The 72,089-nt window shown below is 33.1% G+C and overlaps 3 protein-coding genes across 3 annotated transcripts; 2 read left to right on the top strand and 1 right to left on the bottom strand.

The window, feature by feature from the left end:
* The first annotated feature begins 11,894 nt into the window (after positions 1-11,894).
* On the top strand, positions 11,895-13,483 carry LOC149477565 (gastric triacylglycerol lipase-like). Its single transcript, XM_089710668.1, has one exon. It carries the CDS (start codon positions 11,927-11,929, stop codon positions 13,178-13,180), a length of 1,254 nt encoding a protein of 417 aa, XP_089566794.1. The 5' UTR covers positions 11,895-11,926; the 3' UTR covers positions 13,181-13,483.
* Positions 13,484-36,323: 22,840 nt separating this feature from the next.
* LOC149477564 (uncharacterized) lies at positions 36,324-48,648 on the bottom strand. Its single transcript, XM_089711054.1, has 7 exons — positions 48,171-48,648; positions 42,837-44,201; positions 40,737-40,894; positions 39,273-39,466; positions 38,975-39,161; positions 38,357-38,569; positions 36,324-36,679 (listed from the first exon to the last, which is right to left on the bottom strand). Exons 1-7 carry the CDS (start codon positions 48,179-48,181, stop codon positions 36,324-36,326), a joined length of 2,484 nt encoding a protein of 827 aa, XP_089567180.1. The 5' UTR covers positions 48,182-48,648.
* Positions 48,649-54,926: 6,278 nt separating this feature from the next.
* LOC149477563 (uncharacterized) lies at positions 54,927-71,718 on the top strand. The gene is made up of 11 exons (XM_089710981.1): positions 54,927-55,039; positions 55,229-55,904; positions 56,209-56,437; positions 63,873-64,039; positions 64,412-64,544; positions 64,882-65,006; positions 66,447-66,538; positions 66,927-67,104; positions 69,207-69,342; positions 70,708-70,846; positions 71,396-71,718. Exons 2-11 carry the CDS (start codon positions 55,238-55,240, stop codon positions 71,468-71,470), a joined length of 1,941 nt encoding a protein of 646 aa, XP_089567107.1. The 5' UTR covers positions 54,927-55,039; positions 55,229-55,237; the 3' UTR covers positions 71,471-71,718.
* The last annotated feature ends 371 nt before the right edge of the window (positions 71,719-72,089 follow it).

Here is a 72,089-nt window from a genome sequence, read left to right as displayed (position 1 = left end):
CAAGAGCCACGATACAACGATGAAATATCTTCTTTCTATCTATTGATTAGTTTTTACTGATATTTTGTAGTTGAGAATATATTTTTATTATATTTTCTATTTTAATGCATAAATTATAAGTAATTATAGAACTTAAGTGATTGGAATACCGCCTGACATAGGTGTGTTATGTTTTGAAGGGGGTGAAATTAAGGATGAAATTTTATGAATGAAAGGGATGTTCAATGAGCTATAGTTTGTATTATGAGTGTTGGCGAACCTATATTCAAGGAAACAAACAATTAATATTCCATCAAACTAATTTTTATTTATCCTTATAAATAAGGAACGTTTTGAAAACTGTTTCGTCTAAAAAAACATTTAAAGATATATATTTTTTTGTCGCTTAAATATAACAAACAGAATAATAATATTGCGAATAAAATAACGCTTCCTTATTTTTTGTGTAAAAGTTTTTTCATTGTATATTCATATCAATTACTAACTATAATGATTTTATAATGTGACTCTTTATTCTTTATATTTGAGTGTATTTTCAGCGACATTATGTTTTCGACCGATTTCAAAAAAAGGAGGAGGTTCTCAATTCGACTGTATTTTTGGCTTAGTTACCTCAGAACTTTCAACTGGGTGAACCGATTTTGATGATTCTTATTTATTTGTAAGCTGGTGCTTCCTGTGTAGTCCCAATTAAATTGGGTCTATTTCTGACAATTAGGAAGTTTCGTTTTGCGAAAAATGATTAAGTAAGTATATTTATTTTCTATCCTGTCGAAGTTTAGTCATATTTCAAGACATCTCATCTGTAGTAAATAACTAAAAATACCAATTATTATTTGCTTTCTAATAGATAACATTTATCTTAGAAAATACATAATATCCATTTAGATCAGACTGATCTATTAATTATGCATATAGTTCTATCCACATTAGGCTTGAAAGCTAAAAGCTAGAACTTAAATTAGAGCTAGGTAGCCTAGATGTTCATTGTTCGAATTGTCACTGATATGAATGTTAGTTTAACAATTAATGATAAGGGGTCGTTCACACAGTGTGTGATTAATTTTAATTTTTAACCAATTACGTCAGAAGGAGGGCTATGTTTTTCTATGTATGTATGTATTTTTGTAATCTCTGTAGCGAAAAGGGTTCTATTTTAATTTATTTGTTTGTTTCGTTGTAATTCCCAAATATTCTGCTTTTGAAAGGAGATACCTTGAATGTTCTATATTTACTCAGTAATTAAACATTTTAGAGACAGCTTCAAAATACCAAAATTACGATAATAATATGATCTTCTGTCTAATTTTACGATAAACTGTAAATAAATAAACATCAACTACATTCGTCATTACTACATCCAATCTTACACCGAATCAATCACATCTCAATCACAATGCACACACACGACACTGACACACACACGCCACGTAGGTACCTAACACATTTACCTACTAATTTCTGCAACAAATACACAAACAATATATGATTGATAACATTGACACACACACCCGCGTAATAATCAGCACTCTCACTCATTACACACACAACCATCATATGAATCACATTCTCCTACTAATTTACACACACACACACACACACAAACACCATATCAATCACGTGTAGCTATTAATTTGTGCAAGTCAGCATTGGGGCGTCGGCGGGTCGTTGACCCCGGATCGATTGCGGGAACTGGGTCAGCCGGTCTGTGACGGGATGTGTATCTAGCAGGGGATGGTAAAAACAAAAAAAAATTATCAAACTGGCCACTAATATTTTTACTAACTAAAAAATTAAAGAAAGTAGCCGCGGCCGGTCTGCTCTACCGATATTAATTATTGTATAAATACGGGTATTATATCCATAATAAAGAAATAAAAAATAGGTATTAGGTATCCTTAATTCCTAACAATTTGGAATTTAGGGAAATTTAAAGATAAACTTAAAAAAATGTCAAATGGACCGTGTGTAGAGAAGAAAGTCAATCAAATTACAATAATATTATTTGCTTTTAAAAACATTCATACATACAATTAAACATCGTATATCACGCTCTTATACATAGAAAACACGATTTTCTTATTTCAAGTAGTATTTCTTTCTATGGCTAATTGACGCATACGTGTAACTTCGGAAAAAAATTCGCTTGTAATTTAAATTATAATATGTTAAACAAAAACTGTAGTTTTTGTTTTAAATTTGCGTGATTTTAAAATAATAACAACACTCAATATACATGAATTGCAAAAAAAATTTATAGAATTTTGTTTGACTTTATTAACTATAGAAAAATTTACGACGAAAATGTTCTTATTTGTAAGCACATATTTTGAATACATTATGTTGAAAATAATTCAAAAAATTACTATAATATTTATTTAATTATAAATCTACTATGAAATATTATCTGATATCTCAATAACGGTTTCTAAATCTTCTCAAATAAAATAACTTTCATAAAATAAAACATATTTTTATTTGAACACAGCGTAATCCATGTTTAAATTTGCCGACACGCAGCATTTTATTAATTTATCTATCCAAATAGTGAACATTCTAAATGAGCATGAAACAGAAGGCTTAGGTGGATTCCATATAACACACAGTCTTAATGTATCCCTAATCTGTATTAACACGAATCCACCCCTAAATAAATTACTTGAACTTAACACGACACTCGAGCATGACCCTTATCTCTGTACGGCTAAGGATTATTACCGTGTGCCTGTATTTCAAATTGATACGTACTATCTGGGTGGGAGAGCTTAAATCTTCTTGCAGTTGAAACTAATTGATGCAGTGGTGAATATTGGATTCTATGTCTGCGAGGATAAAGTTTTATTTGCTTTGATTCATGCCGAGTTAATATTTAATACTAGTTAAATTTATTCTTCCCAAGAATATCTTTGCTTATCTGAAGAAATATTTTATATAAATGAAATAAGAAGTTCATGTTCTACTACCTCGCCTTTCTCCATTTATTTGAATGTATGATCTAGATTATTTTTTTCATAAAAGTGGTCTAAATTACCGCTCTCATGTGCTCACTCACATCAGCGATAACCCCGTCATAAATAGTATAATAGGAGCTTTATGATTAAGGCCTTCTGCCTAAAAAGGGGAATAAATATTGTTAAAAAGATATATATACGATTTATTATAAAAAATCGTTAACCCAAAATTTTATTATGCTTTTACATACGCACATAAATGGACAATAAAGACTAGGTTTTAAAGGTTTTAAAAATCATATGAAAACAACCCTAAAAAGTTAATTTAGTCAGCCGTGCTCTAAACCGCGTTACGCGACACGCGTACGTAAAAGCTCTTACCTTTACGAGGCAATATAAAAATATTAATTTGCAAGATTTCTGTTCGAAATGACTGGGACTTCCAGTGTTACCTTGTTAACCGACTGTGGAAAGAGGTGGAGGTATGGTTTTAGTATGCATGTATTGTAGCGTAAATTTTAAATTCATAATAATTGGAAAATTAATCCCAAGAAGTTTTTTTTATGTATACGAGCTATTTCACGTCATACTTAATGGGGCCCTCCATTATATTGTGAGCGTGATTTCAACAACTTATTTTTTGTAATTAATACATAATTAATAACAACACATCTGTTTCATCAATACATATAATAAAATTCTAGAAAAGTGGTGTCTGTACAATGAAAATATGTAAAAAAAAATTAGCAGGGGTTATTACTAAATCGATCCCAAACCCAAAACTGTTGTTAAAAAAATTTTTGTCTGTTTGTCTGTTTGTCTGTATGTTTGAACACGCTAATCTCAGAAACGGCTTATCCGATTTAGATGCGGCACTAATATATTGTGGTAAGCTTCATTTAACATTTAGTGTTTATTTCATGTCAATCGGTTCATAAATAAAAAAGTTATGACCATTTAAGTAATCACAGCGAACATTTGCTAACATTTGCATTCTATACATGAATTACTTTATTACGTAAATTATACGCTAAAGTTATTCCTTGACATGTCCAGATGATCATATCGAAAGTCCCCAAGCGTGGGGGGGGGTGGTTATGCTGAGGGGGTAGTAGGGGGGGGTCAAAGGACCTTTATTTAGATTTTTGCTCATAAGTCTAAAACCTGCACAAATAGCATTATGGTTACTTCTAGGTAAATTTTATATATAAAAGGTCTTTGAAATTATGTCGTAGGTATTATATTTTTAACCCCCGACGCAAAAAGAGGGGTGTTATGTCCGCTATGTGTGTTTGCGTGTCTGTCTGTGCCAACTGCCACCGTAGCTCGCTAACGGGTAATACGAATTAGATGCGTTTTTTGTTACATTAGTTGTTTATTATATTATATAGGGGTAAGTGGGAATGAAAAAAACGAATGTTAGTTGTTAATGTAGGTTGTTAATGTAGGTTATACCCAAGTGATATATCAAATGAAAATAGACGACATGTTTGAAACAATTAGTCAAATTTTATCAAAATTGGTTCATCCATTTATTTGATATAGGGGTAAAAGTGGGAATAAATAAATGAATTTTATCAAATATACTCAAGTGACGTATCTAATGAAAGACATGACGTGTAAAGTATTTACAATAAGACATATTTTATCAAAATTGGTTCATCCATTTAATGGGTAAAAGTGGCAATAAAAGTTGTCAAATATACCTAAGTGGCATATCAAATGAAAGGACATGACCTGACGTGAGAAGTATAATGAGGCATATTTAATCAAAATCGGTTCATCCATTTATTATATAGAGGGGTAAAAGTGGGAATGAAAAAAACGAATGTTGTCTGTTATACCCAAGTGATATATCAAATGAAAAAAGACGACCTGTCAGAAACAATTAAGTAGTCCAATGTTATCTAAATCGGTTCATCCATTTATTTAATATAGGGGTAAAAGTGGGAATAAATAAATAAATTTTATCAAATATACTCAAGTGACTTATTTAATGAAAGACATGACGTGTAAAGTACAATAAGACATATTTTATCAAAATTGGTTCATCCATTTATTGGATATAAGGTATAAAAGTGGGAATAAAAGTTGTCAAATAATATACCCAAGTGGCATATCAAATGAAAGGGCATGACCTGACATGAGAAGTATAATGAGGCATATTTAATCAAAATCGGTTCATCCATTTATTGATTTATAGCGGTAAAAGTGAGAATGAATAATCGAATGTGCTCAAATAATATAATCAAGCGGCATATCAAATGACGTGTGAATTAAAATTAGTCATGTTTTATCAAAATTGGTTAATCTGTTTATTACATATAGGGCACCTTAGGGGTGATAGTGGGGATAAATAATCCAAATGGAGTACCAAACAAAGGATATGACATGTAAATATATAGGTATGATTAGACATGGTTTAGATCAAAATCGGTTCTGCCATTTACTAGGGGTGAAAGGGAAAAGTTGAAAGTCTGTGAAAGTAGAAGGAATATGGGAGCGGGAGAATAACCACATCCTGGAAATTTTGAACTCTTCTGTACCTAAGTTTTATAGCTCAGTTTAGTAATAAATTTTACTAACAGTTCTTTTGTGTTATTATTTATTTTATTTCTTAACTATATAATAATGTGTAAGTACTTATAATTTAGTTGTATATGATAGATGATGATAGTACGTGTTTCAAGACGTGTTTACTCAATAATTATGTGTTAAGTAGTAACTACTATGCAGTCACTATTCCACGCGGACGAAGTCGCGGGCACAGCTAGTTCTATAAATTAATCAGATTATTTTCAAAGTAAAGACTTATCAACTATCATTAGTCATTACTTTCTAAATTCTCGTTGCGTCCGCTGTTTCTCCATAAGATTTTCACTTAATATTTTGACGTGAGTATCAACTAAGTGTAATCATACATACATCTATCAATTTAAAACAGACATACAATTACTCGCAGTTCCTAAAAAAGAAACCAGAACATTCCACACGAGGGTGTATCCGAGTCCCTATCTCAGATATAAAAAAGATATAAAAGCAAAGTAATTGGGCAAGTGCCGTAAATGCGTATAAAACGATCCCTGCTGCTTGTGGCTTTGGAGTCAAGATCAGCTTTTTTGCAGAATTAAAATACATTCGTATATAGCCTGTAGGTTAGTTATAGTCGTGAGAGTAGGTAAAGGAAAAAAGGGAATATGTTTATTTTTGCAAATAATAAGAAAAAATGTTCCAAAGCAAAGTATTTAATATAAAAATAACTTTATTCTTTTCTAACTGTTTGTCCCGGCTTCGTTCGCACTGAAAGGGAAAAATAGTAAGCAGTGAAGAACTGCTGAGTTTTTCGAGAGTGCTAGGCCGTAAGATTTTCCTATACCAAAAATGTATCAACGCGATTAATGAAGTTTTAACTTCAAAAATATAATCCATGCTTGTCTGCAAAGATGTAGTATTTACTGTAAAAAAAAATACCAAGCAATTATTTGTTATATCATAACAAACAAACATAAAATCAAATCATTCCTCCTTGACGAAAAATAGTAAGTTTCTTCCTTTAATTCATTGACCAAATAACAAACATAGGTATATATTTTCATACCGGCATTGTGAATGAAAATAAATTGACGGGGCGTGGTGACCAATCTAGACTACACCGTGCGTCGACTTGTACCCTTGTTAAATAATACTTTATAATATTCAGAAATAGATTTTTTCTCATTCAACAGAGTAAAAATATTATAAAGATGTACTAACTACCCAGATCGGTAGTAAACTTTTTAAAGAATTCTCATAATCGGCTCTTCCGTTCCAAAGATTAACGTCTACAAACATACAAATAATCTTTTCCATACAATCCAATCGATGAATTGGTAACCTCGGCATTCGCTTTATTAAATAGATGATTGATATCGACTATGACCATAAAACTGAATCACTTTATGTGGATTTTATATGACATCACCATTTGCCATATGAGGTTTAGTTCGAAGCTAAACCAAATTGATATCTAACCTATGTATTTAAAAATTCTAACATAATCATTATTTTTTAATAATTAATATCTAACAACTAGTTTTCCATTCACGGCTTGGACGGCTTCGTTTAAAACAAAATTAATTATAATAAACCTTCCTCTAGAGTCTAGAATGACTCCTTTAAAAGAAGACTTTATCAAAATCCGCTGCCTAGTTCTAATGATTTAAGCATACATTGGGACATACATACCAAAATGTGAAAAAACATTTTCAATAATGAAATGATAGTAATTATTGTAATATATATTATGTTTATACACATCGGCGGTTTCCTTAAACGGAGTTACTATTGTGATAGAGCGGCTTTACAAGAGCCATTAACAACTAATAAGAATATTCTAGAAAGTCATTATCATAAAACTAGCTGTGCTCCGCGGTTTTACCCACAGTGCTCCGCTCCTGTTGATCTCAGCGAGATGATATATAGCGTATAGCCTTCCTCGATAAATGGGCTATCTAACTCCGAAAGAATTTTTCAAATCGGACCAGTAGTTCCCGAGATTAGAGCGTTCAAACAAACAAACTCTTCAGCTTTATAAAATTAGTATGTAATAGATATATTTTCACCTCGCATTTCACACAGTTACACAACAAAAATGAACAAAATCACAATTTAAAAAAATTGGTAGATAACTTCTTAAATTCGTTTAAGTCCAAGAGAAAGATTTTTTATCACTTCGTATGTTCAGTATTACTTTCGTGTGAGTATTTTTATGTCTTCGTTAAGCTAAAATATGTTGCTAATTACAGAATTCAACATCAACCCTAATCTTGTTTAAAAAGATACACATTAAATCTTATAAATATACTACATACAAATATATAGTTTTTAATGAAGCGGATATAATAAATATTTATGTACTTACCAACAACTGGTTTAGTACCTAATTAATTAATTACATTCTTTTAAATATTCGCCTTCCGTGAGATATTTTAAGACTTAAGACTTACTTAGTAGAGTATTTTTCCTATAAGACAAAGATTTTCTTTTTTGTAACTCGCCTTCCTATTCTTGTAAATGCCAGCGTCTTTGTCCGAATAAAAAACGTTGTAAAATATGAAAAATAAAAACTCTGTTATGAAATACCTTGAAATAATTTGTCCAATCAAGTCTTAAGTAGGAAATAAGAATACAAAATATGTATTTCCAAGAAAATTTTACTTTCAGAAAGTCCATCGGGCTATACCTATTCAATAATTGGTGTTAAAACGTAAAAAATGCTTTGTAGTTTGAAGTTCTCTTTCTATATTTCTTACCTTTAGAAGCAAGTATCGTAACACACAACATTATACAAATTAAAAAAAATAAAACACAAAATACGACTAAAGAAAACCGAATGTTAAACACATTAATACCATAACAATGTGAACATCAATCATCTTATACAAAAAAATATTTAATAATTCGATATTTGACTGTAGTCAAATATCGAATTATTAAATATTTCAAGTCAAAATTGGCAAAAAAACAATTAATCAGAACATACGTAGGTATATCCAATATGGTCGTGAACTTGGACGACCAACGGACGACCTTCGCTAAGGATTTACCTTTTTGGGATGCGCATATGCCCATATTTAAAAGGAAGTTTATAATATGTAGGTAAATATGTATTTACTGAGATTGTATATTTTGACTTATTTCCTTGTGAATTTAAAATATAGTTTTTGCGTGTAGATATGTAGTAATAATATTAGATTTTTGTTTTTATCTATACTAATATTATAAAGCTGAAGAGTTTGATTGTTTGAACGCGCTAATCTCGGGAACTACAGGTCCGATTTGATAAATTCTTTCGGTGTTAGATAGCTCATTTATCGAGGAAGGCTATGGGCTATATATCATCACGCTACGACTAACAGGAGTGGAGCCACGGGGGTGAAACCGCGCTTACATAAAACTATGCAACGGATTTGTATATATTTGTTAAAAACATAATTATATGCTACTAGATTTCCGCCCGCGGCTTCGCCCGCGTTTTCAAAGGAAAACCCGCATAGTTCCCGTTCCCGTGGGATTTCCGGGATAAAACCTATCCTATGTGTTAATCCAAGTTACCCTCTATGTGTGTGCTAAATTTCATTGTAATCGGTTCAGTAGTTTTTACGTGAAAGAGTAACAAACATCCATACATCCATACATCCATACATCCATACATCCATACATCCTTACAAACTTTCGCCTTTATAATAGTATTAAGATTAAGATTTTAAAATGTGCACAAAGCCAACTGGGCTTGTAGTATAAAAATATAATGTTTTTTTATTTAAATAAATTGATACGATAATTTTAATAAAAATACATTATTGGTTTTACCAGTTGTAATTTTATGAAATACCACGGAAAAATATTTATATAATTTCTCAAGGTAATTGTAGAATGCCCGATGTTATTTTTAGATTTTGTTATAAACAAAAATCCTTCCAATTAAGTACTTACATACATAAAATTATTATACTTAGGTACTTTTATATTTATTTAAAAATCTTGAAATAAATACTAAATTATTAACATAAAATCGTGTAGGTATGTTTTTGCGTTTATTTTTTGTCAATTGATAAATTTAAATTGGAATATGTCAAAAACTTTATTTTACATTTACACAACAGTACTCAAAGGTGGCGATAAAATGAATACGTAATATATGTTTTTCGACCAATACCTGCCAACCTAAACTTGAAGTATATGAAGTAAATGTAGCATTAATAATATAATATTATAACATTAATGCTACATATACTTCATATACTTCATTATAACTGAACCGTTGTGTTTCATTCTAACTCCAAGCCTCTACCCATACTTCAAACTATCAACAAGAGAAACCGCGTAAATTGTACAAAAACTGTATTGACGTAATAACAATATCTATTTAATAAAATTGGATACATTTTCGTAAACATTCCAATAGGCATGCGATTTACCAATAAACTGTATCACGGCCAAAACTTTCAACACAACCACTTTGTTATTTTTTAACTGACACAATGCGGATATTATAAAATCGATACAAGTAATAGTTCTAATTTAAACGAGGTTCAGTGGTTAAGTGTTACAACTAGGTTCTAGTTTAGTTTAGGACTCTGAAAATAGACTAATATTATAGAGCTGAAGAGTTTGTTTGTTTGAACGCGCTTATAATATAATATATTATTATATCATCACGTTGAGACCAATAGGAGCGGAGAAATGGGGTGAAACCGCGGCCGCGGGGCACAGCTAGTTCTAGCTCTATTATAGAGCTAAAGAGTTTGTTTGCTTGACGCTGCTAATCTCAGGAAGCACGGTTTCGTTTTGAAAAATTATTTCACTGTTATATATTTGGATAGTCCATTTATCGCAGAAGGCTTTATGCGTTATACCATTACGCTAAGACCAATAGGAGCGGAGCAATGCGGGTAAAACCGCAGGGCACAGCTAGTACCTCAAAGATCTGTGAAACTGTATATTAAATGTTATAAAAACATTTTGATATTGACTTTATCTACTGAGATACAACACTTAATAAATATTTACTTACATTTAATTAAGATGTTCTGTATAACGAAGAACACAAAATACAATATGAGAATTTCGTTTCTAACGAGTTAATAAATTACTCAACTAATACAATTTAATTTATTAAAAAGAAAATTGTATAGGAATACTAAAACGCTGAATACTAATATGCTCATAAATAATTAATTAATTACCCATTCGTGTTACTTTTTCGCAATATCAGTTTAAAATATTACATCCAATTTTCAAGTTCAATAACAGAATAATATCTAAATTATTATAAGCCTTAATAATTCATATTAATTTTTTTTATGAATAAAGAAGTATACAAAAATATTATAATTACAGATAAATCTTTATCTTTAAGTAGATATTATAAGGATATTATATTCAATCTAGAAACACAGCTACTATAGACCGGGAGATACTGACACAAAATTTCGAGTCATTTGTAACAAGGATGGCGGTTCTACAGGGGTCTTAGTACGCAATGACAAAAAGAAAAATGATGGTGTGAACGCTGGTAACGGTGTCTTAGTCGCGTGGGCGTTTGTCGAACTCGTCGGAAAAATAGCGAAAGTCAAACGATTTGTAACACAAAAATTTTAGAATTTACCGATAGCCCATAAAAAAGTAGTAGGCGGTAGTGTCATGCCATACTTTTCCGGTGTGACTTACAGCCCGCCATACCGACGCGAATGTGTTGATTTAAATAAAACAATCATTCAACCATTTGTACCAGGCTAACTTTTGCACAGGTAACTATCGTCGTGCAGCCATTTACGAAAATCGCCATGCCATACTTTTCGGACGATTCAAAATGGTCGCCATACCGCCGAAAATCTGCAAAAAATTTTTATTTCGCCAAACTTTTTGTACCAGTATTGCATTTGGATTTTTGGAGAGTATTTGATAAAATGTGACCATTATTATATTTGCCATACTTCTAGTAGGGGGAAAAAGTGCTGTTATACTTGAAAACTTAATTTATTATTAATTTATATAAGTGAGGATTTCCAACACTTAGATCTTTGAAATTTTGTATTTATATTTGTTGATCCTCAAACTTACAGGAAAAATAAGTGCCATACTGTTACAAATCGTTTGACTTTCGCTATTTTCCGACGAGTTCGACTAACGCCCACGCGACTAAGCCGCCGGTACCAGCGTTCACGCCATCGTTTTTCTTTTTGTCATTGCGTACTAAGACCCCTGTAGAACCGCCATCCTGTTACAAATGACTCGAAATTTTGTGTCAGTATCTCCCGGTCTACTATAAAAACAATTGCTATTAATTCCAATCGGACCGTGACCTTGCCCGTCTTTATAGCATACTATACGTCGCTTTTATCATAATTATGTAAGTATATATTATATACTTGTATATTTTACGATTCGATCCTTTATATGAGTTTAAACGAGTCATATCGTCAGTTGATAGGATGGCGTCCAAAGCAAACGTTACGGTGAACGTGCTGCTAATATCCGTCGCCATAATACTCGGTAACGTGCTTCGATTTAAATTCTTGCCATTCAATAACGATACCAAGAGATCTCTAGGTTATCCCAAAGATAGTCTTCTTAATTTTACTGAATTAGCGGGAAAATATGGGTATAAATCTGAAGAGCATACAGTGATTACTGAAGACGATTATGTTTTGACGATCTTTCGGATTGTGCGTGGGAGGAATTGCCATGGGAGGATCAGAGAACCACCGGTGATTCTTATGCATGGCCTGCTGCAGAGTTCGGATGCGTGGCTTGATGCAGGGCCGAATGCGGGGCTGGCGTACCTCCTCGCTGATGCCTGCTACGACGTGTGGGTTGGAAACCAGCGGGGAAACTACTACGCTCGCAGGCATTTACACTACAACCCGGATAAGCACCCGCAATTTTGGGATTTCTCTGTCGATGAAATTGGATTATACGACATTCCCGCTACAGTCGATTATGTACTTAATTACACGGGGCTCCAGAAGTTGAATTACATTGGATACTCTCAAGGTTCTGGCACGTTTTTCGTCATGTGTTCAGAGAGGCCTGGTTATTGTGAAAAAGTGAACCTTCTTATCGGATTGGCTCCAGCAGCGAGACAGACGTACACCAAATCTGTGATCTATAGAATAGTGAGTACAGGAATTTCTACTTTTGAAACGGCTTTAACCACCACTGGTCTGCAGGAGGTATTTGCAAAGGGTGCGTTAGGGCAAGAGCTGCTTGGATTTATATGTCAAGTCGGTGCCTTATCAGAGCCAGTGTGCGGAACCGCTGAAGGCTTATTCGATTCTTTCCACCCTGGCTCTATATCGAATGAAACCTTAAGAGTCATGTTTGGACATTTTCCTGCGGGCACGTCCGTTAGAAACATGGCCAGGTACGGGCAGAGCATGATGACTGATAAATTTCAAAAGTTTGACTATGGTAAAGCGAAGAATTTAAAGAAATATGGAAGTCAAGAACCTCCTAAATATAATTTAAACAGTGTCACAGTGCCCATGGTGATTATGTATGGAAAAAATGACTATTTAGTGGACCCAAAAGACATAAAGTGGTTGGTGGATAATTTGCCAAATGTGCTTCAGGTCAAACAAGTAGCTGATCCCTTGTGGAATCATTTCGACAACACATACAGTCGGTATACAAATGAATTGATTTTTCCCACTGTTCATCATTATTTGCTAAAATTCAGCAGATGATACAACTAAATGCAAGTTCATCTAATATTATGTGATATTTTTTAAATTATACATGCATTAATAGCTCTAGTATAGTGTAGGATACGAATCTGTGATAATAAAATAAGTTTTTAAATGTATTTCATTTCCTTATTTATTTACGTGAGACTTCCTGTTTGCTTGAGAGGGAAAATCGCAAATATATCATGTTGTATGCATTTATGTGACAGTGGTCTTGAATACCTTGAATGTAGTAACGAGTGGGAAATATTTTAGGTTTTAATATTATTTTTCAATATTTGCAACTGGAATATTGCAATATACCTAGTAGTAGGGGAGCCCAGGATGCTAAATGTGGATTTACTCGAGCGTCACGGGAACCTATTAGAATTGGTAGATTAGACCATAGCGAGAAAAAAAGGTCCTATAATGTTTTCACTTTTAGCGGTGGGGAAGGGTTTTTTGATTTTTTTTAATTTAAAAAAGAAAAAAATTGGCTTGGAAATACTCAAGCGCGTTAGATATTGATATTTTGCATGCTCCAGGACGTCACTGAAAAAAAGTATACGTTAATCTGACGATTTAAGTGGCGATTTAATCGCTATGAAGAAAGGGTAAAAAATTAAAGTAATATTATTCGAGCGCGTCAGATTAATATATGGGGGGGTTAATTACAATATAAGAAGTCCCCATTTCGCTAATCTGACGATTCGAGCTCAACCTTAGGGAATTATGGATTATTCAAATTTTCCAGCGGGGCCCCTGAGCGCACCCACCAACCATAACTGCTCATATTGACTAGAGGTACTAATGAATAGCTAAGGTACCGTCCCTTATAGTAATCTGACGCGCTCGAGTAAATCCCAAAATCCCCCTCTTGGCCTCCCCTACTATAGTAAGGGGTTATCTTACTTCCTATTAGATAGATTAGGTTTTGTTTGTTTTGTATAATATTAAATCATAATATTAATAGAATTAATGAGAATATTCATGTTGGTATCTTTAAGATTTGTACGTTTTATAATGCTTACGTCATACACATTTTAAAACGGTTTGTGTTCGTTGTTCATGCATTTATCAGAAATTGTTTTACTGTGATAGTAAGATATGTTTATTATTTTCATATAATATCAGTCGATTCAATGAAGCAGTAGTGCAAATTCGTTTCTTATCAGTTGATTATTTTATGTTAAGTTATTACTGAAATCATGTACGTTGTTTAGATCAATATGAACAAATTATAGACCCGAAGCCCGAAGGCATTAAATAAATGAACTTAAATATACATAAGTATTTTTATTTTCTTCCTTTTTCCCTTGTTGTCTTTTTATATATTTTAAATATATTTTCTAGCGTAGATATTATCTGAATTTCTTTTACAATTATGTGTATTGATTGGTACTAATCATGGTAGTATCACAGTATTACAATAATTATATAGCTATCCATACTTAATATTATAAATGCGAAAGTAACTCTGTCTCTCTGTCTGTTACTCAATCACGCCTTAACTACTGAACCAATTTGCATGAAATTTGGTATAGAGATATTTTGATACCCGAGAAAGGACATAGGATAGGTTTTATCCCGGAAATCCTACGGGAACGGGTTTTTCTTTGAAAACGCGGGCGAAGCCGCGGGCGGAAAGCTAGTATTGAATAATTATAAAATGCCTTGTGTATGCAAAATTGTTTATGACTTGTATAAAGGTTCTAATAATAATTACGTATCTAATATCCGCGTATATTGTAATCAATATGCTATTATTCAGAAAAGTTTTAGTTGAAATACTTAATTATAAAAATTTGTTTCAAGAAAATGTAAGGAAAAATCAGTCACTCTTCAGTATTTAAGATTTCTCGTATTCTGAGAACTAAAACAATTTCAGAAACTTCCTTTAGTTACAGTAATGATATTTTATAAAAAATGCAACTTAATAATTCTTCTAATTTCTCACGTATTAACATTTTTTTAAACTGTTTTGACTTTTTAAGTATAATGAGAAGTTCTATTCTCTTCTTTTGTCATTGTGTATATGTCGTGGCTATATCGTAGATTTGCTGACTTCATGAAATGGTCGCATCGACATAATATAATATAAGATGTGTCTACGTATGTATGGGCATTTTTAAATATTTTTCCATACAGGCATCTCTATAGATATAAATATTAAAAATTATAACGTACCGTAGAAATTTTATTATTCGTGTTTCAATAAAGTTTTTGTATTGTGTGTTTTTATTGTTCCAAATAAACAATTTTGAATTTTGAAATATAACCACAACATAAAACATGTAAATGACTTAAAAAATATCGTAGAGCCAAATCCATTTAGTTCACACGTGAACACGTTCCCAAAATACTTATAAACCTCTGAAGCGCAGAGAAATTGCAGATTTTTGTTCGGTATTTTTCTATTTTTGCTCTCGAACTCAAAAAGGCTAACACCTCTACGTTGGATAAACGAAGCGATGACCTTTTAGACCCGTTCGATGCAATTTATTTTAGAAGCGTATTGTTAACGCCATTTCTCTCAAGTACCTAGAGTTTTTTGGATTTACTCGAGTGTTATATTATACTAGCATTTTCCCGCGGCTTTCGTGCGCTTCAAATTTTCTTTCACATATTGCAGTGCTCTACTTCAGCCACAGGTTTCATTCTTCAAATACTTACGTGTAAGTACTTGTGATAATGCGGTGTTATGCTAGGCGTCCATTACAGGCGGATCGGGCCGGGCCGCATCGCAACGGGCCGTCTCTAATGGACGCGCTGTTTGCTCCTGCGTCCACCTGTACGGGGCGCGGCGGACCGCCTAGGCGGATTTTATCTAACAGACGCTCGCCGCTCTCATCCGCCTGCCTGCGTCCACTAAACGGGTCGGGGCGGGCCGGGCCGCAGCGCACCGCCGGCAGAAATCCGCCTGCGAAGCGATATCCGCCAATGCGTTGCGGCCCGCCCCGGCCCGATCCGTCGCTAATGGACGATGTTTCATACAAAACATAGGCCGGCGTATTTTTGCGTTGCGATGCGGCCCGGCCCGATCCGCCTAGTGGACGCCAGCCATTAAATGAACTTGGAGTAAAACGAGTTTAGTTAGGATTCTAGAAAGCTATTTATTTATGTAAAATGTTAATGTTATGTGAATTTTATGTACATAATTGAAGTTAAATGATTTTTACGGACCACAATCGCTGTAAAATGTTCGAATGAATAAATCGATAACAACGTTTTACTACAAATTTGCATATATATTACGTAGGTACATGTTAATTTTTGACTTTTTTAGGTTTGGGGTTTAATATAATATATGTACCTACCAGTAGATTAGCTCAAACAAACTTGTATTTTATAAGTTAAATTACTTTGTAGTAATCTGCTCGTCAAAAACTAAAAAACAACATGGATAATAACAAAAATATGTAGCCGTAACTTACTGTTTGTCTTCTTATAATATACCTAGGTAATAAATACATAATCTGTTTCGTCCGGATTGACCCCGAAGAAAAAATATGACGCGCCAACAATGTTCGAGGCTTTCTCATGGTGATGGAATTTTTTGAATCGGACAATTGGTTTTGGAGATAAATCGTGACAAACAAACAATCAAATCTTTCCTCTTTACAATACATTATTAATATTAGTATAGATAACAATTAATAATTATCGTTAATGTAATTTATTTGCTTCCGGTAAGATAAAATTATTAAATAAGTACTCAATACTTGAGCTAACTATATCTTGCGAATAAAAAACTATAACAGGTCTTGAAGAATATGTTTATGTGTTTTAATTTCCTGAGTTGATATAGTGATAACGACATGGTTTTGTTAATAATAATTATTATTATTAGGAAATACGTACATATTTAATTTTATGCATACTAATCTATTTCTTAACAGGTTTATACCTACTGCTGGATTATACGGAAGTTATTTAAATAAATAATAAATGTACATAAGTATTGATTTTTAAATAAACAAATATAATTAAACATAATCAAACATTTCCAATAGTTACACCTTTTTCCATGCTTCGTTTGGACTCAATTCAAGATTTTATATATTGTTACTTCATAAAGGTCCCAAATCAATATATTTTATGTTTGTTATTTTTTTATACTTAATAGGCAGGCATTTGACCACTATCCCGCCTGATGTAAAGCGGTGATGTGATCTATGTAGGAACACGTCTGCCTAGAAGAAGCCTATTGACTCTAGACTTGAAGGGCTGCAGATTGTAATGGTCCGGGAATACCGACGATGGAAGGGAATTCCACTCCTTCGCAGTTCGAAAAAATGAATTACATATTACAATACATACATAATACAATTACAATTGCATAACGCTGAGTGCGTGTGTGCGGTATATCGACTGTGAAGGGTTGGAGTCCTCAATTTAATCGATTTGCATTTTTAATTTAGCTTTGGCGCACGGATTAGCATAGACAACAGGTAAAATTTTGAAAACTTACAATAACGAACATATAGTCTTAATATTTTCATATAATTCTCATTGCCTAATTAAATATTTAGTGGTTATTTCATGTAGGTACACATGCGATAAACACTTTATTATTTAACAGTCGTGGCTTGTGTCTAGTTCAAGGTTTACTTTAAATGAATAATTACGTTTCTAACAAAAACAACTCGTATTAGTTATTATAATTTAAACCACATAGTTTAGTAGTAAAGTATTCCACCCCTCAATTACATGACAATATATTTCAATATTATATCTATCGGTTTTTTATAAGATTATACAGAATCTTTTCTATATAAGTTTATCAAATTCTCATGTTAGGTCTCATACTCCTTAGAAACGACTGCACCAATTCTCATGAAATAGTGCTGCCTATTGGGTTGATCTGTAATAAATTGCATATCAGTAATTAATACAATAAATTAAAAAAAATATTTTAATAGATTTCATTTATGTATCGCATTTTAAAATCTTGAGTTAAATCGTTAAAAAAACAAACATAAAAAATTCGAAAAATTTCCTCTCAATAATATTAGTTTAGATAGGAAACTAAAGCGTAAGTTATCAAGTGACCTCTATAAGTACATTGACCTGTGAACTTGGTTCGCGGCAGTGATTCCTTGTTAGTTGTTTATTGTTACCTTGCTCTTGTGGTCGGTAATTATTATATTGGGTTAATAATTATATACAGGAATAACTTATTAAATATTCTGAATATTATGTAAATAAAAAATATAAAAATTGCTCATCATAATACTTAAATCACACACTATAATTAGGTAATCGTGAGCAAATAGATACCATTCAAAAAATATTTATCTAGCAAGCGAAAAATTTGTAAAAATTATATAAATTTGTTTCAAAACGCCTAAAGTCCTTAATAATAGTATAATCTCTGTAGAGCACGAAAAATATTTTAAATTAAATTATTGTTTTTTTTTCCTGTGTATATTTAAATAGCAATAAAAAAATGTATTTTGTATTTGTATGTATGGGCCCATATCTGCAATTTTTGGTATTATTTTAGGCCAATAGATTATAGAAGTTTAAAATCCCACTTGTAGTATTAAGTATAATAACCTGCCTAAATTTAAGTAATTATCTCTGCATAGTATAAAACAAAGTCGCTCTCTCTGTCCCTATGTCCCTATGTATGCTTAAATCTTTAAAACTACGCAACGGATTTTGATGCGTTTTTAATAGATAGAGTGATTCGAGAGGAAGGTTTTAGTATATAATTTATTATGTTTTAGACAGAGCGGGCGAAGCCGCGGGCGGAAACCTAGTTAAGTATAATAACCTGCCTAAATTTAAGTACTTATTAAATAATCTTATATATAAAAATGAATCGCAAAATGTGTTGGTAAGCGCATAACTCGAGAACGGCTGAACCGATTTCGATAATTCTTTTTTTATTATATTCCTTGAAGTACGAGGATGGTTTTTATGTAGAGAAAATGTAAACATGTACCACGGGCGAAGCCGGGGCGGACCGCTAGTTTAATATAAATTCATAATTCATATTGACATTAATGAATGGGTTGGCTGAATTCTTTGTGTATCTTGTCTTGGATAAAATCTCATTAAATTAAAAATATTCATATTAATAATAATTTTATTCATAAATTTGCCATTTTTTGTCAAACTGTTAGCCGTCTCGCGCCGCTTAACTACCGGTTGGCGAAACTAGTTTTGATGTGCCAAAAATGTTGTTAAAAGTTATCTGACAACAAGAATAATTATTACTTATGAAAATAAATAAAACTTAAGAATTACTATAAGCGCTTTGATTGATCATGCATCAGCTTATAAAATCAATTATAAAATATCAAACAGGTAAAGTTTATTTTAAGCCATCCAATTTAAGAAAATCAAGTTGTAATATGTGCATAATTATGTATACCTACAGCACATGTGATTATGATATACATATTTAAAAAAATATTTAAATTATTAACCTCTAGAACCAAAAAAAAATCGCGTACATAATGTATATATATAAAGATCCAAACATTGGTATATTGGTATACTAGTTTTCCGCCCGCGGCTTCGCCCGCTTTGTCTAAAACATAATAAATTATATTATATAAGTACTAAAACCTTCCTCTTAAATCACTCTACACAAACTTCTTTAGGCGCGTTGGCAGTTTAATTTCTATGTCGCGTCATGGCAATATCATCACGTCATGTGGTGTGATGTAAGGCGATGATTTTGAAAGAAGTTTCACTTCTGACACGTCATGTGCTCGGCACACACACTCTTTTCTATAAAAAGTATACGTTTGCCTCTTTATTAAAATACTATAAAAATACAGTACGTTTTTTGTATGTACGTTCATTTTCACGAAAGAAGGTACAAAGACATTATATTATGGAAAAACGAAATGGATTAAGTTTCCTGCTACCAAGCTAATGAATATTCGTAAAATAAAAAAAATTAATATTAATTATATGTTGTGTATTTTCCTATAACATTTGTTACAATCACATGCATTGGCCACGTGCTCAAACTCGTTTTGAGATCAATTTTGGAAACGTGATGCTTGGCAATTACATATAGTATATTTTGATATAAGATTATTATCAACCGACTGTGCCGAAACGAGAGCTATGTTTTTATGTATTTGAATTTATTGCTTGTCTTATAACGAAAATGGTTTGATTGATAGTAGATAATTAATGTTGTTGAAGACACATTACAAAAGAAATTAAATTTCTTTTGGCAATTGATTGAATTGACTGGCCGGTTGGCTTGGTTGGTAGTGGCCCTGCCTTCCAAGCCAGAGGTCGTGGGTTCGATTCCTACCCGGGGCAAATATTTGTGTGATGAACATAGATATCTGTACTGTGTCTGGGTGTTAATTATCTATATAAGTATTTATTTAAAATTATACCTTTATGTATGTTTATCAGCCATCTGGTTTCCATAACACAAGCGAAAGCTTAGTATGGGATCAGATCGTGCCGTGTGTGAAAATTGTCCCGAAATATTTATTTATTTATTTAATTATATAGAGCAAAAAGTATGAAATTCACTGTTTAAAAAAATATTGAACGAAAATCTTGAAAAGATACCTATGAAAGGATATAATCCATACTTAATATTATAAATGCGAAAGTAACTCTGTCTGTCTGTCTGTTACTCAATCACGCCTTAACTACTGAACCAATTTGCGTGAAATTTGGTATAGAGATATTTTGATACCCGAGAAAGGACATAGGATAGGTTTTATCCCGGAAATCCTACGGGAACGGGTTTTTCTTTGAAAACACGGGCGAAGCCGCGGGCGGTAAGCTAGTAATATATACATTACAGTTTACACATATCTTTAGAAATTAGTTCGTAAGCTTTTTCGCATTCTATATACATTAGGCCTAACTTATTTTCTTAATAAACCTTAATAATAATATTAGGTATACCCTATGATTATACCCAACTAAATGAATAAATAAAATTCTCAATATTCTGTGTCAACACGGCTCACAATTGTTTCCTTAAATAGAATAATTACCGCGTACAAACAAACAAACAAGGTGTATTTAATTATATAAGTCTAATTAACGTAGTCTTGCGAAATTGGCTCATTCATTGTTATGATATTATTGTGTTTTATCATTTATGTAATTACTAATAGGAGAAACCCGTGACTATAGGTAGCGAACTTTTAGACGCTAAAAAAAGAAATAAAATATGTATAATTTAAAACCTGCTTGAATATCATATTTTGAGATTTTTTTAAATATAATAAAATCATTTGAATGCTATAAAACTAAATGCCATTTTTCCGATTAGCTAAAGTTAAAAATTCATTTATGGGTCAAGGATATACGCTTATACAATAGAATTCCTCACAATATTAAAGAGTTTAGTAGTTCTAAATTTAAAACTTATATAAAAAATGTACTAGTTCAGAGAGCGTACTACAGTATTCAGGAGTATATCTACACTAATATTATAAAGAGGAAAGCTTTGTTTCTTTGTTTGTTTGATTGATTGTAATGAATAGGCTCATAAACTACTGGACCGATTTTAAAAATTCTTTCACCATTCGAAAGCTACATTATCCACGAGTAACATAGGCTAGGTTTTATCCCGGAAATCCCACGGGAACGGGAACTATGCGGGTTTTTCTTTGAAAACGCGGGCGAAGCCGCAGGCGGAAAGCTAGTGGACGATAAAGACCCATAGGATAAAGACCCAAGGAGGGTTGTCGCGTAAAAACCACACGACAGTTCTTTGGCATATTATGTAGTTAGATATAAGTTACATATTATGTAATATTGACATGATTTTAAAAGAGCAACTATGGAGTTTCTTGCCGACTCTTCTCCATAATAACTGCTTTCCGAATCGGTGGTAAATGTTAAAAATACTTAGGTATGTAATGACGATTCGAAAGTGCTACTAAATAGAAGTCTAATTGAATAAATGAATGTTTGAGTTTGAGTTTAAACATCACATAATAACAAGTTTCATTAATTTTGATCAACCAGCTTCAGTCAGCCAGTTCATTAAATCTATACTATTATCTTCTATAATATAAAATTAATCCCAAAATGTGTTGGTAAGCGCATAACTTGAGAACGGCTGAACCGATTTCGATAATTCTTTTTTTATTAAATTCCTTGAAGTACGAGGATGGTTCTTATGTAGAGAAAACGTAAATATGTACCACGGGCGAAGCCGGGGTGGACCGCTAGTCTAATATATAAAAATGAATCGCAAAATGTGTTGGTAGGCGCATAACTCGAGAACGGCTGAACCGATTTCGATAATTATTTTTTTATTATATTCCTTGAAGTACGAGGATGGTTTTTATGTGGAGAAAACGTAAATATGTACCACGGGCGAAGCCGGGGCGGACCGCTAGTCTATAATATAAAATTGAATCAAAATGTGTTGGTAAGCGCATAACTTGAGAACGGCTGAACCGATTTCGTTAATTCTTTTTTTATTATATTCCTTCAAGTACGAGGATGGTTCTTATGTAGAGAAAACGTAAACATGTACCACGGGGGAAGCCGGGGCGCACCGCTAGTTTCTAATATAATCATCACAGGAATCGACTCGGCTAAATACGTATTCATTTCAGTAATAAATACTATGAAACATTTATTAACAACAACAAGACAAAACCAATACCTACCTAGTCTCTATTTGATTTCATCAGCTCTAAGGAAAATTTGTTAGAAATACATTCTTAAAATAGAATTTTTATTAGTTAGTACCGGTATATTTGATTTATTTATTATGTAGTGTAAATCTTTCTCTGGGCAACAAACTAATCGAGTCTTAAAACGAAACGCCTTTTACATTTAATCGAGCAAAAGCACATCTTAGAAGTTTTCCCTTGATAAAACCGTAAATTATTTAAATTCAAGTAAAATAAATTAACCAGAGTTTTATTTATCGTTAATTTACATTCACGATTCGAAACCGGTGGTAAGTTGTTTTCTCTAATTTTGACAATTCAAATCTCCTAAACAATAAAATATAATAAAACACAAACGGAATAGTGAGATAACAAATGCAAAGAACCATACAGATTTATCCAATTACCCTAAACAAGCATGTTTAAATAACCATTCAAAAATTTAAATATAGGTACCTACTAATTAAAAATATTTCCCAAAAATTTTGCGAACTTTTTTTGATAATTGTATTTTCCGCTATCTTAGAGTTCAATGACGTAATTCGCGCACAAAGCAAATCACGATAAAATACCTTACAAGAGATAAAATACCTTTAATATATTGTGGTAAGGTCTCACACGCACCGCATTCCTGGAACGCGTGACATTTCTCTTCACACTCTAAACTTGCTTATATTACTGCACATACACCACATAGCGTAAATACTTTGAATCTAATATAAATATTTTGTATAGGAGTTAGCGGGGTTAGCGAGACGTCTTAAAGCAGTATTATTTCTAGTGTGCAAAGGTTATGACGCTAGACGATCTACATAGGTCTGTTATTTTTCCACACTTGGAATAATACGGACAAGACATCTTGGTAAACCCCTGGTAAATAAACTGTGTCATGCGTATGTTTGTGAGGTGAAGTTATAATTGGTGGTAATTCCTTGTGAAAAAATACTATTTCGTTGTTATATTATACCTGATTAAATAATTAGTTCAAATTTTAATCACGATTAAAAGTTTGTTTTTTGTTAAGAATTGAAATAACCAATGCTTGATGGAATCTTCAACTTTCTAAAGTTTTATATGCCCATTTTCATGAATTTCCATACCTATAACATGTATTGTAACAGCAGCGTAGAACATGCTACGAAAACTACAGGTACTACAACACCTATATACCATTTATCTGGAATCTTGTTATTCTTATTTATAACCGTCGTAATAAATTATTTTTACATTATTGCAATTAATAAAATCAATTTTAATCATGTATTTCTGTATATTTTCATAGTAAACTAGCGGTCCGCCCCGGCTTCGCCCGTGGTACATATTTACGTTTTCTCTACATAAGAACTATCCTCGTACTTCAAAGAATTTAATAAAAAAAGAATTATCGAAATCGGTTCAGCCGTTCTCAAGTTATGCGCTTACCAACACATTTTGGGATTCATTTTTATATATAGTAAATAACTCGATACCCGAAAAATTGTGACAAACATGATTGAATTCAAATCTGTAGTGTTTGTAGGGTCTCGGAGGACCTCTCGTTTGCGTTTGGGACCTCAACAACTGTTTGCGATCAATCCCACATTCAGTAACTTCTTAAGTGGGACTCTAAATACGTTTGATCTGGAGATTGGTGTATATGTTACCGTTAAATTGTAAACATAGTTAGATTGTAATCTATTCCATGAGATTGTAATCGAAAAATTGTTATCCGTAACATACTAGTAAATACTAAAAGCATTATTTTTCGATTTTTCAATTGACGTAACCGATTTTTTTTTCTATTCGAGGCATGAGTGCATATAGGTTCTTTTATCCAGGCAGGCTACATCACGACCTACCATCAGTAATGGTGCAATAAAATGCCTGGCTATTTTATATAAAAAAAATATTTTATAGGTATTGTTTTACTCTACAATTACGTCTAGTATAAGAATTAGAATAATTCTTAGTTAGTTAAATTAAAATTCTAATATAACGTCGTTGTTAATGAGGTTTTAGCCGATTTAAAACGCGATTCATTCATTACATTCTTCATTCCGACATTTTAAATACTTTGCAGAAAACGTGGTTAGGTTTGGACTGAGCCGTTATTTTTTTTAAATGTACATTTCCGTTATTTTTTTAATGTATAATAAACACGCAAACGGCAAAACCAAATACAAGAAAACGCTAAATTTCTGTTTCTAACATTACTAATTAATTCGGTTAAGTTGCAATACATAATTTATTAATTTAATTCAGTTTTATTAAAGTGAAACTTTTATTGCATCGTCTCAAACTTTTTGGTCTGTGTAGCGCATGTCGCGTGTATCGCGGCTGCCGAGTAGGTATACCTACTCGGCAGCCGACCGTCACGCGACATGCGCTACACAAAGCAGTGTTCGGAACCGTTCGAACAGTTTCACTTTTACCGTGGTTTCATAAAACCACACAACATCTTTTCATTTGATTCAGTTTTATGTAAATATCTTATATTTTATAACATAAAAACATTGCATACTTAGTCTTCTTGAGAATTTACACAATTTGCCTGGAACACACTATTATACCTTAGAAATAATATAACTATACTTTAGCAGACCAAAATCAATCACTAGCAGAAATTACATCTAAAACAAACCACAGATCTGGAAATCGTAAAATGCATGTTCCAATTAAGTCTAGACCAAACGTTCTAATGCAGACTAGAAACTATTGTATGACTTTCAAACAATCAATGTTTCAACTGAGATTTCAATTATTATTTGCTATCCATTTGCTTGGATTAATTACTTTGCCACTTCGAAAAGTGTTTCAAAGTTTAATTCTCGTCGATCGATATTCCAATCCGTCTAAAATAAATAAGAACTATTATTTATTTGTAGCAATCCATTTTAACACTATTAAATTAGAAATAACTATTTCTTTTATTTACATTTCTAAGCTTGGAAAATAATTTAAATTCTAAGACATATTTGTTTTTTATTTTGTTTATTTATACTTACAATTTTTCGAAAACGCCTCAAAAATATTTCGAAAATAACGCTTCTAATGAGTAACTTGTTAATAGACCCTATTCAAAAGCCACTTGCATAGCTTTTAAAAAAAATTAAAGTGAATTTTAGATACGTAACGGACCATTCAAAATCACAAGAACGAATATTTCGTCGGCATATCTATTACTTTGTTACGCACTGACAATCGTTAGTTAACTTTTCATTCAGATTTAATAAAAATTCCTTCAGCATTTTGGCGGGATTAAACTACAAATCCATACATCCAAATTTTCACATATACAGTAGCACCTCTATAAGTCGAATATCAAGGGAGACGCCAAAAAATTCGAGTTATAGAGTTTTCAACTTATGGAGGATTTCGACTTAGGCGGATTTTGATTCGACATAAAGAGTTTGAGGTTTATTCTTATAAATTTTGAGTTAGAGAGGTAAAGTACATTAAAATTCAACTTGCAGAGGTGACAAACATGTTTTTATTTATTATAAATCAACATTATTTCAAATCATTTTAAAATAAAAAATGTTGTGTGGTTTTATGAAACCACGGTAAAAGTGAAACTTAGGCACAAAATTACCGTATTTGTACGATAATTATCGTACGGTTCCGAACACTGCTTTATACCTCGCTTTATACCTATACTCGGCAGCCGACCGTCACGCGACATGCGCTACACAGACCAAAAAGTTTGAGACGATGAAATAAAAGTTTCACTTTAAAATATGGCATTAAAAAAAGTCAGTATTTCTTTTGCTTTCGATAATTTGGTTGTTCTCTAGCATTGTCTAATCTATAAAGAGCAGCAAATTCTTCTTCACCAGAGATACTGGTTTGCTCTATAAAATTTCGTAAGGTATTCAATGCGGTTCTTGCCTCTTTGATGGAAACGCATGGAGCGCACTATTCATGTCTTCTATGTCATCTTAATCATTAGTATCGGTTTTCTGAGCTACTGAATCGATAATTTCGTCATCAGATACCTACTTAATGCAAACACGTGTTTAGTTGAGTCATAAATTTATTATCGTATACTCCTAAAATGTTTTCTAAGAAAATTATAGTGTACTGCACTGTCGGCAAGTTGTTAAAGTCCAAATGATCAAATTATAAAAAAATTATAAAGATTGTAAAATAAAATGTTGCCATGTTCGAGATACAGAGATCAAATTTAATTTTTCGAGCTATAGAGTTAAAATATGTATCAAAATAGCTTGGAGGGACTCGGTGATTATTTCGACTAACAGAGGGCCAAGATTTCAAGTTACGGAGGTTTTCGGGTTTGAAGGGAAGGGAACAAGACATTTTTTCGAGATTTGGAGGTTTTTGACTTATCGAGGTTCGACTTAACGAGGTGCTACTGTATAATAAAAAAACAGTATAGATTAAAAAAAACACCTTTGCTTGCCACCTTGGCTTAAAAACACAGTTATACAGCTTCTAGAAAAGTCCTCAAACTCAAACTCAAACATTCATTTATTCAATTAGACTAATATTTAGTAGCACTTTCGAATCGTCATTACATAAGTATTTTTAACATTTACCACCGATTCGGAAAGCAGTATCTATGGAGAAGAATCGGCAAGAAACTCCATAGTTGCTCTTTTAAATCATGTCAATATTACATAATAATATGTAACTTATATCTAACTACATAATATATCATAATATGCCAAAGAACTGTCCTGTGGTTTTTACGCGATAACCCTCCATGGGTCTTTATCGTCCATATATTCCTGAATACTGTAGTACGCTCTCTGAACTAGTACATTTTTTATATAAGTTTTAAATTTAGATCTACTAAACTCTTTAATATTGTGAGGAATTCTATTATATAAGCGTATACCTCAATACCCTACTTCACCTATTTAGTGTAAATTTTATACCCTTATACAAAACCATCAAATTCAGCCCAAACACACAGGTTCGCGTGTACCAAGCTAGTTTTAAAAGTGATATATTATGGTGAAAAGTTATTCGCGTGTGTTATTCTGTTGACACTTTAAATTATATCGCTTATTTCGTTAACGGTATAAAACCTATGGGGTAGGTCGGTTAATGACTTGTTGAGTTTTTATTATTGTATTTGGAACAAGGCTTTTTATTGCATGCTATTAGAAGGACTATTACGATATTGTTTAAGTGCGTACAACTTTTGTTTGGTTTAATGTAATTTACATATTGCATACCGAGAAGGTTCTGTAGATCTTATTCAATTGTGTAACTATACACTAACTACTCGGTATATTCGCAAACTTTAAAGCTAATTTATTTCCATGTAGCGTCAAGTAGCAAATCCATGGTTGTTATTGGGTTTCGTTTTTCAGGGATTTACAGGTTATAGAAACTGTTAAGAATCAATCGCCTCATTCTAGCCTTCGAAACATAACATAAAACTGATAAATTATGATAAACAACAATCTACATCATTCAGACATCTTTTAAAGCATGTACATATAATTTTCTGTTTTCTAAAACCTCCTTTAAATCAAGAAGACAAAACTGCCTTTGGTTAAATATAATCCCAATATACCAATAAATTGCATGAATTCTTCACCCCAACATCTGATAGCAAACTATAAACAATTTTAACAAAGTTTTCGTTTCCAACCATGTTGCAAAAGCGTTTAAAAACCTATTACTATCGATGCACGTGACTGCCATTCAGTTGGTACGTGCAAAATGGCGTCCCTTGTAATTAAAGTCAGCAAAAACAATGTTCACGTGGTTTGGAAGGCTTTTATATAGAAAAACGTGTCACCTTTTAAAATAGCACGTGGCGCTGTCGGTCCCGCTTGCTCCCACGTCGTGTTTTATCTTCTGTCTCATTTAATTATAGGACTGACAGAAATGAAGGGCACTTGGGTTTATAATTAAAATTAAGGCTTTATGGATATTTCACGCGACGAGTACAAAATTGATCGCTTATATTAAACTAGCTAAACGACCTACATTATAAATAGAATTGATCAGTGAGACAGATGTGAAATTCATCTGCTCCATTGCACAAATCTACACGAGACATATTATCTTATATAATATTTAAAACAAATCATCGATATATGAATAAAAAAAAATAATAAAGTAAATTATATTTTAAACATCTTTGATGAAAACCTCGTTCCAATGTGATAAATGTTCAAAACGGATATGCTAAGTATGAAAAAAGGTAAAGTATATGCTGTACGGCTACGTGATAAAAGTCTTCTGGCAGATCAACGTTAACCGAATCAGCTAATATAGATTTTAATCCTTTCATAGTCACTCGTATCACAGTTTAATTGAAATATCGATCAGTTTCCACACTTTATCCATACCACTATTATATTCGTAAACCTAATTTCCACATTCATACGAACTAGTTCAGAGAGCGCTCATACGATATATATGCAAAACAGTAATTATAATATTCATAATTTCTACAATGGCTTTAGATTGATTTTCTTTTCATAATACACTTAATGAAGATTTTAATTAGTTGCCTGGTGCTTGTTGATAATTCATTTTTTTTTTCGGATTGTTGACGGGATGGAAAATGAAAATGACATAGACATACATAGACATATTTTGTATATTTCATGGTAAAAACAAACCAGCACATAATATTATTTTATTTATAAAAAGATAAATTACTAAATTATAATACCAACTATATTAAACTATATTACCGCTGGGGCACACATGTACTAGAGTGGAGACCGCGGCTCGGTAAACGTAGCGTAGGACGCCCTGCTACACGGTGGAGTGACGACATCCGCACTCCGCAGGGTTGCTGGGCATAACTGGCGTCAACGAGCGAATGACCGGGCTCAATGGCGTGCCATGACTGAGGCCTATGTCCAGCAGTAGACTAACATAGGCTGATAATGATGATGATGATGATATTAAAACACAAAAGGAAAAATAGAACCCTTATAGGATCAGGTGAAAAAATTAAACTACTAGCCTAAAATTAGGTTTTTATTCCTTGCGACTCTATGCGAATGTCGCAAAAACGGTTGTTTCTTTTGATTGTGTTGGTTTATAACTTTGATTATTTCACATCTTCAAGAGCCGTCTCTTCGTCAAGAAGGGAAACGACGGATGACGTGTCTACAAAATGCACACCACTATAACCTAACGAATTCGAGTAATATCCTCCAATAACACCAAGTTCGTTGACGAGTGCACATTAAAGCACCGATGTAATAAACCATCTCGTAAACTGAAGAACAGATAGTCGCTTTATGACGTCATAAAATTCGCGATAAACCGAACGAAGTCTTCCGGGCGACGTCACACTGGTGTCATAGCAAATAAACGATGAAATTAAAGGTTGGTACAAAGATAGGATAGTACAGATGTTGCAGATGTATTTAGAGATACAGTACGTAATTGGATATTATAATAAGAAAGAAAGATAAGAAATGGAACATGTGTTAAATGAAAAACGATCGGTCGAGGTAAAAGAAAATGCAGGCAGTAAATATTAAATGCTTAGATAGTAGATGTTTAGTGTATTCCAAAAGTCTACACACACCAAAAGAACTCACACAATATTAAACTCAAACATTTATTTATTTAACTAGACTTATTTTGGAAGTGCTTTTATTGTCATTGTGAATGGATAGTCTGTAGACTTCTCAATCAGAAACCTCTGGCTCCGACTGAACTTTGTTACCGACATCCTGTGCAATAATAAAAGAATTTATTTGAGGTTTTGTGTTATTTCATCAATTAAATTGATAACGTTATACAGTTCATATTTGTTGTTTTTGACAGGTAATAATATTTGCGACCAAATATCTAAAGACATCGAAAAAATTCCTAATATTATTTACTTTCATCATGTTCTGATATTTATTTGTACTTTGAAGGACTAATAAAATAATTACAATGCTACGTAGGCATTTACTCATTCAATTTTGGAGATAATAAAATGAATGAGAAATTGTCTCTTTAAAAATAATGGCGGAGATGTTGAAGTATGATTTAATTTCTTATAAAAATTGCGTCCCTTTTCCATTACGATAAGGATATTATGTTACTTAATATATGAAGTGGTATAAGGGGAAATGCGTGGCGTGGGTGCCGCTAAATTATGTTAAAATGTTTGGGGCATAAAGTTTAAAGTTGAATGTATATATCTACAATTGTTTTATTATACATACCTAGTAGGTGCCATTCGTAGATGCGGTCGTCCAAATGAGAGTAATAATAATATTATTGTAGATGCGGGTATATGAATATTATTCTCAAATGAATTCCCTATTACACATGCCTTGCAGATAGTACTTGCGGCATGTAGATATGGATACATAATGCGATTAGCCCCCCGGTTTTACCCGTATTTCTCCGCTCCTATTTGTCTTAGCGTGATGATATAAAGCCTTCCTTAGTTATAAATGGGCTTTGTAACACTGTAATAATTTTTCAAATCGGATCAGTCGTTCTTAAGATAGGCGCGTTCAAGCAAGCAAATAAACAAACAAAGTTTTCTGCTCTATAATATAGGTATAGATACATCTACAGCCCCATCTCTTTGTAGTTCATCATCATCAACATCATCTTTACCATCGCATAAATTATCTTATTGAAAGTCTGATTAGAAAGTAACTAAGCCTTAATGATTCCTTATAATCTTATTAGGCTCATATATAACGTATCTACATATAGATGTTATTTGTTATTTGTATGCTTTTAGTATTTTAGTCACGTAGACATTGCTAAAGTCTAATTTAGTATTGTGGATAAACGCGGATTTTATGTTTCCCTTCGATACGATTGTCTCGTCGCTGTATGAAAGTTTCATATTTTATTGCGCCTCTCGTAAAAATGTTTTTATATAATATGTAATACATAAAATTGGGACTTGTTTTTGTATGGAAATAGAAGGAATCTCGTTGACACCTAGTATTAAAATTGTTTGTTGGTACGTTAATATGTGTGTTAGGTTTAGTCTGTAAAAACTTTTTAGTTACATCTATAGGTAGGTATGATATGAATAAGATAAAGGAATGAACTCAAAAAAGGTGAATTAGTTGCCGAATTTTCCTAGTTCATGATACAAAAGGATTATTAATTATTATAGTTCTTATATAAGTTTTATTACTGCAAGTACAATGTTCGTTAAATCAATATGCATCTCTATCTTTATAGGGTATTTTTTATTGGTAGGTACTTACAATCCACTGTTCCACAACGCAATTACAAAGCATATTCATACGAAATAATCTTTAATAATATAATTCAATTAACATGAACAAAACCGCATAGTTACCAACATACAGATTGAATAACATCGTATCAAATATTAATTAATATGAAATTAAGCATCATTACGGGCAAATGATCGCAAATAAATTGACATTATGTACGCCTCACTAGCGATAACTTCACTTTGAGCATATGAAATGTGAATAGCGATAATAATTTAATAGGTACCTATTTAATTATTCTTATATTAGTTTTATACTATCTTTTTCTCTGGCGACTCTCAGTATATTTTACAAAAATATTATATATAGGTAGGTACTTAAGCTTGCCTAAAATCAAATCATTCTTCTTAGAGTATATAGTTAAATGTGTAAAAATAGGACGTGCCCATAAAAGGAAAGTTATTTTTCATAGAAAATGCTATCAGTATTATTAGAACCTACCTAGATAATTTATACAAATGATATTCTGAATATAGACATAAAAAGTCAGCCAAAATGAATGCCTTTTTCATTTGCTTACGTAATGATACTTTATCCAAATTATTGCGAGAAGTATTTATAGAAAGAACAGCTTAAAAAGTTGCAGCAAATTAAAAAAACAAATATAACTTCTATTTATACGTAACTTCTTTCATACTTCGCGCAAAGAAGGACGAAAACCAGAAAAATTTACTTTTATAGATATTTAAAACTTAGAGCGAAATTGTACATTTTTTACGTTTGCCCTATATAATAAAGGTATTATTTACAAGCTTGTAGGTTTATTTCAAGCTTGTATATTGCTGAAATAGTCCATTACCGTCACACAAACGATAACACCACCACGCTTGACAGTTAATATGTCAGAGGAACGTCAAACGAATGGATATGGATCCAATTAACGGCAATTACTCTATGATGAGCCCAATCCACGCACCATCAAAGTGATATGCGATTAATAGTTAAGTTCACATGGAGTTCATGATTTGGTGTTTAGAGCTGTTAGTTTCAAATGGTTAGTTAATAATATTGTAGAGGTGCTAACTGCCTGGACTAAAAAGCTGGATAAAAAAATATATTCTTCAAGACTCTATCTTACATGATGGCGTAAATAAATTAAGACCAAGTAAAATCTAGGTAATCATATTATTATGTCATAATTAACAGGATTATGAACAGGCACATTTTTATATTTTAAATATTTAATACGTCATGTCGTTTTTCCTAAACATAAACGTTTTTAAAATACATAACACTTATTTTAAAACTTACAGCTGACAGCTATTAATTATATCATAATTAAGTCTAATATTAACTACTCATTGATTGATAAAGTCCTCAACACAAATTAATTTCCAAATTATAATCAAAATCCATAAAGTTATAACATCCAGTCCTGTAAGTGACAATCATGGCGTGATTCAGTTATAATAATGTACTCTGTGGCGTGATTATCAAATGGGATCATTTTTGACAGCTGACGCCATTTGCAAATAACGCCGCCATTTTATTTGGAGAAATGAATTTCATTTTTGGACAAAGGATAGGTATTTCTATAGTGAATTTGGAGACATTTCTTTATATTAAATTGTGAAGAAAGACGTCACCGATAAAAAATAAATCCTTTTAGTCTATTATAATAGCTATTATTTTTATATTTTATCTAACAATGAATACTCAATTAACATTTAATATCCTATCCTATCCCTATGATATATAAAACTATCCTACTAATATTATATGTGAATATATGTATGTTTGTTACTCTTTCATGCTACTGAACCGATTACAATGAAATTTAATACACTTATAGAGAGTAACTTGGATTAACTCATAGGACTTTATCCTGGAAATCCCACGGGAACGGGAACTATGCGGCTTTTTCTTTAAAGCCGGGCGAAGCCGCGAGCGGAAAGATAGTGTATAAAATCAAAACATTGCATCTATCATTTAATTTGCATACACTAACTATGTTTAACATCACTATTAAAGAAACTAATAAATTATTAAATATTCGTTTCATTTCTGTTTCACCTTGTTAAGTTCTGAATCAACCTTCCACACTGAAGCACATCTGAAATCGAATCTATGATTTTTTAATTTTGAACAAAATTTTTAAATTGCGTTACTGTGAGTGTTGTTACAAGTTTAAATTTTTTAAATGCACATAGTAAATACAGGTAAATTAGCTTGGAGAAATTTTTGCGTTTGTAGTAGTGTATGGTCAGCAAATAAAAAAAAACAACATTTTATTTTTAGTTTTTATTCAAGTATATAATATTAATATTATTAATATTTTATTAGTTCCAAACATTACAAGCAGTGCCGATTTTTACTTCAGTGAAGACGTGTATGAATTAGGTGTTCTCCGGCCAAAAATGTAAACCACGGTAAAAGTGAAACTGTTCGAACGGTTCCGAACACTGCTTTGTGTAGCCTAATCTCAGGGACTACTGGTCTGATTTGAAAAATTATTTCGTTGTTGGATAGCCCATTTATCGAGGAAGGCTATAGGCTAATATATAACAGAAACGGAGCCACTGTGAAACCGCGGGGCACAGCTAGTCTTCTTTATAATCTCTAAGTAAATACCAATCTACAAAATACAGATAAAATATAATCAATTCAGGATTTACTACAACTCTATAAAGGCAACCAGGTGCGCACGTCACATCGCTACAATTTACTGGTTCCCTTGAAATTGCTATTCACTCTATTCGAAACATTGTAATTATTTTAGCTCCAAATCAATTTACAGTTGAATAAATTTCTCAGTGCATTTGGAAATTGTCACTACATAGTAACTAATATTCGAAGACTACGTATTATAATGTGATTTATAAGTATCTATCTTGAAGGATTGAAGTTATATCTTTAGTTGTTAAAACACAAAAAACTGTTTAAACTATCTTTAAAAAATTTAAGCTTATTCTCTGAAACGTCCAATCCGATTTCTCTAGAAAAAAGAGAGCATAGAGCACTTCAGGCAAAGTAATGACCATAATGTTTTATACTTTTTAAACAACAAGAATAATAATATACCTATTCATCAATGCGTTGCCCTTTTTTTCAATAAAAAGGGGAGACTAAACAAAGTTACGTGAATAATTATTGTACTACGATTCTACGCAACCTAATTAATGTAGTCAATTGATAACAAATCATGGCCTGTCAGTATGACCAGTAATAAAGTAATGCTGTCGAACTGATGTATTGTAGGCATTATTTAACTTTGACAAATGAACAAAGGGTAAGGAAATCTTTAGAGTTAAGTGTGCATTGTGCATTTAATAATAAATTGTAGAGTACTTACTAATCTTACATTAATAATTGCTTGTTATTTGCCTTTAATTTATGTTTATTTATAGGAACAATCTAAACAAATAAATTTATCTGTGTGTGTGTGTGTGTGTTCGTGTATGTGTGGGTGTGTATGGTTTTTTAACTGTACTGTCTGCATGTGTGTGTGTGTATGAAGCGATTTTTCCGATGTATTAAATGAAATTGGATTGTTAAACATAAAGGCAATGTTTTAGTTTCTAGTTCAAAATAAGTTTAATATACTCTGTGTAGTTACATTTTACAGTAGTATCAATATCATCGCTGCATTACTGTTTCGACGATCGATCATTCTCGAAGTCAGACCTCGGCGGAAGCCTTCCATTTCCTAGTTTTAACGAACTTTGACTTGAAAACCACCAGCGATTCTTAAACGAGAAATTTTAACAGGAATTTTATGCAACTAGCCGCTCGTTTCTGACTTTGCATAGGCTGGTATGGGATTAAAAATAAATCCCATTTTAACAAGCTTACATTTGCCTTTACCTGTATGTTTATATATACGTAAGCGTGTGTTTTTTTTTTTTCATTTTTAAACTATTTTATTCATGGCATGATAACGATATAATATAATGTACTAACGATAGAATTGTAAAAATTGACGTGGTTATTCTTGCAATTTAATCCGTAATAAAAAGTGGTTGCTATAAATTTATATTGTGTAGGCGTACACATAATAAAACTTTACCCACATAGTACAATTATATCGACCGACCCGCGAAGGCGCAAAAAAAACCGAAATTTACTTATTAATAATTTATTGTAAAAAAATTACATGATAAATTATTCCTAACTTAAACTATGTCCCTCCCGTTCAATGTTGGAACAAAGAGTGCTCGTCGTCCACGGCGGGGCAGCTACAGCGTCGCGGTGGCGATGATTGCCGCAACACTCTCTGGAATCGCAGGTGTGCGCGATGTCGCAATTGCTAACAGGTGCAAGTCCTTCTTGGGTGGCCCCATGCATCCTCTAATAGTTAAGGCGTGTATACACAGTACATAACACCTCCCTCCTGAAGTTCAGCGATTATTGGCGGGCAAGGGTCGTTAATATCGCTGAAATTTCACACTCCGCCGATTGATGTTCTATTTCTTCTTTTTGATTACCATGAACACTCGTAGTTTTAGGCTTTGATGTACGCACTCTCCGTACGACGTACCATGTCACTAGGGCAACTGCACTCGTTATTAATATAACATATATCGGTATTATGGAAGGCTGCATATAGAGAATCTCGTATCCGTTGTTGGTACTGATAGGCATTTCCATTGATATAGCTCTGTTACTAGCGTGTAATTTATCCAAATTTATCGAATTCAACTTCAGAACTTCTTCATCTGTATTGTAAGGTGGTGCCTCGGGAGAGGATTGAAACACTAGGACTGCCAAATGAATACTGTATATTTGATATAAAAGATGCCTTATTAAATAGATACAAAACTAGGTTACACGTGTTAGGTATATAGTTAATATTATTATAGTTAGTACTTATATCTAAATTTAAGCACTAGGTACATCTCATCTCCACCGCAATAAAAAAAATAAAATAAACAGTAACAATTTATTTTATTTTAGCTTACTTATGTTCATACAGTACAATGTCCTATTATCATAATTATTTCCATTACAAACTAAATAGTACATAATATAATAAACGTTTTGACAAAATTATTAGGTAATCGGTTCAAAATACATTTTGGTTCTGTTTTTATGAATAACATAGTTTTTATTATCTTTAAGTATTTCTACATTGGGTGAACATTCCCTTACTACTTTATATGGACCTAAATATATGTTTTGAAACTTATTGCCTGTTTCATTTTTTATTAAAATTAAATCATTCGGTTTATAAGTAACCGGATTAATATTACGATCATACTTTTCTTTTCTTTTCAATTTACTAGATATAAGATTTTCTCTCGCCTCTTTTTGTGACGTCTGTATTCTAAATTTGAGTTCTAAAGGATAATTATCAAAATTGTACAAAGGCTCAACTTGTGCAGATCGCAAATTTGATGGTAAATTACATTTCTTACCGAACACCAACTCATAGGGAGTAAACTTGGTCTCTGTGTGTACCGCAGTGTTATAGGAAAAACACCAAAATGGAAGCCACGTGCTCCAAGCTTCTGGGTGATTTCCTGTCTGTATTCGCAAGTAGTTACCCAATTGTTTGTGCGAATTCTCCAAGGCACCGATACTTTGATGGTGATATGCGGTTGACTGCAGCTTGTTAATATGCAAAAGTTTACAAACCTCTTTCATTGTGTCCGATAAAAACTCCGTACCTCTGTCTGTAGCAATTTCCTTCGGGATACCATACCTGAGAATCCAATTGTTAACAAAGTTCCTAGCTACTTCACTCGACCTTTTTGACGTTAATGGATAAGCCTCGATGTACTTACTCAACTCACATTGTATAGTTAAAATGTATACGTAATTATCGTAATCTCTATCTAACGGTCCTACAATATCTAAATATATTTTCTCCAACGCCGAACTTGCCGTTGAGCTTATCGTCATAGGCTCCTTAGTATAGTGTGAGGAATGTTTTTGTTTTTGACATTTATCACACCTTTTTATAAATTCTACAACATCAGCTTCTAATCTTGGCCAAAAATAATATTTCTTTATGTTATTTACCATTCGTCTTATGCCAGCATGTCCACTTGTAGGTAATATGTGAAAATCATTTAAAATTACACGCTGATCGTCTTTATTACTTATTCTCTTTGTTCCCCTTAAAATACATACACGTGGTCCGGACCAATTACTTATGTTATCTATCTCATTTATTAACTTTTCCACAAATATATTATTTTTCTCCGATTTGATGAAGTATACTTCTTTAATATTTATTTTCCTACAAAATATATCTAGCTCTCTCACAAATTCGCCTGGCGATAATTGCGATCGAGAAGCTAAATTAATAAAAATAGTATTCATTGAGGGTACATAACTCAAACATCCCTTCTCATACGTTATCTCTTTCATTTTACGATATCGATTTAATTCATAAGCGCTTATGAAACGTAACTCCGTGAAATATTTCGGTTTACTATGTATTTCTACAACTTTTGGTTGATCAGGCCAATCGTTCTTAGAAATAATAGCATCCCGTTGTTGTCTAGCCAACTGACCACGCGTCATTACATTCATCACCGTTTCATTCATCTCTTTCAATTCCTCGGAAGTTAAATGCAAACGTGAAAGTGCATCCGCGGCCGAATTATTCTTCCCTTTCAAATATTCAATTACAAAGTCGTACTCCTCTAACGTTAATCTAAATTTAATTAAACGACTAGATGGATCTCGCATTCCAAACAAATACATTAATGGCTTATGGTCAGTCTGAATTTTGAATGTCCTTCCATACAAATATGGACGAAAATGCTTTACAGCCCATACAATCGCAAGCAATTCCTTTTCAATAGTCGGATACCTTTTTTCTGCTTTATTTAGACTACGACTAGCATACGCTACAGGCCTACCGTCGCTATTACACAAAACTGCACCTACGCCGTATCCTGATGCATCTGTTTGTAGAATAAATTGATTAGACTCTGAAAAATCAGGATATTGTAATACAGGATGGGATATTAAATTTTGTTTCAATAATTCAAATGATTTTTGGCATTCTTTATCCCATTTGAAAGTTACATTTTTCCGACACAAACTATTTAACGCATACGCTTTTGTTGCAAAATTAGGAATAAATTTCCTGTAATAGTTCACAAAGGCAACGAATCTTTTGACTTCATCGACTTTAGTAGGAACCGGGTAGTTTTTAACAATCTCTATTTTATCCGAATCTGGTATAACACCCTCTGCTGATACAATATGACCCAAGTAAAGCAGTTCCTTCTGTAAGAAAATACACTTTTGCGGATTTAACTTTAGATTGACTTTTCGTAATCTTTCAAAAATAGACTGTAAATTTTTGATATGACTAGATAAGTCCCTACTAAAACAGACTAGATCGTCCTGGTACACTAAGCATTTTTCATATGTTAACCCTGTCATCGCCATAGTCATCATGCGCGAAAATGAACTAGGGCTGGTCTTTAAGCCCATAGGCATTCTAGTCATCTGAAACTGTCCCGAACAAAAAGCAGTATACTTGCGACTGTCTGGGTCCAAGCTCACATTATAATAGCCTTGATGTAAATCTAAATGAGAAAAATACATGCAACCGGATAAAGAATCTAAAATTTCCGTTATATTTGGAAGAGGAAATTTATCATCATGTATACTGTTATTTAGTTTTCTGTAATCTATAACCAAACGCCACTTTTTGTTTCCACTTTGGTCACATTTCTTTGGCACTAACAAAATTGGACTGGACCATTCACTTTGACATGGTTCAATAATATTTTCTTTTAACATTTGATCAATTTGGTTATTAATTTCATTTTTCAATGCATGAGGCAATCGATAAGGTTTTGAAAAAATTGGCTGAATATCTGGTTTTACTTTAATTGAGTGTTGATAAATATCAGTGGTTGATAATTTGTCTCCTTCCAAATAAAATATATCGGGATACTTAGCACATAAACTTTCTATATTAATTTTTTCTTCTTTATTTAAGTTACTTAAATTCAACTTTGAAAATAATGTTTTAACTCGCGATGCATTTTTCTCAATTTTATCAAAGCTACAAATATTATATTCCTTCAAATTTTGTATATCAAGTTTAATTTCAGACAAAGTTATATCTTTCGAGGTCGAATTCAAAATTCGGACTGGTATTTTACCATCAATTGGATGTACTATCATACTCGCAATAAATACGCCCTCACACAACTCTTTCGTACATACCAAACATTCCTCTGTTAAACTAGTATTAATAAAATGAATCGACTCTGACCTAGCAGGTAACGATAATAAATTACTACACGAGTCTAATAATTGCAAAGATATTTGTTTAGATTCACTAATCCATAGTGACAGATTATTATGTTTCATATCAATGACCGCTCCATACTTTCCTAAAAAGTCCTGCCCTAGAATACCGTGCGACTTACAAGGCAAGGTGTCAAATACATAAAACTTATGACTAATACACTGCCCGTGTATCGTCAACTGTAAACATACATATCCGATAGCCTGTACCTTTCCACCTATCCCATTTATTGTAATATTTTCTTTGTTAATTGGGATGTCAAAATCTAAAACATGTTTATATTTAATAGCCGAAATTGAGGCTCCCGTATCTATAAGCCAATTAAATACGTGACTGTTTTTATAAAATAACTCTATGTAATAACTACTATCGCTAGCTAAAATACTATATGTTATAGGCACGAAAAAACTCATTTTCAGTTTCTAAATTCTGAGTGGATGAACTCGATTGAGGCTGTGACTCGTCAGTCACTGCTGTACGAATCTGTCCTCTGAATGGTCTACGACCCCTAAAATAATGATTATTAAAAGTTCTACCTCGATATGACGCTCTACCCCGGGGCGCTCCCCGTGGCTGCGATTGAGGCTGCTGGAACCATTGTCTGGTGCTGGTAGGCGGCTGTCGCCAGTTGTTGCCTCGCCAACGATTATTATTGTTGTACGCACCTCTTGGAGTGTTCTGATGAGAAGGCGGCCTGGAAGTGTTTTTAAAGAAACGATTATTATTATGTCTTAGTGTTAACACTTCAGCGGTTGAACTTGAGCCTGAAACGTCCTCGTCGATTGCGGCTTGAATCGCATCTTTCAAATATTCAAATCTCTGCGCCGTAATAATGGTGCCAATCCTACGGTTTCTCAATCCGTCACTAAATTGCCGAATTGCCTGTTTTTCATTTATTGATTTTAACATATTAAACTTTTCCTCATTGCCTTCGGATTGAGAAATTGTAAGTTCAACGAATAATTCGGATAAAGTTTTTCCGAACGCATCAATAGACGCGTCATTTTGCTTACAATTTAAAAATTGTTTTTGCAAAGCACTCGTAGACTTTTTAGGTAAAAGAAGCATTTTCATATCATTTAAAAGATTTTGAACAGTATCGTACTTTGTTTGTAATTTTAGCCTAGCAGATTGCGACAAACGGCTTTTCAAAACAAAAGATATCAAATGCGACTGTGACTCATCATTTAGAACCGAACTATAGTATTCAATTCCATCGATAAGTTGTCGTAAATTAGACAATTCATCATTCATTACTGGCAATAAGCTCAAAGCTACTTTTAGGTCAAATTTATCCATTGTTGAAGAACTCTTAAAATTCTCTGAAATTTGACACAATTCAGTAATTTCCGCAAATAATTTCTTCAAATCCTCACAATATTTTTTAAAAACAATAAGCTCATCCTCTCCTAAGCTTTGCTTATCCAAACTACCTATGTAGTTGTTATATTTTGTAATGACACATTTAGCTTCGCCTAGTTTTGTTTGTAATATTTTACCCTGTCGTCTAGAAGGTCCTATTTTAATTAAATATGTTCTAATAGCTAGCAAATCATCACATAATTTCTTTAAAAATATTGCCATAGAGTTTAACAGTACATAATATAATTAATGATAATAAAAATATATTAACATACCTGAATAGAATTGAAGACCTCGTTTCTCAGCATATTTTAACAATAACTGTAAAATTTATTATAAAATACAAGTAAGTATACACATTACACTATGTTAGAATAATATTTTTAACTACATTTGATTATAATTTTTGTCATCTTTTATATTTAGGTTACATGACATACATGACTTTTAATACCTATCTATTCGATAACATACACATTTTTTTTTTTTATATAGTAAATAATACTATACGCTTAGAGTCCACTAAATATAATGTTTATCAACTTTGCCGAATTTTCACGAAAACACTTACACGCTCACATTACACTTATTATTAAATATTTGTTTGCTTTTTTTTTTCACTTTTACATCACTACACTTCGTTCTCGTTCTCGCCGATTTTCAAGTCGGGGTACGCCTGGCGCCGTCGAAACGAAAAACGACGCTCCCTGCTGCTATTCGCAACCTCCTGTCGTATCCACCTTAAGTGGCATTTTCTGTATATTTTGAATACTCCATAAATAATACCCAAAGTCAAGCAGATTACTATTATATATAGCAATATATTTGATGTCTTCAAATAGTTTTCAAAATTGTCAACTGGCGCACTATTCGTGCCCCCTGCCGAATTTTGCGCTATAACTATGTAGTCTTCCTTGGACTGCTGCTTCCCCATTTTTTGAAGCTCACACTTGCGTTGCCTCCAACAGATTTTAATATACTCATTTTTAATACTTTAATTTGCTCGGGCCGAGAACACACAGTACCATATATGTAAATCGGCGACGCGGCGGCCGGTGTCAAAATACACGCGCGCGTGCACCAACTTTAGGCAGGGTCGCCATGTAAGGTGGTGCCTCGGGAGAGGATTGAAACACTAGGACTGCCAAATGAATACTGTATATTTGATATAAAAGATGCCTTATTAAATAGATACAAAACTAGGTTACACGTGTTAGGTATATAGTTAATATTATTATAGTTAGTACTTATATCTAAATTTAAGCACTAGGTACATCTCAGTATTATATTGGCTGGAATCTGGCAGGTTTGCAATTTTCATTATCTGTCCTTTGATATGATCTTCTCGATTGACTATCTTGAAAGCCTCCGTTTGTAGAATGCAGTTTTTGGGTATTGTGGCTAAGTAGCTTCCTTTAATGACGTCATATTGATCTTGCGAGCATGATAGGTGAATTTTTGATGGCTTGGGGAAACTGATGACGTAGTGGGCGTCGTCTAATTTTTCTAGTGCGGGTGCTCCGAGTTCCACAGGCGTGAAGAGACAAGATGCGACGACTCGTTGCGTGGTAATAAGGTGATACACGCAGTCATTTTTGGATCGATGATGGTTCAGCTTGTCCTCACATAGATACTCTAGGCCAGACTTCGGGCATTCTGCCTCCATGTACATAAAATCCTCGTCGTGAATTGCCACAAAAGGATAGGGTGGAATTAGGACTTTACTATCTTTATTAGGAACTATGGATAATTTAAATAATTCAAAGGTAGCAGGAAGGACAACCGGGAACATAAAAACTATAACTATATTTCTATTACTATAATAATAGCCTAGTTTAACTAAATCAAAATATTCTCTATAATTAACTTGAGGGATTTGATCCTTGCCATAAAATTTGTTTAACTTATTTAACATTTCTTTTAGTGAATTTGAATTGAACATAAGATGATGCGTACTTTTCGCACGAATAAAACCTAATAAATTTTCTAATCTATGTAATTCCTCAGATATATCATCAATGTTATCTGATAAAATTGCAACGCGTTGAATTAAATCGATGTATATAGTAATGTTTGAATTATTGGCCTTTAAATCTTTTATAGCTATTTCAATTTTTTCCTGATTTTTAATTAAGTTGTTTAAAATATCAGATTGTTGGTTTATCCAATCTTTACTGAGGCTTATATGATTATTCATTTCTGTGACCAATCTATTTTCGTTATTTTGTAATAATTTAATTGCGGTATCATATTTAATTGCATCCGTATAGTCTAGGTTACCAGAAATACTTTTTATTACTGAACCTAAACCATCTATGAGACCTCTCTTTTTGCGATTGGGTTCAAAAGTTTCTAACTGATTTGATAATTTAATAATCTTATAATGTAAGTGTTCGATATGTGAATTATATAGCGAAAATAATCTATCGTGCAAATTAGGTGTTAATGAATTTAATTGATCCTTTACTATGGTTATACTATCGCGAATATCTTTTAAATTAATAATTTGCAAAAATGAATGATAATGAGTGACAATTCTTGCAGTTCCAATATTAAATGGTAATATACCCGGTCCATCATCCAAGCTACTCAGGGTGGGATCCTCCGCTTGAATCAGGCACAGGATCAGAGGAAGGATTCTGTAACAATTTAGGTACCCTCTTAAACCTAAATTTAGCAACAGCGCCATATTTTTTCTTAGTATAGATATGAATAGGTAAATCAGCCGGTACATCTGTTATAGGGATATCTAGAATTGGGTTCTTCGCGTCAGTATGAACTGTGACGGTGTCGGAATTTGCTTTAAGAGTATCTGATTTCGAATGTGCAGTAATCTTAATTGAATTGGAATGACCACTAATTGTATCTGAACTTCTTTTTATTAATGAAGGTTTTGTCTCTGTTGGATTAACCGCTAAAGAATCTGTTTCCTCATTATTAATTTGAATTCGCGATAAAGCATCGGCGTTACAATTTTGTTTTCCCTGCTTATAAATTACGGTGTAATCGTATTCGCTAAGTTTGAGCCTCCAACGTGTGAGACGGGAATTAGGTTCCTTTAAATTCATGACCCATTGAAGGGGTCTATGATCAGTTATAATTTTAAACTTACGGCCAAAAAGGTAAGGGCGGAAATACTTCGTTGCCCAGACAATTGCTAATAGCTCCTTCTCAATCGTGCTATAATTAATTTCGCTACTATTAAGTGTACGTGAAGCGTACGCAATTGGTTTATCGGAACCAACGGGGCCTTGAGAGAGTACAGCACCGATAGCTAAATTCGACGCGTCAGTTGTAAGAATAAATTCTTTATTGAAATCAGGATACTGAAGAATTGGATCGTTCATTAATAATGTTTTACACCTATTGAAACATTCAATGTAATCTTTAGAAAATGTTATCTTTGAACCTTTTTTTAAGCATTGTGTCATGGGTTTCGTGATTTTAGCGAAATCTGGTATGAATTTCCTATAATAACCTAATAGACCTAGAAATCGTTTAATGTCGGTTGGAGTTTTCGGAAGAGGATACTTTTGGATGGCAGATATCTTATCTGGGTTAGGCTTTATCCCATCTTTGCTAATAATGTGACCTAGATACGCGGTTTCAAGTTTAAGAAATTCCGATTTATCCATCTGTATTTTAAAGTTGGATTCACGCAATCTCTGAAACACTTTCCCAAGATTAACGATATGCTCCTGTAAAGAAGTGCTAAACACTATTATTTCATCCAGGTAGACTAGACAAATAGAATTTTGCAATTCTCTCAGTACATTATCCATAACTCTTTGAAAAGTAGACGGACTGTTCTTTAGACCCATGGGCATTCTTAAGAATTCAAAATGACCATGTTCTACACTAAAAGCAGTTTTTGGAATGTCAGCCGGGTTCATTTCCACTTGATAAAACCCACTTGCTAAATCTAACGTTGTGAAGTATTGACAGTTACCCAATTTACGTAAGACATCTGTAATATTAGGAATCGGATATTTTTCATCCAAAGTTTTCTCATTTAACTTTCTAAAATCAACAACTAAACGCCATTTAACTTTGCCGGATGCATCTGCCTTTTTAGGTACCACCCAAATAGGAGAGCTCCATGCTGAATCTGATGGTCTAATAATACCCTGTTCTAACATCTTACTTATCTGATTTTGTACTTCCTGCCTATGAATAAATGGATAGCGATAACTTTTCGTATAAACCGGTATTTCATCCTTAGTTCTAATAGAATGTTTAATTTTATTCGTAAATGTTAAGTTTTCTCCTTCTATATAAAATACGTCCGCATACTGTGTACATAATGACTCTAAATTTAAACGTTCCTCATTATTTAAGTGATCAGTACGCAAGCGAGATAATACCTGTTTCACACGGTCGGACGAACGTTTGGTGCGCGTGTACTCGTTATTATAAACCTCGGCACATACTGGTCGATCCATTGAAAAAATTACATCATTACGGGTTGGATTAGAAATTTCCACGATAGCGCGATTGCTCCTCGCCTTCGTTAAACATTCAGAAATATGACAATTACATATAATTTGTTCCGGTATAATAGCGTCTCCATTCTCAACATCTACGGGTAATCTAACTAATTTACTACTTCCTGCGGGTATGACGTCCTCATAAAGATTAGCGTTCCGTGAGTCATATACTAATAACCGATTCGTTGCATTGCAAGTATTTAAAGTTTTAGTTTTATAATTTATTGATGCTTCCCATTTATCTAACAAATCTGAACCTATTAAGCCGTCGAAATAATTGTGAAATTTATAAACGAAAAATGTGATATCGTCAGGGTCATTAAATTCAGGAAAACTAGGTAATGTTATAGAATAATTATTACGTGTTACAGCATGGACATTACTTACTTCAAAGGGGTCATAATTAAGAGTAACGTCAGGAAAATATCTCTGTACTGCATCAGGGCTAAGAAAAGATTGGTTAGCTCCAGTATCAATTAACAATTTAAGTGGAGGATTATGAATTTGAATATAAGGAAGTTGACGTTGCGTGTGTAGATTTAATTCTATTTTGGTTTTTCTAATTTTTGGTGGATTCTGAAAATCCTGATCGTGTTCTGAACGTACGTCACACGTTTCATCAGAATTTTCAGGTGCGTCTGTCTGTTCGTAATGTACATAAGGTTCATATTCCGTACAGTAATATTCATTATTATAATAGTCATCCTCATAAGGATATAAATCGGTACAGTAATAATCTTCATCTAGATATTCATTATGATTCATCTCCCTAGTCTTAAAATAATTACTCGGGGGTGGATTACCAAATTTTGACCAATCATGAGCGCGTGCAAAAGGTGTCGGTGGTAAAGTCTTTGTCACGTAATGGCTAACGCCACTCATAGGATGCGGTTTCGGTTGCGCGGGATGTTTAGGCTGTAATCTGAACGTATTGCTCTGCGGGTTATAGTTAGGGGGTGCAGCGCGGAAAATTTGCATAGTACGAGTTGGACGTGCTGGTCCTTGCGGTTGATTAAAATTTCGATTAAAATTTAGTGGCTTAAATTGCGGTTTAAACGAATGTATAGGCTGTAGTTTAGAAGATATAGGTTCACTAAAATCATTATGTCTATAAAACGGTTCATGCGAGTACGGCATTCTAAAAGGTACGTGGGGTTTCCTATCAAAAGCTTCATTACGTTGTTGAAGGTATAAAGTGCTTTGTTCTTCATTAACGTATTCTAATGCCTTTTCAATGGTTGCGGGGCGCATGCAACGTATGCGTGAGCCTAACGGATCTCTTAAACCACGTAGGAAAGCCTGTAGTGTTAATTTTTGATACAGGTCCCTTTTTGCCTCACGAGTAGTAACGACTGTTTCATGTAATGCTATATACGTCATTATGGTACTAAAAAGATGCTGACATCTTTCATAGAACTCTTGAGGAGAGCTACGACCTTGTGTTAATAATGCTAAATCGTTATAAAGGGCGGTCTCATCTCTATGGTCAGAAAAGTTATTAACTAATACGCTTCTAATACCGTGCCAAGTAGTAGGTATACCATTTGCATTAATAACTCGGGCTGCGGGCCCAGTAACTTTATTTAAAATACCATTACATAACGCGGCAGTTTTTAAAGTATTTCCGGGATCTTTATCTATAAATTCCTCAGCTAATTGGTCACTTAAATGTATAAATCTTGTTAAAACGTTAACATTACCATCGAATTCTGGTAAAAGTCTAAGCGCATTAAAAATTTTATCCAAATCTGACATTTTAAATATCTGTATTACCTATATAAAATATATTAAATTTAATTAAATTTATTTACTTCGTTAAACTAATATAAAAATTAATAATCTTTACCTAATATATTTGAATTATAAAATGAATTAATTAGTAAAATTCGAAAATTAATCAATTCGTAATTAATTAATATTTAAATTTATTAATCTTTTATCAACCTAATATCTATATATTTGAATTTTACAAATTGATTTTGTAAAATTCTACAATTAATTCTCGATGAATTAATATATTTTAAGCCTACGCACTACAGTTCCTCGGTTCCCGTGAATGGGTAATCTAGGAAAACTTACAATCTAGGAGTGGCAAGACACTAAGAGAATTAGTGTACTTACAGGATTTTCATTTCGGCCTTTCCTGCAGTATCAATGTTTGGATACCCTTCGCGTTGCGGCGGCCAACGGTGTAGGTTCTGGATCCCCGTCGTCGTCCCTCCGATGGAATAGCGATACTCGATGCTTGTAGTTTCGCGTTCCGAGAGACGGCTCTCAAGGATTATCCACAAGACTGCGCCAATTATATCGACCGACCCGCGAAGGCGCAAAAAAAACCGAAATTTACTTATTAATAATTTATTGTAAAAAAATTACATGATAAATTATTCCTAACTTAAACTATGTCCCTCCCGTTCAATGTTGGAACAAAGAGTGCTCGTCGTCCACGGCGGGGCAGCTACAGCGTCGCGGTGGCGATGATTGCCGCAACACTCTCTGGAATCGCAGGTGTGCGCGATGTCGCAATTGCTAACAGGTGCAAGTCCTTCTTGGGTGGCCCCATGCATCCTCTAATAGTTAAGGCGTGTATACACAGTACATAACAGTACTATTTAAAAAAATGTTTTAAATAATAACAAAACAATAACAAAAATAAAAACAAGAAAACAAGAAAACACTGCTTAAATAATTAATACGTGCATACAATCTAGTTAATCACGCAGAGAAGTACCAGGGCGTCAGAAACAAGGGGAGCTTTGAAAGACCTCGTTCCACTTACGGCACTTTTATGCATTTATTTTGTTTAATTGCTAATTCTCATGCTCGCTGTTAATCTGGTATTTAATGGATTTTTCTTTATTATTTTCATCTATTCTTGGCTCATCTTTCATTATTTAAACTCGTATAAACGTAAATGGTTTAAGTGTTTTACTTATCTCTATATGTATTATGTATACTACAGAGTATCGCCAAATGTGTTGCTAGGCGTAAAACTCAAGAACGGCTCGACCAATTCGATTATTTTTTGACGTTTTTGTTAAGGCATAAGGAAAGTTCTTATGAAGAGAACACAAAAAGAGACAATAAGGCAGAAGAACGTCTGCTGAGGATAGCTAGTTAAAAATAATTAATTCAAACAACTTTAACTCTCATCTTCTTTAACGAACAAAGAAAAGAAGTAACCATTTACTTCTTTTCTTTGTTCGTTAAGGTTACAGTTATTTTTATTGTTATCTAATATCATTATAATATTATGTTGAATGTTAATGAAATCTCAAATCTATAAATTATTAGAACATAAACGTGAAAATATGTTATATGTATAATATCCATTCATAATATAATATATTACATATAAAGGCTTACTAGTTATTACGTATTACAATATTTATCTTTCTCAAAACATCTAATTAATAATGTACAGAGCACATCAAACATTTTCATGCTCTATTTCCCCGTTAGCTTCACTATATTTTCCTTTAAATATATAAAGGAATAAACGTTTCCAATCTAATATATTTTCTATCAAGAACTATCTTCTTATATATAAAAATGAATCGCAAAATGTGTTGGTAAGCGCATAACTCAAGAACGACTGAACCGATTTCTATAATTCTTTTTTTATTATATTCCTTGAAGTACGAGGATGGTCCTTATGTAGAGAAAACGTAAACATGTACCACGGGCGAAGCCGGGGCGGAGCGCTAGTCTTATATATAAAAATGAATCGCAAAATGTGTTGGTAAGAGCATAACTCGAGAACGGCTGAACCGATTTCGATAATTCTTTTTTTATTATATTACTTGAAGTACGAGGATGGTTCTTATGTAGAGAAAACGTAAATATGTACCACGGGCGAAGCCGGGGCGGACCGCTAGTTATATATAAATACACGGTTCGTTTGAAAATCAATGTAAAAGATAAGGCCACCTTTGTAACATGATGCCGCAGTGCGGAAAGCGTTATTGATCATTGATCTATGTAATGTACTGTTAAAGAGAATTTTAATTATATTAAATGAGTAATTATGTATTTATAACGTGGTTTAATAATTACGGCAGCTTTAAACCAGTTTGTGGGGATCAAACATGTTTTTGAGCCAATACATGGCTGTAGGATATAAAATATCATTTATCAGCCTTTTAATTAAATATCAGGAAATATTTAATATCTCTATCTTTAAATTTTAAGTGGGGATAAATATTGAAAAAACTTTTTTATGCACGAAACTTAACACAAAATATACTTACACGTGATTTTATAGATAAAGAAGAAGGAAGGCTGTATATCGATATAAACCTTCCGACTGTATTTCTTTTCAATCGTCTCTTATTTTTTAAATAGTAAAATTTATATTATAAAACAATTGATAAATTGTTTAGTATGTTGTAATTAAACTAGCGTCCTTTTTCTTTGACCTTGTACACATTAAACTAACATATTTAACCTTTAGCATCGTATAGTACATTGTATACTAGCGGTCCGCCCCAGCTTCGCCCGTGTTACATATTTCGCAATAAAAGGTAGCCTATGTTCTTTCTCAGGGTCTAAATATTGTCTGTGCCAAATTGCATCAAATTCGCTCCAGAAGTTTATGAGACTATTCATTACAATCAAACAAACAAACCATCCCATCCCCTCAGTATCTCCCATCCTCACCACTTCCATCTTCCCCAATCCTCCCAACCGTCATCCTCCCTACTCCCCACTCCCATCCTCCCCACTCCCCACTCCTATCCTCTCCACTCCCATCCTCCCAACTCCCATCCTCCCCACTCCCATCCTCCCACAACCCATCCTCCCTACTCCCATCCTCCCATTCTCCCATCCTCCCACATCCTATCCTCCACACTCCCATCCTCCCACATTCCATCCTCCCGCATTCCATCCTCCACACTCCCATCCTCCCACATCCCATGCTCCCATATCCCATCCTCCCACATTCCACCCTCCCACATCCCACCCTCCCAATTCCCATCCTCCCACATTCCATCGTCCATCCTCCCCACTCCCATCCTCCCACATTCGATCCTCCCTACTCCCATCCTCCCACATTCCATCCTCCCTACTCCCATCCTCCCCACTTCCATCCTCCCCACTCCCATCGTCCCACATTACATCCTCCCACACCCATCCTTCCCACTCCCATCCTCCCCACTCCCATCCTCCCACATCCCATCCTCCCCACTTCCATCCTCCCCACTCCCATCCTCCCACATCCCATCCTCCCCACTTCCATCCTCCCCACTTCCATCCTCCCCACTCCCATCCTCCCCACTCCCATCCTCCCACATCCCACCCTCCCACATCCCATGCTCCCATATCCCATCCTCCCACATTCCACCCTCCCACATCCCAACCTCCCAATTCCCATCCTCCCACAATCCATCCTCCCACATTCCCATCCTTCCCGTGGGATTTCCGGGATAAAACCTATCCTATGTCCTTTCTCGGGTATCAAAATATTTCATACCAAATTTCATGGAAATTGGTTCAGTAGTTAAGGCGTGATTGAGTAACAGACAGACAGACAGAGTTACTTTCGCATTTATAATATTAGTATGGATTGTTCAAATTTCGTAGCTCTTGGCTACGAAATGAGCTACGCCCCTACGCGGTTACGAATACTCGCTAACCGCAAACAGTAAAAATGTCTCACGAATTTTAATTAAACTAACAAAAGGCTATAAATCTTTGATCTCGAAATATCGTTTTAAGGAAGTATCGTCGTGGAAGGAAGTATTGAGTGATTTAATTGGAGTAATTAATATTCTTTTATTCATTTAATTGAATTAAATATTTCTAATTACTCGAACCGATAGTAAATCAATTCCATGATTTATTTCCATATTCAAAATAAATTATTTTTGAACGTAATCAATCCATACTAATATTATAAATGCGAAAGTAACTCAATCACGCCTTAACTACTGAACCAATTTGCATGAAATTTGGTATAGAGATATTTTGATACCCGAGAAAGGACATAGGCCGCTTTTTATTGCGAAATATGTACAATAATATTATGTAGTAGTTAATAATATCAAATCTTTTTTATTTCTTACTTTTCCGTTTTTGAAGTCGGTTGTTTTTAACGCAGTTATTTTTATTTAATACTTTTTAATGTATTTTTCAACACGAATCAAACGAGCCCTAACTCGATAAAGTTGAGTCAATATATTACTGAGTTCCTATGGCCACCTTCCGATTCCATCATCAAATCAGCTTCATGTCATGATAATGTTTCATCGCTATCAAATTTACATACGTATACAAAATTTCAGCTCAATCGTTTACCGGGAAGTGAATCAAAGTTACTTGCTACAAATCAACTTAGTCATCGAGTACAGACAAAAATGCTCATAAAATAAAAACTACTGGGCCTATCCGAAAAAAAAAATAATGGGACCAATTCGACACCATCCCGCATCGAACAAAGAAAGAATCACGTTAATCGGTTCAGAAACCTCGGAGTAATCGGTGTACATACATAAAAAAAAATATACCGGCCGAATTGATAACCGCATAAAATCGCATGGAGAGCTTAATTTTCATTAAAGGCTCTAATCGCACGGAGAGCTTAATTTTCAAAAAAAGCTCTATTCGCACGGAAAGCTAAATTTTCACAAAAAAAAGCTCTAATCGCACAGAGAGCTTAATTTTCACAAAAAGCTCATATCGCACGGAAAGCTTAATTTTCTCAAAAAGCTCTAATCGCACGGTGAGCTTAATTTTCACAAAAAGCTCGAATCGCACGGAGAGTTTAATTTTCACAAAAGCTCTAATCGCACGGAGAGCTTAATTTTCACAAAAAGCTCTAATCGCATGGAGAGCTTAATTTTCACAAAAAGCTCTAATCACACGGAGGCTTAATTTTCAAAAAAGCTATAATCGCACGGAGAGCTTAATTTTCATTAAAAGCTCTAATCGAACGGAAAGCTTAATTTTCACAAAAAGCTCAAATCGCACGGAGAGCTTAATTTTCACAAAAATCTCTAATCACACGCAGAACTTAATTTTCATTAAAGGCTCTTATCACACGGAGAGCTTAATTTTCATAAAAAGCTCTAATCGCACGGAAAGCTTAATATTCACTAATAAAAATAACTGCGTTAAAAACAACCGACTTCAAAAACGGAAAAGTAAGAAATAAAAAAGATTTGACATTATTATTTACTGCATATTATTTATATGTGCTATTTATTAAAAAGGTTTGATGTCGGTGCACGGGCTTAATACTAATGTGCTTAATGTTCGGCACCAACTTCAAACCTATTTAATAAATAGCACATCCATACTTAATATTATAAATGCGAAAGTAACTCTGTCTGTCTGTCTGTTACTCAATCACGCCTTAACTACTGAACCAATTTGCATGAAATTTGGTATAGAGATATTTTGATACCCGAGAAAGGACATAGGCCACTTTTTATTGCGAAATATGTACCACGGCCGAAGCCGGGGCGGACCGCTAGTAATTATATAATTCTTGTGTCATTAGATTCGAAATCATCTAACCAATAAAAGTAAGTAAACACAGAAATACATTCATAAAAAATCATTTAAATATTACATGAAATTAATTAATTTCACGCAATAAAAGCGACTGTATAAACTAATTAGCGTACTTTGAAAATTTACTAAAAAAAAACAAGTCTAACGAAATAAGTACGTTTAAGCTTCTATAAACAGTTCGCGCCATTTTCTAAAATATTCGCGGCAAATACAATAATGGTTGTTTAAAACCCTGTTGCGATACTTACAGGCCCTTTGTTTTTATCGCGCTCAAAGAGGGTAAATATTTTTTATCCTGTTTACTTGAGAAATTTTAAAATGAGTTGGTTTTTCTTTTAAGTTTGGCGTCAAGACCACGCCTTGGAAAAAACATTACCATTAGGAAAAGCTCCAGTATGTATTTAGAAGTTATGTATTTAGGATAAAATGTTTTAAATACAATCTTTAAACTGTGACTTTGTTCGCGTTTTATTGAAGGAAGACCTTCCAATTTTATATGAGTTTTGATGTAGATAGCTTTAAGCTTTTTTAAACAATTTGGTTCAAATCGTGTATTAATTTTTTTCTAATCATAATTTGAAGTCATAATTGATGAATGATTAAATGAACTGATTTTAAGCTTTTGATTTTTTACGCAGCTTTTTCAAATATCCAAACGTTTTACGCTTGATTAAGCAACAAGAACACTTTTATTGTTATTTACACGTAACGCGAATACAATGAAAAGTTTTGAAACATTTACTAAGTAAACGGTAAACCCAACACTTTCATATCATTTTATTGTGATATGTAGCATTATTACAATGATGTGTTAAATTTACTACATATTTGTGTCCATCAGAAGCTATCGCTGATACAACTTGTGCTTTATATGACAGCTCAATAGCTCATCATAACTGAATATGCATTATTTTCATTCAATGCATTATATTTATGGGAATAAACGTATAGCATGAACGTGGAACATGATTAAATATAGATCATTAAAAAATGTCTGTCAAAAATTTTAATTGTTTATATTACTGTGTCAAAAATTTTCATGGTTTATATTATTCAAAAAATCGTTTGAATTAGTACAATGTATTGAGTTAAAATTTGAAAAATTACACATACGTAGAATAGCTTTAAGAAAAGTTTTACTCACAAGTGAAAAAGTTAAAAATAAAAGCATTCTATCGTAAAATAATAACACATCACTTTTAAAAACTTCGGTCAGAATTTTAACCGCACGTAAATGGAACAAATTGTGGTACAATTTAAAATTCCTTAAAGCAAATAAAAGTCGACAGTACTGCGGGTAAACCTTCATTGTTTCGGTATCGTTTATACGGTATACGGTATACCTGCAGGCTGCACAATGGACTCCGTTAAAAATGCACAACAAAGCTTAGAACTGCTATTTTCATTGGCAGATTCAATAAAGTCTGAAGAAAGTTGTTATTTTTGTTACATTTACTGTTAACTGATTGATTTAGGTGTGTGTTTTAATATTTTTGTTGTTTCGTATTATTTTTGTGACTCTAAATCAATCTAATATCTTGCAAAATTATACGTTTAACTGAATAAATAAAAATGTGCAATACAAATCACTCCGAAATATATTTTAAATTAATAATAATAGTTACATCACTGGTTTGGTGACTCATTTCAACATTCTTCCACAGGTAGTCGTCATGGGCAGCAGCACCACATCAGACAAAACCATAAACACGAGCACCGACTCCGCAGCCACCGCCCTCACCTCCATCACCGGCACAGACGACTCCATGGATGCGGAGCCAGAACCCCCCGAACCTCCGCAGCCGAGCCTCATCGACGACACACCAACCCCCCCGCAGAACCCGCCCAGCACCGCCCCGCCACACTACCACAGAGCACAAGACAGCTGCGAATTCGAACCACCAGCCTACACGATCCCCCAATCCGCTACCGACACGATAGACTCCCCCCGCCCCGGGCCTGCCAGATTCATCTTCGACGTCCCCATCCCCGAACCGCATGCCAAAAAGGAAAAACCCAGAAATAAAACGCACGTCAATCAAAACCTCGGCCTCGGCGGGCCGTCCACGTCGATGCAATATGATAAAATCGAACCACCCAAGAGTCCTAAAGTGAACCAGGCTAAATATGAAACTCATTTTAATTTTGAACCGGAAACCGTGAAGAGGAGAGGCAGTGAGCCGAGGACGAAGAAGTTGAAAGAGAAAGAGTATTATAAAGATGAAGTGGCGAAGTTAAGGCGGCAGCTTGAAGGGACTGAGGTTTTTACGACTACGAGGAGAAGATCTTCCGCGCACCAGCATTCTGTGCCGCCGCCGTCGTCCAGGCGACAGTCTACTGGTATGCATATTCTTTCATATAACGTTTTGTTCTAATAAGCAATAGATCACTGTATATAGCGTAATAATTGCCTGCTACACGTGATAGTTATTCTTTATGATGTGATAATCCTTAAATGCTATATTTTATCATGTAAACAAAAAAAATATAAATCGTTTTTCTGCAAATAACCAGCCTCTTTATCGTAATGCACAAGACTTAATATTAATAGCAGAGCTTCCAATCAAAATGTTCGAAAACCTTATTTTCAAGTATTGTATGTAGAAATTATACAAAATATCTAACAGCTAATCTTCTTCATCAGCTCAAGTCCACGTGACAGCGAACCCTCTCGACTCCGCGGCGTCCATGCCAGCGGGACGAACAACCATCGTAGTGCAGCAACCCTCCCTCTCCCTGGACTATGGCGGCTGTTCCACCATCCTCATCCGGGATGGAGAGGATAGGCGTAACAGCCGCTGTGACCATATACAACAGCTCTTGGACGTCACCAGTCAGTTCACTTCGGAGGATCTACATGAGTTTGATAAGAGGTAAGGTCTTTTATCAGTTTTGAATTGCGGTAAATCCAAAATGGCCGCCTTCTGCTTTATAATATTTCAATTATTATTAATTAACGTCAATCTTTAACAGAACAATTTTTTTAACAACGAAACGGAACAAAGAAAACTGCTACGAATAAAAAAATATTTGTACGATAAGTAATGGGTGAATTATGTCAATAACACGTATGGGCTAATGCTTTCATTGTATAATTTTCTCGTGTTTTCCTTCAATTTTAGTAGCATTTTGTTGTATTGTAAGAAGCTCTACAAATAAAAGCAGCTCTTTCGTAAGAACATATTGCCTTTTAATATTAGAAGACATTCTTAATATTGCAGTTTATCATTATATTAATAAAACTGATAAGAAACTAATTTAAATCAACTAAAAATTAAAGTATAACCCATGTATAACCTTTAATTTATCGCCATACAAAATTTCTGCAATTTAGTCATAGAGGAGTATATGTATTATATTTATATAGTTTGTAAAAATTTAATACTAAAACTATCAATCATTACATATTATGTACTAAATAATTTAACCAAACCACATTCTGTCAAGCGAATTTTATCAAACTCTCTTTCGGTTAAAATTAAATAATTTTTCCACGTAAAAAAGATTGAAATTGCGGTAAAGCCGGGGCACTTTGTTAGTGTTAAACAGCATTGTGTTGAAATAAATTGGCTGACAGGGATAAACGGAGTCGTTAATTAATGCGAACACAAAAGAAAGTTTCGTTCGTTAAATATTTACATTTATTGGATGCTTATTTATTTTCAATTAGCCATTCTGCGAATTCGCTTAAATTGTACTTTTTTTTTGCGTTTTATGAGTATGTGAGTCTAGTGTTTATAAAAAATTTTATTATAAGTACTAGCTTTCGCCGGCGGTGCCGCTCGCATTAGAATATAAATTCAGTCTTATTGAAATGGCAAACACACGTACCTAAAATATACATAAAAATACTATTGCACTAATGTAAGGTATACGTCCAAAGATATTGAATATGCTGTCACAGACACACAAAAAGTTAATGATTTACATGCAAATTGTATATAAGTACCAGTAAAATGTAGAGTCAATTCTAAATTCTAATATTAATTTACTACTACACTAAATTGAGGTTACTATCCAAGTCGCCATGATTTGCTATCAATATTTAAAATTGTTACAGTCATGATGCTTGCATTCCGTTAATATTATAATTGACGTTACATATCCGCCATAGTTTCTACTTGCAAATTAATTATCAATTAGTGACGAAATTTCGTATTTTCGTGTGAAGTGATTTAACAACCCAGAGAAAGAAAACAGAAGATGTTCAATTAAAATGTCTCACTTCATCTGACGCGATCTATATTTTAATGAGTAACCGAATTGAAACCACAAAAAGGAAATTAAAGGAAACAGCAAGAACAGAAACAAAGCACGAACTTAACACAAAGATACTCGACTATTTTTTTAACTATTTTTTGGACGAAGCATTCTGTTTTCATGAGCTTTTTGAAGATTATGTTGCTTCTTCTGTACTAAGAATTTAGTTCAGTATGTTGTAGTTTTCTATTGTAACAAAAAAAATGTGTGCGTGTACTAGTGTAGGTACACACGTAAGAAGTGAAACTTCTTTATGACCTTATTTTTCAAAAAATAATTTACTATATGCAACTTTACAGAAATACGTCGAATCGCGCGTGGTAGGGATAAGTAAAAAATGGGGTGTAACGGAAAAATGTCACGCGCAACGAAAAAACGTTACACTAAATTTTTTTCCAACCCCGATAAAGAAGTTTCACTTCAATAAATACATTTTGATTACAATTATATAGAAATAGTTTAAACGTTGTCAAAAAAACTAGAAAGTTTTGGAAGTTTTTTTAAGTTTTTTTGCTCATTTGTAAATAAATAGTTTCATAATTTAATCACGTAACATAAGAAAGACGTCACGAACAATTTTCTTTAAAAGAAACTTTCAAACATTAATATTGTTTAGTAAAATCGAAATTAGATTAATATTATTATGTATTCTAAGCATTTTTTCCATGTTATTATATCTTGTAAAGTCAATGAACGGGAAAGTGATATTTGATAAAACAAACTTGCGATACAAATAACGAATAGCCTAAAATAACATAAAATACATTGTTATAATATTACCCACACACCCTCGTGTTTTATTCATGAGATCTTTATTTACATTAGCATTAACGATTTTGCATATATTAGTTTAGGTTTTAGTACATTAGAGACTGGACTGAAGGTAAAAGCTAAAAATGTTTTAAAACTTATGTATATTTTATGTGTATTTTTATTTCATATAATACTTCTGTAACATAGGAAGAGACTAGTTTCCCACAACACAGGGGATCCTAGTGTGGGGACTAGTGTATTCTAAAATGATTGTACACTGTGTTTTGAAACAAATAAACGATTTTTTTTTTTTTATTTATTCCATGTGTATTTTATGTATCTTACACGTAAGGCGGTATAAAATTGGCATTGTAAGGTACATTTTTACCGACCGTAGTTAGTACCTTAGGTATTGTTGAACCGATATGAATGAGTAAAACATTATAAGTATAAAAATAAATTACAATATACGAATTATTAAATATATATTTATACATGTTTACAAAAGAAACAATTCTAATGCAAAAAGCACATTATTCACCAACTTAAACGTTGTTTTTCTGTTAAACGCCCGTTAAACGAGCGGTCAATTAATCGCCGGTTAGGGAAGGAATTATTGATGGGTTGCCAGTAATTGAGAACGTCTAAAGATGGGATCCTAATGCGATGTGGGATTAGGTTAAAAAGAAATAACTAAGTACCACCTACTTAATGTTGATGCTATTTTGGCTTCATGTCGGGTTTATTTGACCCTATGAATGATGTTATAGTATTAAATTTAAATGCAGTGCACATTTGTTAGTAAAATAAAAATAGTATTGGCTTTTACAAGTATAGGAATTTTTTAAATAATGAAACTATAAAAAGAATTACTTATAATAATTACTTACTAGGTTTCCGCCCGCGGCTTCGCCCGCGCAGTCAAAGAAAAACCCGCATAGTTCCCGTTCCCGTGGGATTTCCGGGATTGCGTCATTTTCCCGGGATAAAAAGTAGCCTATGTCCTTTCTCGGGTATCAAAATATCTCTATACCAAATTTCATGAAAATTGATTCTGTAGTTTAGGCGTGATTGAGTAACAGACAGACAGACAGAGTTACTTTCGCATTTATTATATTGGTATGGATAGTTCCTGACACCTACAATATGTTGTCCGAAATCCTATCACAATTTTTAATGAGTGAGTTGCTATTGGAAACAACTGATTAGTAGAGAGTAGATTTTGAGTATTTCACCTAAACATAACAAATGGATTTCCTTAAAAAAACTGTGTTTAAATATATTTATCCGCTTCGGAGTTACGACTTACGAACCTACAGACTGCAAATAATTAACTAAATTTATAGCACCTGAATATGTTGATTGTTTAAAAATAATTTGTCATGAATCAGTATAATTCATTAAAACCGAATGTGTTTATTCAAGTGAACAATTAATTTTGTGTGAAAGTCAATTTATCGAAGAAAGTTCTAGGCAATTTAACAATCATCACGCTACAACCAACGGGAGCGAATCATCAATGAAAAATGTGGGATAAAATATTCCTTTTTGCAGTAGGTAACACTAATTTTCGTGGGCCAGATAAATACCTGCATAAAATTTAAAAATATTTGTGATAAAATATTTATAAAACCTTTAAAATAAATCATTTCAGCTACAATATGGTATAGCAGGCAAAATTACAGATGTTAGTATAACCATCCATCAGCTTACAGGATCGGATGCTAAAAAACATCGACATTTTTCAATTAAACGCGTTAATAAAATGGCGTAACCCTTCACCCTCCATTAATTATGGTTCGAAATTTCAGCTAAATTGCTTTGTAATAACGGTGTTTAAGCTTCAATTGTCTGCTGAATAAAATGCCAATTTAACTTGAATGAGATCATAATTATAGTCATATCTTTGAGATATGTTTTAGCTTGTTAGTTAGCTAATTTCAGGGCGGTGTGAAAATAATTAATATACTTCCATACTAATATTATAAATGCGAAAGTAACTCTGTCTGTCTGTCTGTTACTCAATCACGCCTTAACTACTGAACCAATTTGCATGAAATTTGGTATAGGGATATTTTGATACCCGAGAAAGGACATAGGATAGGTTTTATCCCGGAAATCCTACGGGAACGGGTTTTTCTTTGAAAACGCGGGTGAAGCCGCGGGCGGAAAGCTAGTAAAAAATAATACAAAAACACGCATAAAGTCACGCCTGTTCAGTTTGGTTTGAAAATAATTGAATAGTTAAAAAAAAACATGCTTATATACTCATCAAATTATTGTATTATCACCGATCCATGATAAGTGTACAAAGTTTGAATTAAATTTGTCCGTTTGAAGTGGATCGAAATCAAATCTAAAAGAGTCGATTACATACAAACATACAGGGGAAGCTAATAAAGCTAATAAGAGTTATCAGTCATTGAATATGTAACATATTCGCATTATATTACGCACGAGGTGAAGGTCCATAACCTTGTACCCCAAATGCAAGGACATAGACCTTCCAGGAAGGTTCAGTTTATAAATCTGATTGGTTAAGTACGAGTTGGTATTATGTCACTCGTCGTCAATATTTTTGCTACAATATGCTAGTACTGTCATGATGTTTTCCTTCACTGTTTAGTGCTGTTATCAACGATTTGAAAATGACCTAAAATATTAATATCCTAAGATTTTAATATTATAAATGCGATTACTCTATCTGTCTGTACAAATATAGTTTGAGTCCCGAGAAGGCCATTATAATTATGATAGTTTTGCGGGTTTTCCATTTACATTACATGGAAAGCAAGTAATTAATAATTATAACGAAAATATCAATTTAATTTACGTTTTTCATTGAAGTTGAAATCTTTCATTACTAACAATACGTTCTAAAATAACTTTAATAAATAACAATATTATTTCTTAAGCCACAAACTCACATACAACATGAATATATTTGTCTCAAATGTTTTATTCCATTCGCGAGAAATGTTAATTAAAACAAACATAATGCCTTTGTATTTGAAATATGTCTATTCTAACCACAACATGTTTTGTTTAGCTTGGTTAATGTAAGATCTTTGTAAATATAATACTCTTGTAATCACAAGCTTTAGAACAAATGTTTTATTTGAACTAAAACATTCGTACAATGCTTCTTTGAAATTTATTTTGAATCGTCGTATTATATTGCCTTAATGAAATAATGATATAGCATGTACTGAGGGCAGTTTCTACACAATAAATCTATAATAAACCTATTTATATAATACTTTAAATTTTAATATAGTAAAACATATTATATATTATATGTGTATATTAGAATATTCAATCACATGAAGACAATCTTTCTAAAAAATAACAGGAACAAGCTAATTCCCACTTAACGTCAATTTACAATATCGTCACTTCCTTTCTCGTCTTTTTTTAAAGTCTTTAAAACCTTCAGAATAATCGTGGTTATTGAATATTAATATCTTAAACCTTCGTCCGTTTAAAATCACAAAAATGGCTTGCCTTAAAAATTCTTTACAAGTTTTAAAAATACATCTTTTCAAGCTGTATTAGCGATGGCTTATTATCACAGTATCTAAATATGGGTCAATGATAAGACGCTCTTAAGAAATAGGGAAACTTCTTAAAAAACTTTATTCCGCAGAATCTGCTTGCAGTTTAAACTAGGCTATTTTTTGTGCATTTATCGCTAAAAATGTTTACTTTTTTGTTTGGTTAGTTTGTAGAATAATGCCCAAGCGAAGAACGAAGAATTTATTGGTTGTGACTCCTAATGGACTCAATAATTAATTATTTTATTAGTATATAGTGTATACTGTATTATATAATACAGTATAATTTAAATTTAATTTAATTTATTGAAATAGTAATCATCGATTCTTCTTTTTAGACTGGATAATGACTTGCGACATTCAAAAAAGCTTTCATTCATAGCTAATAGTTAAGATGACTTAAAAAGTTATGTTTTATGTGTTATTTGTCATCTTTTTCTCCGTCAGATACACATTTCTAATTATATTTACCTAAAAACTGCATCACTAATAAAGAGCTTATAGATATTCTAAAATGTTCAATACTCTACCCAAAGTTCACTCCGAATCGGCAGGTTACATAACAGAGGAAAAGTTCTCCATTCACAAATAAAGCCATACATCAGAGCAGCGTGTATTTGACAGGTTTATACATTCACCACGAACTTTGGTTTATGTTGTAATTCTATTTAAGGACGATTTTATACAAATGTTAATTGTTTGTATTTTTTAAATAACATAAATGAACGTTTAAATTATGCCTGTCAGCAATGATTGTTAAAAATATTGTCCGTTTGTTTTGGGATATCTCGGTAAAGGTTCTCTAAGTTTATTAAGGTGTTATTAAGAATTTAATGTAATCAAGATTAATTACTTCAAAATTGGTTGTAATTATTTATGTCTCCATTTTGACGATTTACATACTTGTAAATGAAGACTAGTAAAATAATATAAATGTAGAGTTTGATGCATTCTTATTTTTAGGGTTCCGTAGCCAAAATGGCAAAAACGGAACCCTTATAGTTTCGTCATGTCCGTCTGTCCGTCTGTCCGTCTGTCCGTCTGTCACAGCCGATTTACTCGGAAACTATAAGTACTACAGTGATGAAATTTGATGGGAATATGTGTTGTATGAACCGCTACAAAAATATGACACTAAATAGTAAAAAAAAGAATTGGGGGTGGGGCCCCCCATACATGTAACTGAGGGATGAAATTTTTTTTTTCGATGTACATACCCGTGTGGGGTATCAATGGAAAGGTCTTTTAAAATGATATAAAGTTTTCTAAAAAACATTTTTCTTAAAGTGAACGGTTTTTGAGATATCAGCTCTCAAAGTCGTAAAAAGTATGTCCCCCCCCCTCTATTTTTATAACTACGGGGTATAAAATTCTAAAAAAAATAGAGGTGATGCATGCTAATTAACTCTTTCAACGATTTTTGGTTTGATCAAAGTATCTCTTATAGTTTTTGAGATAGGTTGATTTAACTGTAATTTATTATATTTGCTGCTACGGAACCCCTTGTGCGCGAGCCCGACTCGCACTTGGCCGGTTTTATTCGTATTACATTGCGAATTGAACACAACCAGAGATTGAATTGTTTTCTATGAATCTCCGATATTTTCTTCTATTTCTGTTCATTTTCGTTTCGTTTCGGCCTTTCCAATTTTCTTATCGTACTCGACTTCTTTTTAACAGAAAGCTATTGCCACTTTTTCAATATTCTTCTGCTTTTCTTCTACATAATCTTTTCTTCCAGGTACGGCAGCCCGCACCACTCCAGGTCCCAGTCAGTGAAGGCAGGCAGGTCCAGGACTGGCGAGAGGCAGCTGCTCGGCCTGCCGCAGCAGCGGGCCAGGGTCGCGTCCATGCCCAACACCGGTGTGGAGGAGGAGTACTATAGACTGCGACATTTTAGTATTACTGGTAAGATATAACTTAGTTTTACTGGTCAGTTTTTTTTTAGAATATGTAGAATTGTCTTCGAAAGCGATAAGAGGCGTAAGTGATTTAGTTTTTAAAAGTGTTATTCCGTTTAAACAATGCAAATAAGACATTGTTAAAAATCATAAGAATTACTTCATATCATAAATTACAAAAGCTCATAATTCCATACATGAATGAACAATAATATAATTTCATTTATTAAAATTTAAAAACCAACGTCTTTTAACGTAGCAAAAACACTCATTCATTCTTTACACAACCAACAAACAAAGATTTCTATTTAAACTGGTCTTTGCCAACAAACTAAATTTCCGATGCTTGAATCTTTATTAACCATATTTACCACCCCAGGTAAAGGGGTAGTGAACCGCGGAGACTCCCTGCGGTCGCGCCGGTCCAGGTCCAACACGTCTGTCGCATCCAGCGCGTCCAGCACCGAGGCTGTCACTAGAGCATCTGCACCATGTTCCTTGGCGTCTTCCAGGTAATTATGGCTTCTAGATTGGCGTATGGGTATGTTGTAAATGAAGGTAATTTCATTGATAGCATCGCTTGCGTTCGATTGTAAATTTAGACCAATAATTTCGAATCCTGTTGACAAAGAAAATTGGTCCATCCGTTTAAGAAGAGTTTAGTAAGAATTTAAGAAAAACGGACAGATGAAACAAACATATAAATAGGCACGTCTTCTAAATAATTTTATGTATTACATTGCATACAATGATAAAATACATTCATATTCTTCTATCCACAAACCAAACGGAAGTTTGGTAGTAGACACCTATTACATTTAATTACTAGTTAATATTTATATTTACCAGGGATTCTTCAGCGGGCCTCAGTTCCTACAGGGTGCTAGTGTTGGGCGGCCCTGGCGTGGGCAAGTCCAGCCTCGTGGGGCAGTTCATGACGTCAGAGTACTTGCATGCGTATGACACTAGTATAGGTGAGGAAATTATGCTGTTTTATGATGACAAAGTTTATTTGTGTAGAGTTAATTTATTATTTTTATGTGAATCGATGGATTGGTACGATTTATAATTGAATGATTACTTTGTTTAATGGAATGATTTATGACATTTGTTATCCAATAGTTATTTGTTTCATTTCAAGAGAATATTACATTTTAGAATAACTTAACGTACAAATTATTATAACTCTTCAAATAATCATTCTAGCATGTAATAATGTTTTAATTGATGAAGTTTTAAATAATATAGACATGAAATTAGTTTTACATTGTAATAACGTCCTATTTTTAACATAAATCCGTATTGTTAACACCTCAAAAGCAAGGCACACAGTGATACATCAAACAAGGAAGGTGTTCTAATTGATTACAAGTGTAACATCTATGTGTCACGGATGACTGATCTCTGAGATTGAGATGCTGTACGTTAGATTTGTTTCCGGATTCAATAGGGTGTAGTTGAGGTACAAATACTAATTGAGGTGTTCATTCTGTATTATTTTAAAACCTTTATCAATAAAGATTTTTTTATTTTCATTTGTTTACACTTTTTGAGTGGTGGTGGTGTTCAAATAACATATATCCACAGTATTACAATAAATAATATTGTAATACTGTGATATAACTTAAAACTAACCCAGTAAAGATGAAGGAATCCCGTATCGTGATAATTCTTTAAATATTAAAGTTTTTATAAATTGAGTAGTTAATATAAAGCTTTAATTTTTTCATCAAAATCAGTTTAGTAGTTTACTGAAAGACAATTGTTATAAAAACGTAAGATACGATTTTTATATTTTAAATGTGGGTCTGTCTTTTAATGGAATATTATTTCGTCGTTTCTTATAAGAATATTTGGAACGAGAGCTATATAAATTTATTAACGATAATCTTATATTGTACGTTATTTTATTCCTCCATTAAGATCGTTTTTACGTCCTGTTTTTGCAAAAATTATATACATTTAAAAAAAAATTATATAAATTATATACATTATATCATAAATAAGTAACTAGCAATTATGTCCAGCCTTGCAAGAAGGTAATTAGTTGTATTTTTGCGAGACAATTAAAAGATTCATTGTTATACACGTGATACGAAAAGAAGCATGAATTTCAATTGTATTATTTAAATTTTTAGCAGGGTTGGTGCTGCTAAAAATCAAATAAGCCTGGGAAATAATGTGAAAGGAATCGTTTTATATACTTAAATAAGTTATCTTTTAATAAATATTATTTAATATTGCCCAAAAACATCATTTAGACATTGTATAATTTTGTCGTTTACAAACGGCGGCAGATAACAAACGCTCTATACTAAAAGACTAACTTACCATATTGTTTTTCTTTCGAACAAATAAAAAGTTAATTAATTTTATAGTAAATAGTGATAAATGTGTTTATATTGTTTTAATAGATGACGAATCAGGCGAGAAATCAGTATGCGTGCTGCTGGCTGGAGAAGAGTCGGAAATTACGTTCCTAGATTCACCCCCAGATAATATTATTGTAAGTTATCTAGTAGTTGAAACATTATTATCATATTTTTCAATTATATAATGATATGGATAAACGTATGTTATAATATAGAAGTAGAGTCATAAAATCAATAGTCTTCAGATATATTATTTGTGGAAAAGATTTCTATCACTATTTAGTTTAATATGACTTATTTGTTGCTTAAAAAATGTCTAAGCAGTAGATAAATATTTTTGTATCTTAACAATTATTATCTATATGATTAGTTAACGGCAATTATTAACGGCAAAATTAATTATGTATCTCAAAATTGTTTACGAGCTTAGCAGTACACAATTAGTTACAATTAGTTCATAAGTAAAATTATTTTCAAGTTATATTTATATACCTATGTGTTTATTTTACATCACTACAACAGTCAGAAGGCTGCGCGCACGGCTACTGCGTGGTGTACTCTACAGCGGATCGAAACAGCTTCGCGGAAGCGGAGAAACGGTTGCAGACGCTGTGGGCAGCGGGGCACACGGCGAGACGGGCAGTTATACTTGTGGGCAATAAGGCGGATCTAGCGCGGTCGAGAGTCGTGCCCACTGATGGTAGGTTTAGCTTGAAACTGTGATATTGGGCAAAAGTTACAGACGTTGTGGGCAGCGGCCAGCGGGGCACACGGCGATACATTCACCAACATCCTTTACGTTTACCCAATATTTTTTAAAACCATAAAAAAAGCTTTTGTTATTTTTACGTATAATAATTAAATATAGGTACAACCTTTTTGAATAATTATTATCGTTGGCAATAATATAAATATGTTTGTTTTCGTTTAATAAAGCGCTATAAAAAACAATTTATAACGCTATAAAAACAAATATATGAACAGAATGTCAATTAAAAGATATGTTTACAAATAACATTTAATTAATAAGAAGTAATATCAGTAATCAGACGTAATTACAAAATGTATCAAAGCTATTAAATAAATAACAATAAAAGTCGAATATAATATCATTTCATTTATTTACAAATGGAGAGGAAAGCTTTTAATTATTGCTTAAGAACAAATTATTTGACTTATTTTATGTATCTCTTCATTAATATTTTTCCTTTTTCTCATGTTACATTTATAAATTAGAAACTTGTTTATTGGATAGGTATTTCAAACGAACTATAAGTTAACCATTTCGCAGCGTATTTTTTTCAGTCAATTAAAGAAAGAATACTTTTTTATTAAAATGCATATTGATGTTATTTTTGTATGTCTTATTGAACTACGATATTCACTGGACTTTCACTTTCTTGATTCGATAAAATTTCTGAAACATAAATCTATAATTCAAAAAGAGCGTGTGTGCCGAGCACACGTGTCAGAGGTGAAACTTCTTTGGCAAGATTCAAAAATACCAAAATTAGTTGACAAATATTATGATTGATTAAAAGATAAACTCAAATAAAAGCCTTTACTAAAATATTCTGCCAATAATAACTTTTATTTACGTTTATAATTTGCATTGTAAATCTAGCAGTCGGCAGATGTTGGCTTCAGTGAATAAATACAAAGTGAAAGGTCAACGAATTATAAATGAAATTGGGCAGAAAATAAACAATTTATTTAGCCTTTTTGCGAATCGCTTGGAAATATTATTGAGAAAAAAATAGGTTAAGCACTGTGATGTGCGGTCAGTATATTGATGGGTGACCGTTTGATAGACGTTATAACTGCTGTTAAGCAGCTTGATGATTCATTCACATGTCATTAAATTATGTAGAGTTGATATCGAAATGTGATTTTAACAATGTGAACTGAATGAATGAATGAATTTTAGTGGCTTCATGAACATCAAGTAACTTCGATCATGTTGTACCTTACTGTACACAGTACATACTACGTTTAATATAAGTACACTTAAGCAAACAGAATGAAGTCCTATTGATTTAAAATCTAAAACTGCAGTTCCATCAAGAACCAACAACACAAAGTACAACCACAGTATTACCATTATTTCCTACAGTAAGGAATCGCCTTTGATGTCGCGCGATGCCGCCGCCAGCGTAGGTAATGACGCTGCCACACGAAAATACGCTAGGGTTGCAACAAATGGGAAATAAAACAATTGTGATTATTAATATTATGATGAAATCTTTATTCATATGTACATTCAAAATAATTGCGATTATTAAATCTGATGTAATTATTTGTTCATAAATATATAATTACAGATATTGCACTGCTAAATATTATTTACGTGGACACTTTATTTTTGGATGTTCTTAATTGTATATTATAACATTTAACTAAGTAATGCATTCGCATTGGGATGTACAATCTGATTAGAAAATAATGAGTACAACATATATACATAGATTTGATTTTAATTCAACAGATACAATTAATACAATCTTTCTGAAATATTGTTTCCTTCTGGGATTTCAATGTAGATTTACATCCGTAAACCGAACAGTTTGTGCGCGCCATAATAGAATATGTAAGTACCTATGTATAATAAAATTATTACACAAAAAATACGACTGCGTCATCCTTTCGCGCTAGGTAAAGCAAACTAAGCGTGTTTGCTTTACGCGGCCCGCGTCGCCCGACCCCCGCCAGTTCCCCTCCGTTTCTCTGCACAAGTACAATTCGTCGCACTACTGTAGGAAATAATGGTAATACTGTGGTACAACTTATGTACTCTCATTACAGAGGGCAAAGCCCTAGCGACGTCCTACGAGTGCAAGTTCATAGAAACCTCCGTGGGGATCAACCACAATGTGGACGAGCTGCTGGTCGGGCTCCTCACGCAGATCCGCTTGAAGCAGCAGCATGCGGAGCGAGTGAGGTCAGTGTTATTCTTATATTCAATGAAATTATATGTCATTTTACTTATAATATATGTGTGACTGTTTATAGATTGATATGAAATCATAGATAAGAAAAGGCGATGTTATTCTGCCGTTCTCTTGTCTCTTGTCAATAGATGTTGGCCGATTCTCAGCTCTACTAGTATTTAATCTGTGGCCCTACCATTGGATAGACCGATTCCATACCATTCGTAGATAATATGGTAACTAACATTGTGACACGAGAATGTTTGAATAGTGTTTAACTGAGAGAAGACAAAATAATTAAAATCAATGTTGAAATACTGTCAATATTATTGACTTGACTATCTTTCAACCCTATATATATTTTTTTCACTTAATATCAAATTAATAATATGGAATAACTACATTAATTAATTACAATTAAAATAGAAACAACATCAAAGTTTAAAACTACCAAATCGTTGCAACTAACGGTTCACCCATGAGTTGGCGCGTTAATTGAATACACGTACGCCATTTTGTATTCGATTCGCGCCAAAAACTAATCGAATTACAAAATAGTTTACACAGATGTCCAATTACGTTGAGGTCTTTCAATCAAAATATTTTTTACAGAAAAATAAAATATTTTTCTCCTGTGCTGGAAAGATGAAAGGAATTACGAGCTAAATAGGATTTCCAAGAAATGTGTAGTGCTGTGAAAATATTTATAAAACTAGACGGTTTCTTAGATAAATAAAATGGATATACTTATGTTATAGGATCTCTTTTTTATTTATTTTTGAAGAAATTGACGAAATGCCAAACTTATAAAAATGTGATTTTTTTAAGTTTCATTTAAGAACAATGGTAACTAGCTCGGCAAAATCGAACTTCAATCTATGTAAATGAAATCTGGTTCTCCAATTTAAATTTTATTGTCCTTGACAAAGCACAAGCAAATTTGTACATAACGAAATGTTAATCAACATGTCTGTAGGCGTTTGAATTTTCATTTCACTGTATTTTTGATGTTTCTCGGCTTTTTGAGAAATTTACAATCACAATCACCACTGCCTGAACCCAACATAAATTATTAACAAAATATAGCTATTCGCAGGAAATTTCAAAATTATTTAAAATTTAAATAAATTTTACAAATCGTTACACGAGATAATTTTATTTTCCACGAAAATCCTCACATAAATACATCATTGATAATGCAAAACACGTGATAAAACGCAGCAGTTCTCGCCGAGCAGAGCAATATTCTCAGAAATTATCGTACACAATATTCGCAAACATAATATATGTATTCAACAACAGAACATACATTTCTCCACAAATAAAGAGTGAATAAAGCATGCATTATATTAAAAAAAAACATGTTTTAACTTCAGAAAGCGCAGTACATCCCGCAAGAACCGTTCCCGCGCCCGCTCTCCGCTAGAGGACGCTACCGCGTCCGCGCCCGCGCCCGCTCCCGCTTCCGCTTCGAGCACGCCCAGGAAACGCACGCGCCTGTCTGCTAGTGTTAAGGTATTTTTGTTTGTATATTAGTAGTTGTTAAACTTTACCCAGTTAATATAATATATTAATGATACATTGAAAGAGATAATGTATGTACCACGATTGGGATAAGTAAGAAGAATGCTAATAATCGAACTAATACAAACTGAAAATGCCAAAAAAGCTTGTGTAAATTGGTTGCTTGCTTGTTACAAGCTGCATTCTATGTTGAATTTTCGTCAATTCCAATTAAAGCCACTGTCCAAAATAGGGAAAATATTGAATATGAAGCACCAACTTCTTTTTGGCATGAGCCATATAAAAATAATTTTATTAGTCTATGCTTTATAGTTTATCTTCCTACAAAACGTCTAATCGTATGCCCGTAAGTATGCCGTGTTTAAAGATCAGTGCCGACCGTTCCGTTTCTTCTGACTGGTGCTCTTTCTAACCCGGTCCCCGCCTCACCGCACATACCTAGGGCAAAGTACAGCGGCTGCGGTCAAGCTATTAATAGTAATTTATCTACAGCTTATTACTTTCAATATCATTGGTAATAAGCTACAATTCGTATTACAGGTGCGCGGTCTCCTCGGGCGCGTGTGGGCGCGCGACTCCAAGTCAAAGTCGTGCGAGAACCTGCACGTGCTCTAGCACTCCATCGCCGACACCGTCGCATGTTTCCCGTTCTTCGATTGCGCGATCACGTACTCGTAGGGAAACTGCCCCCTGTGTGACCCCTCCCATAGCATTTATTTGGAATAACTACTTTTTTTGTAATAACTGTATTAATGATATGATTTTTGGTTGATATTCAAGTACAATTTCCATTGTCCTGAACTTTGACCACTTTTTGTAATATATTAAGCTATGTATCATTGATGTTCATCTCGCTTCAACAACATACAATAAAAGAAAATATTATTTTTATGATTATTATTCTGTGAGCTGTCAAATGTTACATTTGCGCGGGAATTAAAAGAAATAAACCTAAAACTTATCTTTTTTTTATTTATACGTTGTTGGAACGAGTCATAAATGTTTATATGAAAATATTAAATTATTGTATTGTAAGATTGTTTACTCCTCAATCAATTCCCGATATAGAATTGCTCATTATAAATAACTTATGATGTCTAAAAAAGATCTAAAAATGACGTCCATGTTACTATCTACAGCGTCCACTTTGATTTATAGTTTATTGTTTTTTTATTTTATAATTTTTTACTATATAATTTAGACTATGAATATATTTAATATTTAGATATTATGG

Source organism: Colias philodice, chromosome 25, assembly GCF_061535455.1.
Source record: "Colias philodice isolate Cphi_HAF_F1 chromosome 25, ilColPhil1 Martin Lab GWU primary, whole genome shotgun sequence".
In the NCBI taxonomy this organism is placed as follows: Eukaryota; Metazoa; Arthropoda; class Insecta; order Lepidoptera; family Pieridae; genus Colias; species Colias philodice.
The sequence above is the reverse complement of the archived record's forward strand: the minus strand, read 5'-3'. Positions and strand labels throughout refer to the sequence as shown.

Excerpts from the sequence above, each read along its gene's own strand:
- LOC149477563 (XM_089710981.1), top strand. The coding sequence starts at position 55,238 with ATGGGCAGCAGCACCACATCAGACAAAACCATAAACACGAGCACCGAC. Across the intron at positions 64,040-64,411 it reads GCGACATTTTAGTATTACTG|GTAAAGGGGTAGTGAACCGC; the intron begins GTAAGATATAAC and ends TTACCACCCCAG. Across the intron at positions 67,105-69,206 it reads GAGAGTCGTGCCCACTGATG|AGGGCAAAGCCCTAGCGACG; the intron begins GTAGGTTTAGCT and ends CTCTCATTACAG.
- LOC149477565 (XM_089710668.1), top strand. The coding sequence starts at position 11,927 with ATGGCGTCCAAAGCAAACGTTACGGTGAACGTGCTGCTAATATCCGTC.
- LOC149477564 (XM_089711054.1), bottom strand. Across the intron at positions 40,895-42,836 it reads AGCCAATATAATACTGAGAT|GCCGCCTTCTCATCAGAACA; the intron begins GTACCTAGTGCT and ends AAACACTTCCAG. Across the intron at positions 36,680-38,356 it reads AAAAGTTGTAGAAATACATA|TCCTAGTGTTTCAATCCTCT; the intron begins GTAAACCGAAAT and ends TTCATTTGGCAG.